At 39.2% G+C, this 71611-nt stretch overlaps 5 protein-coding genes across 5 annotated transcripts in view; 2 read left to right on the top strand and 3 right to left on the bottom strand.

Annotated features, from left to right (window-relative positions):
- The window catches only part of LOC130713145 (replication protein A 70 kDa DNA-binding subunit E-like), a 3272-nt gene extending 2352 nt beyond the window's left edge, over positions 1 to 920 (top strand). Inside the window, exons 9-11 of the mRNA XM_057562941.1 lie at positions 1 to 18; positions 119 to 227; positions 868 to 920. The exon at positions 1 to 18 is cut by the window's left edge and continues 174 nt beyond it. Coding sequence (XP_057418924.1) covers positions 1 to 18; positions 119 to 227; positions 868 to 920 — 180 coding nt within the window. The remainder of the gene's footprint in view (positions 19 to 118; positions 228 to 867) is intronic.
- Positions 921 to 19693: 18773 nt separating this feature from the next.
- LOC130713144 (uncharacterized) lies at positions 19694 to 21571 on the bottom strand. Its single transcript, XM_057562940.1, has one exon. It carries the CDS (start codon positions 21569 to 21571, stop codon positions 19694 to 19696), a length of 1878 nt encoding a protein of 625 aa, XP_057418923.1.
- An 8490-nt stretch (positions 21572 to 30061) lies between these two features.
- LOC130713143 (uncharacterized) lies at positions 30062 to 37368 on the top strand. The gene is made up of 9 exons (XM_057562939.1): positions 30062 to 30119; positions 30426 to 30512; positions 31420 to 31527; positions 31615 to 31672; positions 31766 to 32053; positions 32132 to 33060; positions 33152 to 34369; positions 34498 to 35015; positions 36250 to 37368. The coding sequence occupies exons 1-9, from the start codon at positions 30062 to 30064 to the stop codon at positions 37366 to 37368; spliced, it is 4383 nt and encodes a 1460-aa protein (XP_057418922.1).
- An 8945-nt stretch (positions 37369 to 46313) lies between these two features.
- On the bottom strand, positions 46314 to 47516 carry LOC130714726 (mavicyanin-like). The gene is made up of 2 exons (XM_057564662.1): positions 47235 to 47516; positions 46314 to 46873 (listed from the first exon to the last, which is right to left on the bottom strand). Exons 1-2 carry the CDS (start codon positions 47413 to 47415, stop codon positions 46443 to 46445), a joined length of 612 nt encoding a protein of 203 aa, XP_057420645.1. The 5' UTR covers positions 47416 to 47516; the 3' UTR covers positions 46314 to 46442.
- A 20266-nt stretch (positions 47517 to 67782) lies between these two features.
- Positions 67783 to 70312, bottom strand: LOC130713142 (early nodulin-like protein 15). The gene is made up of 3 exons (XM_057562938.1): positions 70193 to 70312; positions 69724 to 69895; positions 67783 to 68341 (listed from the first exon to the last, which is right to left on the bottom strand). Exons 1-3 carry the CDS (start codon positions 70310 to 70312, stop codon positions 67923 to 67925), a joined length of 711 nt encoding a protein of 236 aa, XP_057418921.1. The 3' UTR covers positions 67783 to 67922.
- Positions 70313 to 71611: the final 1299 nt, after the last annotated feature.

The following is a 71611-nucleotide window of genomic DNA, read 5'->3' as shown; positions in this document are numbered from 1 at the left end:
GTTGAGACTCCCATTATGGTTTGTTTATGTTATTTTGGTGCTTAATTTTGTTCTACTGGGTTAGTATTGGAAACAACAATTTGGTAAAATAGTTAATTGTTTATTTGATATCTTGTAGGCAAAGTTCCCCAGTTCATTTTCTGAGTTGAACCTTGATGATTATGAGATAGATATGGAGTTATTGGGAAGCCCTCCTGATTTAGTGGTCCCTGTGATTGTGAAGCCAGGTACCTATTGAAAGGAGCACTACAGAATATGGTGGTTGCTCAAAATCATTCAAGAGAAAGCTAGAGGATGAATTTGTTGTGGAGGAAGAATTTCAGAATGTGAAGTTTAAGGAGTGCAAGTATGGAACAGATTAGTACTTGTGTGAAAGTGGGGGTGTTTATTCCTTGGTTTTGAAAACAAGTTAATAACTATGGGTAGTTTTTTTGTAGACCATAGTTGCACTATTTGATATCAAGGAAACTAAGAAGTTGGTAGGTTAATCAGTTGGAATATTAGGTAGTGTTTGTAGGTTAATGTTTATTTTGGCTTACTCTAAGCAATTTGTAGTCTTGTTTTGTTAACTACTTGATGACTAAAATTGTTTATGTAATGAATGTATGTATCCATGTTTATATATAAGTTGATGATCTTGTATAGTTCTTTGAATGTCGAGTTACTATTTTGTCATATACATGTTATATAGTTTTGCTATATTGTGTTTGGGTTTTTATTGACTTTGGAGTTTATGTTATTTAAGTACTTTTTATGTGAAAGTTTTTTGGGGATAGAATTTGTATCATTAAGAGTAAAATGATTTCAGGGTTTCAACTTCTTTTGTTATATGTAAGTATTCAGTGTTCATGATCTGATACTATTTAGGTTCTGGAACTGGCTTAAAGAGAAAAGTCAAGCTTCAAGTGTTTTATTTGTGACTGACAAACTATCCTCCTTTGTTCCAATCTTGTTTGTTATATATTTTTCTCTTGAGCAGAGGCTAACTTGTACTGTGGATTGTGTTTCTACTGTTTTTGCTGCTGCATTGTGGAAAAGGTTACTCCTCGAGTGCACTTGGGCTTCTTTTAATGGCAATGAGACTTTGACCAAATGTTTGTGATAACCATTGGAAAATGAAGTATTGACCAGTATCACTGAGTTTCAAGTATATTCACTGCCACAATGAAAACAGCTTTACATGGGGTGCACATGAAAACTGATTGAGTTCAACAGCATAGTGATAAGATTTTTATTCTATTACTGATTAGTATTAAAATATTATATCCACCAACTATTTTAAAAAACAAATCATTATTGTATTTATTAATCTTTTTAATTCCTTCTCAATTTCAGAATCAATCAGTAAAAAAACTTGATATATCATGTAGATTTTTGACCGTAATTTAGTATAAGTAAAATAATTTATTTCTTTGTTGACCAGATTTTTATTTGCTTAAATTTTGTTTTGAAACAAAAGCTGAATACATGTTTTATCTATTTTTTTTATTTGGTCTTGCTTGGTCTATTTCCTATTGTTGCTTTGTTGTCTTGATCTTTTATTTAGTCACAAGGGAGAGTTTGTTCTCTTGACCTATGTTCATTTATGAATGTTTCTGTTTTCTAAAATTATATAATTTCATTATGTTGAAACAGCTGTTTTCTGTTATAGAATTATGGAAATGGTTGTGGGAATTTTGTTGTCCAAATAATAAAAGAGGGTGAGTAGGAATAAAGTAAATTAAGTTATATAAGTTGTGTATGGTTTGCGCATTGAAATTATAATTTCAGAGTCTTCACTCTTCAGAGTCTGGATTGTCAGAGTCTTCTACACCATCAGAGCTTCTGAGTCTTCAGAGTCTTTTGGTTGCCAGATCTTCTGGATCTCCAGAACTTCTGGTTACTGAGTCCATATCAGAGTTTGTAAGACTTCAGACCTGCTGAAGCTTTTCCACTGTTCATGTTTATCATGGTCAATGCGAAAGCGTTTCTTGGGTCACTCTTTATGCACAGTGCTTCTGATTTGTGTGGAATTGAATTGAGGTCAGAGCCTGTAATTAGCACACTTAGAAAAACACGTTAGAGTACCATAATTGTTCATATCAAAAGGTTAACTTGTAATCATCAAAACATAGAGTTGTACTACTAGATCAAAACTTGATCTACAATCTCCCCCTTTTTGATGATGACAAAACTAAGATTTTAGATGAACAATTCTTAAACATTAAACTGAATTCACTCAGAGTTTAGAGATATAGAATAAGACTTATCCTGATGTGAATTGTTTATCTTGCTCATTCTGAATTCAAGTCACTGCTTGATTCTGAGCTTAGCTCCCCCTGAATCTAATACTTGATGAAAACGTTAGAAGAGTCTAGATTCTGAGCTAAATAATATAAGAGTTCAGAGTGAAAATCTTATGACAGATGAAATAGAGTAATCAGAGCGCATAAGTAATCAGAGTCAACGGACAAGGTATCAGAGTCAAACTAAAATCACTTCAGAAGAAGTGAAATGTATTCCTTGTATTTGCCCATTGACACATCTATGGTCATAAAGGTGGAACTCTTATATTCTCCAAAAGAAAATAAATCACACTAACACATCTTACACATCAAAAACTGGGTTGTACTCCCCCTTTTTGTCATAAGCAAAAAGCTTGGGGTGTGAAAAACTTAGCTTGAAGTACAAGGTACTCCCCCTTAGAGAAGGTCTAAGTTTGAAGAAAACCAAAACGATGCATGAATCAGAGTTAGGCGAAATAAATAGAAGAGTTAATGCACAAGAAGAACGTTTACCACCGGCCAAGGGAGTAAAGAAAAGGGTCAGTTACCAAGAACTTAACCTCGAGAAATCGTAGGAGCATTAACTTTCAGAGAGAAAGTGAAGCCTATATAAGCGATGGAGAAAGGGGTAAGCTTCACAACTCGAGCACTTTCAACAAAGGAAATATGGCATCATACATGGTAGCACTAGAAGAGCTGAGAAAGAAAGCCTTTGAGGAGGACTTGTTCCTCAACATTAGGCATCCAGAGGGTACAACAACCATCTCAGAGCTAACACGAACACTGTTGGAGAAGGACCTGCGTCCAGAGCTGAAGAAAGACTTGAGGGAATTTCTTGCCTTCGTGGAGGAAGTGCAAGAACTCAGCCAGCTCGAACTGAAGCTGCTGGAAGAGAAGGAAATTATAGAGAAGAAGCTCAAGACTTCAGAAGAAATTCTGGAGATGGATGAGCTGAACGTCAATCTTAACAACATCCAGTATTCACTGGATCGTCTGGAGAAGGAGAGGTCAGAGCAGCGCCAAGAGTGCAGAAAAATGAGGAGGGATCCTCCATTCTAGGATTTTAGGAAAAAGAAAAAAATGTATAATGTAAACGCAGTTTATTATGAATAAAGAAAATTTTGCAACCATAATGTCAGATATATATATGCATAGATAATCACAAATGACCAAAGTAAAGTAATTAAAAAGAAAGAAACAAAAATTAACGAAATAAAACGAAGTTAAAGAAAAAATAAAAGCGAAGAGATCCTAAAGCTAGGGTTTATCAGATCGACGCAGAAGTTCCATCATCATTTGCTTCATTTCGATCAGCATAGACTCATGAGTATTAAGACGTTGTTCCACGGTGTCGAGTCTGGACGAGCTTGAATGAGTAGAGCTGGAAGGAACATTCTGAGCAGCTTGATTAGCAGGAGTGGAAGCAGAAGCAACCGGAGTAAAAACCACTGGTGCCAGTCTACGGGCTTCAGCTTCAGCTTCAAGTCTCTCTGCCTCTAATCTGGCTTGTTCATCTTGAGCTGCGGCTAGACGTGCAGCTTCTTCTGCTTGCTCTTGCTTTCTTCTGGCCTCTTCAATAGCTTCAAGAAGCTTCTGTCTCTGTTCTTGTTCATGAAGAGCCACCCTTCTAGCAAACCTTTGCTTGGCAGCCTCGATCCTCTGACTTCCCTCTGCATGCAGGAGCTGCATGATAACTGGAACTTGAGCCACTAGCCAAGTGCTCAGACTGTGCCACTCTTCATCCACATAGTCAGCATTCTCGCTTAGGTCAGTCTGACCTTGCACATTGCATAGCATCAAAGAAGCTTCTTGATGGAAAATATTGATGCACTCAGAGAGAGATGTGGGTCGGAGGTGAGTGTAAGGAATGAAGGTATGAAAAACGGTAGAAAGGGGGGTTTGAATAACGTTTTCAGTACAAAACTACCACCTTAAAGATTTTAACAAATCTTTTCGAGAACTAAGTGCAAAAGATAGAGATAGAAAAGCACACAAGGATTTTATCCTGGTTCACTTGATAAATCACTCAAGCTACTCCAGTCCACCCGTTAAGGTGATTTCTTCCTTCTTAGAATGAAGGCAATCCACTAATCAGGTAAGAGTTACAACTGCACTTGAAACCTACAAGTGACTAACAATTACACTGACTTAGCTCACACTAAGATTCACTCTCTTAGTCTTCTCTAGGATCCGATCAACCTTGATCTCCTAAAGGAAAAATCAAACAACTGTTTGAGGTTGGTGTTTACAAGGGTTTGCTTCTGAATAAGCTGAGTGTAAACTAAAATAAATTACAAGATGAAAGAAAGCTTAGAATATTTTGAATATCTTGCGCGTGTGTTGCTTCTTCTATTCACTTCTCTTCTTCTATTCTAGCAGCTTCTTTCAATCTTCAGCCTCTATATATACTCCAAGGATTAGGGTTGAGCGTTGCATGGAAATGCTACCGTTGGAGGGCAGTTCTGGAAAATCCAGCTTCTGCTGTGGCTGAGAACGTTAGGTAGGTCGTCAGGAAGGTACACTTGCTTTTGTACTTGGATAGCGACTTGACCTTTTAACCTAGGAGACTTCTGATCAGAGGAATGCTTCGTATTGGAACTTGTGAAGCCGGTTGATCAGAGTCAGAGGGAAAGCACAGATCCTCTGACCATTGTATCTTCTGATTCTGAACTCAGAGGGAAGAACATGGCCTTCAGAGTTTCTTGCTTCTGGACTTCAGAGTTTCCACTATTCAGCTTCTGGATCTTCAGAGTCTTCTACACCATCGGAACATCTGAACCTTCAGTGTTTCTTGGTTGTCAGAACTTCTGGATCATCAGAGCTTCTAGCGACTGAGTCCTCATCAGAGTTTGTATAGCTTCAGATCTTCTGAAGCTTTTCCACTGTTCATACTGAACATGGTGAATGCGAAAGCGTTGCTTGGGTTACCCTTTATACACAGTGCTTCTGATTTGTGTGAAATTGAGTCAGGGTCAGAGCCTGTAAATAGCACACTCAGAAAAACACGTTAGAGTACCACAATTGTTCATATCAAAAGGTTAACTTGTAATCATCAAAACATAGAGTTGTACTACTAGATCAAAACTTGATCTTACAATCTCCCCCTTTTTGATGATGACAAAACTAAGATTTTTGATGAACAATTTCTTAAACATTAAACTGAATTCACTCAGAGTTTAGAGATATAGAATAAGACTTATCCTGATGTGAATAGTTTATCTTGCTCATTCTGAATTCAAGTCACTGCTTGATTCTGAGCTTAGCTCCCCCTGAATCTAATACTTGATGAAAACGTTAGTAAAGTCTAGATTCTGAGCTAAATCATATAAGAGTTCAGAGTGAAAAGCTTATGACATAGATGAAAAACGAATAATCAGAGCGCATAAGTGATCAGAGTCATGGACAAGGTATCAGAGTCTTGGGTATCAGAGTCAACTTAGAATCACTTCAGAAGAAGTGAAATGTATTCCTTGTATTTGCCCAGTGACACATCTATGGTCATGAAGGTGGAACTCTTAAAATCTCCAAAAGAAAAATAAGTCACACTAACACATCTTACACATCAAAAACTGGGTTTACTCCCCCTTTTTGTCATAAGCAAAAAGCTCGGGGTGTGAAAAACTTAGCTTGAAGTACAAGGTACTCCCCCTTAGAGAAGGTCTAAGTTGAAAGAAAATGAAGACGATGCAAGAATCAGAGTGAGGCGATAATAAATAGAAGAGTTAATGCAAGGGATGAACGTTTACCACCGGTCAAGTGAGTAAATAGAAGGGTCAGTTACCAAGTACTTAACCTCGAGAAACTGTAAGAGCATTAACTTTCAGAGAGAAAGTGAAGCCTATATAAAGCGTTGGAGAGAAAGGTAAGCTTCACAGCTCGAATAATTTTCAGTAAGAAAAATGGCATCATACAGAATGGCATTAGAAGAGCTCAGAAGGAAGGCGTTTGAGGAAGATATGTTCCTCAATATTAGGCATCCCGATGGTACAAAGACCATACAAGAGCTGACGAAGACACTGCTGGAAGAAGATCTTGGTCCAGAGATGGAGAAAGATCTGAAGGAGTTCCTCTGCTTCGTGGAAGAGATTCAGGAGCTTTGCCAGCGGGAGCTGAATCTGCTGGAAGAGAAGGAGACTGTGGAAAAGAGACTCAAGACGACAGAAGATAGTCTAGAAAAAGATGATCTGAGCATCAAACTTGGCAACATAGAGTATGCATTGGATCGTCTGGAGAAGGAAAGAGTGGAGCAGCGCCAAGAATGCAGAAGAATGAGGAAGGATCCTCCATTCTAGATATAGGGAATAATGTATGATGGAAGGAATTATGATGTAAACATAGAACAATTATGAATAAAACAGGTTTTGCAAACCTATGTGCCACAAATATATATAGATATATGCATATAGAGTCACAAATGAACAAATTAAAGTAAGTAAATAAGCAGAGTTTAAATAAAACAACGTTAAATAAAAAGAAAAAGGAAGAAAAAGAAGAGATCCTAAAAACTAAGATTTGTCAGAACGGCGCAGAAGTTCCATCATCATGTGCTTCATCTCAATCAGCATGGATTCATGAGTGTCAAGACGTTGTTCCATGATGTCGAGTCTGGATGAGCTTGTCGGAGTAGAGCTGGAAGGAACGTTCTGAGCAGCTTGAGGTTCTGGAATGGAAGCAGAAGCAGCAGGAGTAAACAGAACTGGTGCAAGTCGCTCTGCCTCAGCTTCAGCTTCAAGACGTTCTGCCTCAAGTCTGGCTTGGTCAGCCTGAGCTGCGGCTTGACGGGCAGCTTCTTCTTCTTGTTCTTTCTGTCTCTTGGCTTCTTCAATGGCTTCAAGAAGCTTGGTTCTCTGTTCGAGTTCATGAAGAGCCACCCTCCTAGCAAACCTTTGCTTTGCAGCCTCAATGCTCTGACTTCCCTCTGCATGCAGGAGCTGCAGCATAACGGGAAACTGAGCCACCAGCCAAGTGCTCAAATTGTTCCACTCATCAGCCACATTTTCAGCATTCTCACTGAGGTCAGTCTGACCGTGCACATTGCGGAGCCTCAAGGAGGCTTCATGATTGAAAATATTGATGCACTCAGAGAGAGATGTGGGTTGAAGGTGAGTATAGGGAATGATGGAGAGGTGGGGTGCAGGAGAGGCTGGGTGATTGCTGCTATGAGCTTCAGAGGCACCTTGTGGAGAACCAATGTTAATTATGGGAGCATTGGGTTCAGAGGTTCCACGGTGAGGGTCTGAAGTTTCAACCAGAGGGTGAGGTGATCTAACCGAGGATTGGTTAGATACTGATTGTGCAGGTTCAGGGTCTGGTTGAATTGGCTCTTGTTGGTCAGGGACAGGGTGAGCCTGTTGGACTAAGGGGTCTACCTCTTGGATAGGATTGGCCAAGATAGGTTCATCTGGGTCAACTAGACGTTCAGGTCTAGGGCCAGGATATTGCCTAGGGCTTGGACAGGTAAGGTAATATTCTTCCAAGGCAGATACCTTCTCTTTCCTAACCTCCATGAATTTTCTAAGTGATTCAGAGGTATTGGAGGGAGGAGAGTCAAAGACATTGATGGGGAAGGATACAGGTGTGAAGGCTGATGAAGAGTCTGTATCCGTGGTTCTGACAGCAGGACGTGCTGATGCTCTGGGAGCAGAGTGATCAGACGTTCTGGGTTGTGGTTCTGTTGGTTTGGGTTCTGATTGGTTGGGGATGATGGGTTCAGAAGTTAATGGGTCGTATGGAATGGTAAGGAGAGAGGTTGGATCTTCTGACCTAGAGGGTTGGTTCTGAAGCAAATTCCAGAGTGGTGCTTCAGTAGGAGAAGGTTGAAAGAATGAAGATCTTGGGGAATGTGGTGGAGAGGTGGTTTGTGCGGCTGGCTGGGATTCATGAATAGGAGTGAGGGGATTTGAAGAGTGTTGGAGTAAGGCAGAAATTGGGAGTGCATCAAATAAATTCAAATCATCATCAGAGGTAAGTGCAGGCTTACTTGTATGTGCTGATGATCGAGTCACTCTGGCCGGAGGTTCAGTCCTTCTGACCTCTGCAGCAGCTGGTTCCACCCGAGTAGGCTTCACCACAATTCTGACTTTCTTCTGCTTCTTCTTTGGAGGACCATCCTCACTATCATCACCATCATCATCATCAGGCTTGCTCTTCGCCTTCTTGACCAGAGGGACATCAGATTCCTCTGAGGATTCGTCCAGAACCATCTTCCTCTTGGTTTTCTTCTTGGGAGGAGAAGGAAACTCTGGAGCTGGTGGAAGTCTGCTGACGAAATCATCAAGGTCAATCTCGAATCCTTGAGCCCTTAGGTCTTCAACATAGCATCTGATGGCTTCAGGATGGTCTGCTTGAGTCCACAGAGGGTAGTCATTCAGAGGCATTCTTCTTCCTCTGATCTCAGAAGATGTGTCCTCATGAGCAGGAGCAATCTTCTTCTGGACTAAGCCCATCTTCTTCAGAGAGTTGGCAGTGAAGACATCGCTAACAATTGTGCTCAAATCCTCTGTGCAACCAGCATTGATCAAATCTTGCACCAAGTTGCTTTCAATGAGAAAGTCTGAGAGCAGCCTCCCAAAAGGGATATATTTGATGGCTGACTTGATGGAGGAGGTGGTGCGAGACTTCCGGATGCATTCCTTCAAATAGGAGAACAGGAAGTAGGGAAGGCAGATCTTCTCCTTGTCTTGAATGAAGAACAGCATCGCCTTCTGATTGAAGTTGATGTAGTCTGGAGAACTGCCCTTTGGTCGTTGATTGATGCAGTTGAGCAGGATCTTGTGCCAGATTCTCAGTTTGGGGTGAAGGTCCATCACTTTGTAGCTCGTCTTGCCCGGTTTGAAAGTGGTGTACAGGGCCTTGTTGACGATGTCCTTGGTTCTGGGTTTCAGCTTCGATTCCGTCAGTGAGAACCGATACCCATGAGCAGTTTCTGCACCTAGCAGATTCACGAATGACTTCTCCGTGATGATGATCTTCCTACCCAGTATGTAAGAGACCACCTGAGTGTCATCACAATCAGCGTGCTTCCAGAATTCCTTTACTAGCTTCTCATACACCGGTCCTCGAAGTCGATTGAAGTAGTTTCCCCAACCTTGAGCTTGGACTTCAGGACGGAGATCAAACCCATTTGCAGCCAAGTTGTCGAGGTTGAATCTCCATTCTGCAAGGACTTGGAGTTCCTCAGGAGGAAATACACAGTGAACGGCACAGCCCCGTTCTGCAATAGGAACAATCTCCTCTTGATCTTGAGCTTGTTCTTGTGCTGGGTTCTCAGAGCCCCGTTGACCCGTTGCCAAACCGACTACCATGTGAGGGAACTGAGGTGCATCTGCAGTAGATCTTCTGGTTTGTCTCACCATTTTGAAGAGGTTGAAGGTTTGAGGTAGAAGATGAAGTTTGAAGGATGAAGAGAGATCGAGAGAGAAATCACGAAGGAAGCGGTTTTGAAAAGCAGGGAGTGCGAGAGTGAAAACCGGAAGTGAGAGAGAACGTGTGTGTATAGTGGGTTTTATCAAATAACCGTTGTTGATTCAAAAAGCACTTTAAGATCAACGGTTGAAAATTAAAGATAGACAGTAACAGTAAAATACACAATCACACACAGGAGATAAGCATATCTACACGCAATCACAACAGACTGTCACACGGGCACAAGGAACTATGCATCAGAAATTCTGACGCACGTGTTGTTGTCTCAGCTTCAGAGTCAGTACCAGTGGGCACACACACTCTGATTGAGTTACCTTCTGGACTAGACATCTTCTGATCAAGAAGTATCATAGTCAGAGGTTCTGATCTATCTTCACTCTGGACAAAAGTCCATGTTTAGATTTTTCAGAATAAAATTAAATCTATCTTCAGCTAAGGGCTTTGTAAAGATATCTGCCCATTGATGGTCAGTATCAACAAACTTCAGAAGAAGTACGCCCTTCTGCACATAATCTCTAATGAAGTGATACTTTACCTCAATGTGCTTTGCCCTTGAATGCAAGATAGGATTCTTGCTCAACGAAATTGCAGCAGTGTTATCACAATAGATTGGGATATTGCTCTCAAGGATCTGATAATCCTCCAGCTGATGTTTCATCCAGAGCATCTGAGTGCTGCATATTGCTGCTGAGATATATTCTGCCTCTGCAGTTGATAGAGCAATGGTTGATTGCCTCTTGCTTGCCCATGAGACTAGATTGCTTCCCAGAAATTGACAATTTCCAGAAGTACTTTTTCTCTCTGTTCTATCTCCAGCATAATCAGCATCACAATAACCTGAAAGCTTATACTCTGATGTTTTCTTATACATCAAGCCAAGGTTAGTGGTGCCTTTCAGATACCTTAGGATCCTCTTAACAGCAGTTAAGTGGGTTTCCCTTGGATCTGATTGGAAACGAGCACATAAATGAACACTAAATAGTATGTCTGGCCTAGATGCAGTTAAGTACAGAAGTGAACCTATCATGCCACGATAGAGCTTCTGACATACTTTACCACTTATATCTTCTTTTTCCAGAATGCATGTTGGATGCATTGGAGTCTTGGCCACTGTAGATTCCAGCATATTGAACTTCTTCAGAAGTTCCTTAGTGTACTTGCTCTGATGGATATATGTTCCTTCTGGTGTTTGATCAACTTGTATTCCCAGAAAGTACTTTAATTCTCCCATCATACTCATCTCAAATTCAGCCTGCATCATCTCAGAAAATTCTTTGCATAGAGATTGATTAGCAGAACCAAATATAATATCATCAACATAAATTTGCACAATTAAGATATCATCTTTATAAGTCTTGCAAAAGAGAGTTGTATCTACTTTACCCCTTACAAACTCATTCTCCAGAAGGAATGAGCTAAGTCTCTCATACCATGCTCTGGGAGCTTGCTTCAGACCGTAGAGTGATTTCTTCAATTTGAACACATGGTCTGGTTTCTTTTCATCTTCAAAACCTGGGGGTTGATGAACATAGACTTCCTCTGAGATATAACCATTTAGGAAGGCACTCTTTACGTCCATCTGATGTAGAACTATGTTGTGATTTACTGAGAAAGAAATCAATAGTCTGATTGCTTCCAGTCTTGCTACTGGAGCAAATGTTTCAGTGTAGTCTATTCCTTCCTGCTGGCTGTAGCCTTGAGCAACTAGCCTTGCCTTGTTTCTGACTACATCTCCTTTCTCATTTAGCTTGTTTCTGAATACCCATTTCGTTCCAATAACATGGACATTCTCAGGCTTCTTCACTAAGCTCCAAACATCGTTCTTGGAGAATTGATTCAATTCTTCTTCCATGGCCAGAATCCAATCCTTGTCCTGAAGAGCTTCATCTATGGACTTGGGTTCAATTAAGGACACCAATCCTTTCAGACTCAGCAAGGTCTCTTCAGAGGGTCTGAAGGCAGATCTGGTTCTGACTGGTTCATCTTTGTTGCCCAGAATCAATTCCTTAGGATGAGCTGCAGTGATTCTGCTCTTCTTCAGAGTTTGTGAGTTAGAGGGACCAGCTTCTTCCTCTGGTTCATCTTCCTCTGGCTCAACTTCCTCTGGAGCTTTGCCTTTGTCAGAAACATTAATGCTTAAATCTGCAAACTTTTCAACTAGCTTTGACTGGTCAGAGTCAAGCTTATCATCAAATCTAACATGAATAGATTCTTCAATAGTCTTAGCATCAGTATTATAAAATCTAAAACCTTTAGATCTATCAGAATAACCAAGTAATAGACACTTAGAAGATTTAGCATCAAATTTATGCAATCTATCCTTAGTATTGAGAACATAACAAACACAGCCAAAAGGATGAAAATAAGAAATGTTGGGTTTTATGTTCTTCCACAATTCATAAGGAGTCTTATTCAGAATTGGTCTCACAGAGATTCTGTTCTGAATGTAACATGCTGTATTTACTGCCTCTGCCCAAAAGTGCTTAGCCATGCCAGTTTCTTGGAGCATGGTTCTAGCCATCTCCTGAAGAGTTCTATTCTTCCTCTCAACAACACCATTTTGTTGAGGAGTTCTGGGACAAGAGAAATCATGTGTAATTCCATAGGAATCAAACAGACTCTCAAACTTGTCATTCTCAAACTCTCCACCATGGTCACTTCTGACACGCACAATTCTACAAGCCTTCTCGTTTTGCACTTGAGCAATGAAGGTAGAGAACACAGCATGAGACTCATCCTTGCGGGTTAGAAACTTTACCCATGTCCAGCGGCTATAGTCATCAACGATAACCATCCCATATCTCTTGCCACCTATAGACTCAGTTTTCACTGGTCCAAACAGGTCGATATGCAGAAGTTCTAACGGCCTTGAGGTTGAGACAACATTCTTTGCCTTGAAAGGGACTTTTGTGAATTTGCCTTTCTGACATGCTTCACAAAGAGCGTCTGAAGCGAACTTCAGATTGGGTAAGCCCCTGACAAGGTTTAGCTTGCTCAGCTGAGAAATCTTTCTCATACTGGCATGCCCTAACCGTCTATGCCATACCCACTGCTCTTCATTAACAGACAGAAGGCACTTCACATTCTGAGCCTCCAACTCAGATAATCTGATCTTATAAATGTTGTTCTTCCTCTTGCTGTTAAACAGAACAGAGCCATCGATCTGACTTATAGCCCGGCAGGACTTTTGATTGAATATAACATCATAACCCTTGTCAGCTAATTGACTTATAGACAATAAGTTATGTGTTAAGCCGTCTACCAATAAAACATTATCAATGCATGGACTACTATCTACACATATAGTACCAGTACCAATAATTTTACCCTTTTCATTTCCTCCAAAGCCAACTTCGCCTCCAGGCTTAAGTTTCAGCTCTCGGAACATACGCTTTTCTCCCGTCATGTGACGCGAGCATCCACTGTCCAGATACCATGATTGGTGTTTCAGTGGAGCTATCAAGGATATCTGCAACATAGATAATCTTGTCCTTAGGTACCCACTTTCTGGGTCCTCTTTTGTTAGTTACCCCAAAGGTTCTGATCACCTTGGGTGTCTCAACATGATATTTTAAAGGAATATTTGCATGATATTTAGTCATAGAGAAAGATCCCTTTTTAAGAGGGTTTTTAGCAACTTCAGCAGGTACAGGATCAGGCAATATGGTACCAGAGGGAACAAAGCATTCATACAAGGATTTAGCTTTAGACACAGAAGGCTCATTTCTAATTGGTTTAGAATAGCCAATGCCATGCATTCCATTTCTGCTTACACCATAGATCATTGAAGCCATTAAGCTTCTATCTACGCTTTTAGCCAGAAATCTTTGAAAAGATTTTTCATACTTAGATTCATGCTTACTATCAGAGGCATCGCAGGCAATAACTTCTTCTAACTTTGCAATTTGATTCTTAAGCACAGAGTTAGAATTAACTAAAGCATGGTTATCATTTTTCAAATCAGATATGATTTTCTCATGTTCAGAAGGAGTTTTAGAAACAGCAGATAAGTTCTTTTTCAGCTTCTTATGCTTAGACAACAAGGAGTTATACTTATCCATGATATCAGACAAAGCATGTTTCAGTTCAGAGGTAGAGAAGGAAGCAAATACCTCATTTTCATCGTCAGAGTCTGGATCTCCTTCTGATTCTGAGTCAGAGTCAACAGCTTCCTTTGACTCTGTTCCTTTGTCTTTGACAATAGCCATGAGTCCTTGGACTTCACCATCAGAGTCAACATCCTCTGACTCTGATTCATCGAATGTCACCATCAGACTCTTCTTGGTCTTGAAGTGCTTCTTTGGCTTCTTGTCCTTCTTCAATTTTGGACAGTCACTTTTGTAGTGCCCTGATTCTTTGCACTCAAAGCAAGTGACTTCCTTGATTGATGACTTCTTCTGACCTGAGGATTCAGACTTTCCTCTTGCCTTTCCAGAGCCTTTGAACTTGCTCTGCCTGTGCTTCCAGATGCGGTTGAGTCTCTTGGAGATCAGAGTCAGCTCATCTTCATCAGAATCTTCTGATGCTTCTTCAGATTCTTCTTCTTCAGCTTGAAGAGCCTTTGACTTCTCAACCTTAGCCTTTTCAGATTTGGATTTCAAGGCTATGGACTTTTTCCTCAGATCTTGCATCTCTGAGCGCTTCAGCTCATGGCATTTCAAAATGCTGATGAGTTCTTCTAAACTCATATTCTCAACATCTCTCGTGAGCTCTATTGAAGTCACCAAAGGCATCCAACTTTCAGGAAGACACCTGATGACCCTTATGACGTGATCTTTTGTTGTGTAGCTCTTGTTGAGAGGACGTATGCCAGCTACAAGCAGTTGAAATCTGGAGAACATTTCTTCAATGGACTCATTTGGCTCCATGATGAAGGATTCATACTTTTGGATCAAAGACAATGCCTTTGATTCTTTGACTTTCTTGTTTCCTTCATGAGACATCTTCAGAGAATCAAATATGCCTTTAGCAAACTCACGATCTGTAATCTTCTGGTACTCCTCATAGGAGATAGCACTTAGAAGAATTGCTCTTGCTTTATGATGTTGTGAGTACAGCTTCTTTTGATCTGCAGACATCTCTGACCTTGGGATCTTTTTGCCATCTGCATCAACTGGACGCTCATAGCCATCCACAATAATATCCCAGAGATCTGCATCGAAACCCAGAAAGAAACTTTCCAGTCTATCTTTCCAATATTCGAACCTTTGACCATCGAACATAGGAGGCTTTGCATTGTAACCATCTCTTTGAGTTTCACTGGTGGTGGCAGCCATTGTTTTTCACACCGGCCCGGATCACTGAACACTGTTAGGTGTGGTAATCAGAACTTGCGCTCTGATACCAATTGAAGGTATGAAAAACGGTAGAAAGGGGGGTTTGAATAACGTTTTCAGTACAAAACTACCACCTTAAAGATTTTAACAAATCTTTTCGAGAACTAAGTGCAAAAGATAGAGATAGAAAAGCACACAAGGATTTTATCCTGGTTCACTTGATAAATCACTCAAGCTACTCCAGTCCACCCGTTAAGGTGATTTCTTCCTTCTTAGAATGAAGGCAATCCACTAATCAGGTAAGAGTTACAACTGCACTTGAAACCTACAAGTGACTAACAATTACACTGACTTAGCTCACACTAAGATTCACTCTCTTAGTCTTCTCTAGGATCCGATCAACCTTGATCTCCTAAAGGAAAAATCAAACAACTGTTTGAGGTTGGTGTTTACAAGGGTTTGCTTCTGAATAAGCTGAGTGTAAACTAAAATAAATTACAAGATGAAAGAAAGCTTAGAATATTTTGAATATCTTGCGCGTGTGTTGCTTCTTCTATTCACTTCTCTTCTTCTATTCTAGCAGCTTCTTTCAATCTTCAGCCTCTATATATACTCCAAGGATTAGGGTTGAGCGTTGCATGGAAATGCTACCGTTGGAGGGCAGTTCTGGAAAATCCAGCTTCTGCTGTGGCTGAGAACGTTAGGTAGGTCGTCAGGAAGGTACACTTGCTTTTGTACTTGGATAGCGACTTGACCTTTTAACCTAGGAGACTTCTGATCAGAGGAATGCTTCGTATTGGAACTTGTGAAGCCGGTTGATCAGAGTCAGAGGGAAAGCACAGATCCTCTGACCATTGTATCTTCTGATTCTGAACTCAGAGGGAAGAACATGGCCTTCAGAGTTTCTTGCTTCTGGACTTCAGAGTTTCCACTATTCAGCTTCTGGATCTTCAGAGTCTTCTACACCATCGGAACATCTGAACCTTCAGTGTTTCTTGGTTGTCAGAACTTCTGGATCATCAGAGCTTCTAGCGACTGAGTCCTCATCAGAGTTTGTATAGCTTCAGATCTTCTGAAGCTTTTCCACTGTTCATACTGAACATGGTGAATGCGAAAGCGTTGCTTGGGTTACCCTTTATACACAGTGCTTCTGATTTGTGTGAAATTGAGTCAGGGTCAGAGCCTGTAAATAGCACACTCAGAAAAACACGTTAGAGTACCACAATTGTTCATATCAAAAGGTTAACTTGTAATCATCAAAACATAGAGTTGTACTACTAGATCAAAACTTGATCTTACAAGGAATTATAGAGAGGTTGGTTTCAGGAGAGGCTGGATGATTGCTGCTATGAGCTTCAGAGGCACCTTGTGGAGAGCCAATGTCACAGGTTTGGACATGAGGTTCAGAGGCTCCAAGGTGTGGTTCAGAAGTTGCAACCAGAGGATTTGGTGATCTAACCGAAGAGTGGTTAGACACAGATTGTTCTGGTTCGGGTTCTGGTTGAACTGGCTGTTGTTGGTGAGGGGCAGGTTGAACTTGTTGAGCCAAAGGGTCTGCCTCATGTAAAGGATTGGCCAAGATAGGTTCATCTGGGTCTACTAGACGTTCAGGTCTAGGGCCAGGATATCTCCTAGGGCTTGGACAAGTGAGATAGTACTCTTCTAAGGTAGACACCTTTTCTTTTTCTGACCTCCATGAATTTTCTAATGGATTCAGAGTTATTGGAGGGAGAAGAGTCAGCAACATTAGTTGGGAAGGATATAGGTGTATAGGCTGTGGAAGAGTCTGTATCAGTAGTTCTGGGAGCCAGACGTTCTGATGCTCTTGGGACAGAGTGATCAGAGGTTCTGGGTCCAGGTTCTGTTTGGTTGGGCTCTGGTTGTTCATGGATGATGGGTTCAGAAGTTAATGGGTTATACTGGATGGTGATGGGTGAGGTTGGATCAGAGGGTCCGGTGGGTTGGTTCTGAAGTTATTCCAGAGAGGTGCTTCATTTGGAGAAGGTTGGAAAAATGAAGACCTTGGGGAATGTGGTGGAGAGGTGGTTTGTGCAGCTGGTTGGGACTCAGGAATGGGAGTGAGTGGATTTGAAGATTGTTTGAGCAAGGCAGAGATGGGGAGTGCATCAAATAAATTCAAATCATCATCAGAAGCAACTGCAGACTTACTTGATTGTGCTGATGATCTAGTCACTCTGGCAGGAGTTTCAACCCTTCTGATCACTTCAGCAGCTGGTTCCACCCGGGTAGGCTTCACCACTATTCTGACCTGCTTCTTCTGCTTCTTGGGAGAAGGAGGACCATCGTCATTATCACCATCGTCACCATCATCAGGCTTGCTGGTTTCATCATGTTTTCTCTTGGATTGACCAGCCTTCTTCCCTTTGTTCAGAGGGACATCTGATTCCTCAGAGGAATCTTCTAAGATCATCTTCCTCTGAACTTTCTTCGTGAGAGGAGGATCAAACTCCGGTGCAGGAGGCAGCATTCTGAAGAATTCATCAACATCAATCTCAAAGCCTTGACTCCTCAGATCATCAACGAAACACCTGATAGCTTCAGGGTTGTCTGCCTGGGTCCACAGGGGAAAGTCATTCAGAGGGACTCTTCTTCTTCTGATTTCAGAAGATGTGTCTTCATGGGCAGGAGCAATCTTCTTTTGGACAAGACCCATCTTCTTCAGAGAATTTGCAGTGAAGACATCACTGACAATAGTGGTCAGATCCTCTGTGCATCCAGCATCGACTAGATCTTGAATGAGGTCGCTCTCAATGAAGATATCAGACAGCAATCTCCCAAAAGGGATATACTTGATTGCGGACTTGATGGAGGCAGTAGTCCTTGACTTCCGGATACATTCCTTCAGGTAAGAGAACAAGAAGAAAGGGAGGCAGAGTTTCCTCTTGTCTTGGATGAAGACCAGCATTGCCTTCTGGCAGAAATTGATGTAGTCTGGGGAACTGCCTTTTGGCCTCTGGTTGATGCAGTTCAGCAGAATCTTGTGCCAGATTCTGAGCTTGGGATGAAAATCCATCACTTTGTAATTAGTCTTGCCCGGTTTGTAGTTGGTGTACAGGGCCTTGTTGGTCTTATCCTTTGTTTGGGGTTTCAGCTTCGATTCAGTGAATTGGAATCGATACCCACTAGCAGTTTCTGGACCCAGCAGATTCACGAAGGACTTCTCAGTAATGATGATCTTCCTTCCAAGAATGTGAGATACCACCTGAGTATCATCGCAGTCGGCGTGCTTCCAGAATTCCTTAATCAATTTGTCATACACCGGTCCTCGAAGCCTGTTGAAGTAGTTTTCCCAGCCTTGAGCTTGAACTTCAGGACGAAGATCATACCCATTTGTAGCAAGATTGTCGAGGTCAAATCTCCATTCTGCCAGTACTTGAAGTTCCTCAGGAGCGTATACGCAGTGAACGGCACAACTCCGTTCTGCAATCGTGAAATTCGTATTCACCTAGGACAAATGTGATACACAATGTTGCAACAATGTGTAGCACAACAAAACACAATCAGAGTATCAATAATAAACAAACAGTTAAAACACAAGGAGTTGTTAACCCAGTTCGGTGAACATCACCTACGTCTGGAGGATACCAATCCAGGAGTCAATTCACTATCAAATAATAGTTCTCAGGTCACATAAAAGTCCCTCCTATACCTAAGTACTCCCCCTTAGTATAGAGCCTCTTATATGTTCACCACTATTACACAAGTGAATCAAGCTTAGCCCTTCTCCTCTAAGCTATGAGAAAACTTTCTCTAACTCCTAACAATCACTGCCACAGTGATCAAGACATGTTTATCAAAACAGTTTGATGAGATTACAACTCAACTAAACAAATTCAACTCAGTACTTTGATGAACTAAAGCACTAAGTTGGTACAATACTCACAAGAGGACTCACAAACAAAACCCTAAAATCAATATCTGAATCTCTGAATCCGTGTGCAGCTAGGGTTTACAAGTTCCTTTTATATAGACGTTCACTTGGGGCTTGGATCTTCAATGGGCTGAACGTCATAGAGTCCACTAACACACTTCTGGAAAGAATCTTCATGGAATCAAATCTTACCAGAATAAAATAACAGAACCAAGTAAAACAGAATTTGAGATAGACTTGGTCCATACGATATTAATCTTGTTACTTCAGCCAAGATTAAAACAAACACGCCTTCAGAAGATAAAACTTGGTCCATACGATATTAATCTTGTTACTTCAGCCAAGATTAAAACAAACACGCCTTCAGAAGATAAAACGCACAGCATAGGATAAAAACTTCTGAATCACCATACAGTTAGCAACCTCACAACAAGCTTGACTTTAACAACTGAACAAGCAACATATGTAATTCCACCATGTTGCTCCAGATGTTGGAACATATGGTTTCCCATCATGTTTTGAGCAAAATGCAGCCAATCAAAAGAACTACAATCTCCCCCTTTGGCAAATTTTTGCTAAAACATGGTCAGACAGCCAAACAGTGCTAAAAACAACAAACTCATCCATTTGCACACAACAGCACACAGCATATGATGAACGTACCACCCTACTGAACAACATCAAACTTAGTCTGAACAAAAACACTCAAGCAACAGTACTAACAAGCAACAGTACCATTCTCCCCCTTATTAGCAGAAATTGTCAAAGGGTGCAGAGAAACAACAAAAGTCAACAAAATAGTACAACCATATTGAAGAGATGAAGGAACAAGGGCACTAATCACTAGTAGTATCATCATCAGAAGTACCAACATCATCTTGAGCATGAGCAGCAGCATTGTCTTCAAGAGGCCTCTTGCCTTTAGTCAACTGCAGAATGAGAGTGTCCACATTCTTCTTCCTCAATGTACAACTAGTAATTGTGTCCTGAAGCATCTTAGACACAGCAATAAGCGCAGCAATTGGAGTCTCAGGAGTCTTCTGAGAGGAAGTACCCTCCCCCTGAGTCATCTCAGCCAAACCAGCAACATCAGAAACATGGGCACCAGCTAGCAGCCTGGAATCAATAGTGAGAAGACTAGCTTTCTGGCTAGGAACCTCATCATCACGGAGAATTTTAGGATGTTGACTCAAAATAATCCCACAAAGTAAACAAGGAAAACCAATAGGAAGCCTAACAGCAAAAGTTTCAGCATGCTTCATAGTTTGAGCAAAGACATATTCACCAAAATCAAACTGAGTTTGAGTTCCAACCAGATAAATTAATTTTGCCAAACCTAAAGAAACATCTGAGCTATGAGTGGTAGGAGCCCAATTTGCAGCACCAATGCGATTCAAGATAGCATACTTCACACTCAAATAAGTAGAAGACAACAATCCTTTAGCAGGCCATACCATAGTCTGACCAGCCGTGAGTTCTTTAGTGATAGCACTCAATGACAGCTCTTCATTTCCTGTGGCAACAGTGCTCCTTCCCAAATACTGGTTAATGATCTCAGGTGAAAAATGGACACACTTACCACGCACAAAAACTTTCCTGAAATCAGGATGCCCAGAAACAGTGCAATTTGTAGTCACATTCACAATAAATTCTCTCACCAACTTGTCATAGCAGCCACCTATCTCAGTAACAGTTTTCAATAACCCAGCAGCCTCAAGAAGTTTCATAATTTCTTGACAATTCAGAATCTCACCAGTCAATTCCCTCTCTTGAGCAATCCTGCGCTGATAAACATACTTCCACTTACCAACACTCTCTTCAGAGTGAAAAGAAATGTTATCCAAAGGAGCAGCAGGCACATTTTCTGGAATTCGTTTCCCAATCTTGCGCTTCCGAGCAGCAGAACCAGTATCTGACTTATCCAACTCCTCAGTTGGAGTCTCATCAACAACAGGAGCAGCATTATCTTTGTGAACCTTTCTCTTGACATTCTGGACAACAGGAGTATCATCATCAAGAATAATGACCTTCTTGCTCTTCTTGTTCTCACTCAAACCCAAACCTAACTTCTTGCCAGAGGAACGCGTAGAGTACTTACGAACAACAGTCATCTTTTGCCTTTTTGAAGCAACAGAACCAGAAGCACCAAGGGTGTTGATCAACACCTCATCAGATTTTGAGTTTTCAATAACATTCTGAACATCCTCGACATGCATATCTTTATCAACAGAGGGAGTAGAGTTGGGAACAATTACCTCTTCCTCAAGATGATCAGAATCCTTATTGCAATCAGAATCACCACCGTGGCTTGATTGATTATTGCTTGGTGATGGAACAATTGGATCTACATTTGCATGTAAAACTTCCTTGAGAGGAGTTTCCAACACTTCAGTGATACGAGAATCATCAACATCGTCACCCGTACTTGGATTGATCTCAGCCTCGGAATTCACTCTCTGAGTAGCCTCAGAGCCTCTCGTTACCATCTTCCTCTTCGCTTTGGACGCATCTGACTTGGATCGTGCCTTTTTCCCTTTCTTCTTGTGCGGATCAGATGATGGTTGAGAGATACCTTGAGCAATTGCGATTTCACTGGTATGAGGAGAGGATTTGGAAACCCTTGAAGATTTTGGGGTTTTGGATTTCAGACCCATTACCTTTACCCCGTAAGCATTCATCTCAGGAGTGAGTTTCTTGCTAGAATCTTGACTCATGGTGAAGAAGACACACAGAAGGAAACACGGGTCTTCAAGAAAAGAATGGACGGTTTTGGAGTGAGTTTCAGAGATTGGAAGTTGCACAGTGGAAGTTGCAGGAGAGATTATCAAGAAACAATGGAAATTCCTGATTAAGCGTGTCTCAGAAGTAATAACAAAATAGCCGTTGGCACACAAAAATCCCTTTAATTGCTATAATTCCTCAAATAAACAGATACCCAATAACTGCCTCAATTTTTCAAACTGTGTGGCATCCAAAGCTTTGGTAAAAATATCTGCTAACTGCTTCTCAGTTGAGACATGTTCCAGAGTAACAGTACCATCTTCAACCAACTCCCTGATGAAATGATGACGAATATCAATATGTTTTGTTCTGCTGTGCTGAATTGGATTTTTGGATATGTTGATAGCACTTAGATTGTCACAAAACAATGTCATAACATCTTGTTGCACATTATACTCCTTTAACATTTGTTTCATCCACATCAACTGAGTGCAACTGCTTCCAGCAGCTATATATTCAGCTTCTGCCGTAGAGAGAGAAACACAATTTTGCTTTTTACTGAACCAAGAAATTAGATTGCTTCCAAGAAAGAAACATCCACCTGATGTGCTCTTCCTATCATCAGCACTTCCAGCCCAATCCGCATCACAGTAACCTGTTAACACTGAATTAGTGTTGCGAGAGTACAAAATGCCATAATCACTTGTACCACTGATATACTTAATGATCCTTTTCACTTGAATGAGATGACTAGTCTTTGGTTCTGCTTGATTCCTAGCACAGACTCCAACTGCAAAAGTAATATCTGGTCTGCTGGCAGTGAGATACAAAAGACTTCCAATCATGCTTCTATATAAACTAGGATCCACATCAGTACCTTTCCCATCCTTTGTAAGCTTGATATGAGTTGCAGCAGGAGTTCTTTTATGGCCAGCATTCTCAAGACCAAACTTCTTAACAATTCCCTTGGCATACTTACTTTGAGTGATGAATAAGGTATCTTCCATCTGTTTTACCTGAAGTCCCAGAAAGTAAGTTAATTCGCCTACAAGACTCATTTCAAACTCAGATTTCATTTGTTCAACAAATTGTTCCACCATATGGTTCGACATGCCACCAAACACGATGTCATCAACATAAATTTGAGCTACCATGAGTTCACTGCCATTTTTCTTAACAAACAAGGTTTTGTCAATGCCACCTTTGTCATAACCATTGTTGATCAGAAACTCTGTCAATCTTTCATACCAGGCTCTAGGTGCTTGTTTTAAGCCATACAGATCCTTTTTCAATCTGTACACATGATCTGGAAAACTTGGATCTACAAACCCTTTAGGTTGTTCCACATAGACTTCTTCATCCAGGTAACCATTCAAGAATGCACTCTTGACGTCCATTTGATATAGTCTGAATTTTAGCAAACATGCTACTCCTAACAACAATCTGATAGATTCAAGACGAGCAACAGGAGCAAATGTTTCATCAAAGTCTACCCCTTCTATTTGAGAGTATCCCTGAGCAACTAGACGAGATTTGTTCCTTGTCACATTACCACTCTCATCAGACTTGTTCCTGAATATCCACTTAGTTCCCACAACATTTGCATCATCAGGTCTTGGAACCAATTCCCACACTTCATTTCTCTTGAACTGTCCCAGTTCCTCTTGCATGGATTGAATCCAGAACTCATCAGTCAGAGCTTCTTTGACATTCTTTGGTTCTATTTTTGATATGAAGCATGCATTAGAAACTAGATCCCTTGACCTTGTAATAACCCCATCATTCAGATCACCAATGATATTTTCTTTTGGATGTATCTTCTGAATTCTAATAGAGGGTTCTTTGGTAGCTAAAGGCAGTTGAGAGACAGTGTCTTCTTGTTCATTTTGGAATTGAATTGCTGGCTCATCTGGTTCCCCATTAGTATACTCATACGGTAGATCATCTTCATCATGTGCTTGTTCCGTTCTCTCATTGGATGTATCATCAACAACAACATTAATGGATTCCATCATGACTCTCGTGCGGATATTATAAACTCTGTAAGCTCTGCTGTTTCCAGAATATCCCAGAAATATTCCAACTTCACTTTTAGGATCCAGTTTTCTCCTATGTTCTCTGTCAGTCAGAATGTAGCACTTGCTCCCAAAAACATGGAAATACTTCATTGTAGGTTTCTTTCCTTTCCATAGTTCATACTGAGTGACTATGTCTCCTTGACGAATAGTGACACGATTGTGAATGTAGCAGGCAGTGTTGATGGCTTCAGCCCAAAAATGATATGGTAGATTTTTTGCATGCAACATAGCTCTAGCAGATTCTTGCAATGTCCTGTTCTTCCTTTCAACCACTCCATTTTGCTGAGGAGTGATAGGAGCAGAGAATTCATGTTTGATTCCTTCAGATGAGCAGAACTCAGAGAATTGACCATTTTCAAATTCTTTTCCATGATCACTTCGTATTTTGACAATCCCACTCCCTTTTTCCCTTTGCACTTGGAGACATAGTTCTTTGAACACTTCAAAGGTGTCTGACTTCTCCTTCAGAAATTCTACCCAAGTGAACCTGGAAAAATCATCTACACAGACAAAAACGTACCTTTTTCCTCCCAGACTTTCCACTTGCATTGGCCCCATCAAATCCATGTGCAGTAGTTCAAGCACTTTTGATGTAGTCAGATGTTGTAACTTCTGGTGAGACATTTTGACCTGCTTCCCAATCTGACATTCACCACAAACCTTTCCTTCTTGGATGTTCAACTTTGGTATCCCTCTAACTACTTCCTCAGCAACAATCCTTTTCATACTCTTAAGATTCAAATGACCTAACTTTTGGTGCCAGATTCTAACTTCATCTTCTTTAGACATCAAACATCGAGCAGACAAAGATGTTGTTTCAGAGGTCCACATGTAGCAGTTGTCCTTTGATCTAGCTCCTCTCATCAGCACATCCTTGTTCTTATTTTTGACAACACACCCAGACTGTTTGAACACCACCTTCAAGCCTTGGTCACAAAGTTGACTTATGCTGATCAAGTTTGCAGTTAACCCTTCAACTAGCAAGACATCATCAAGGTTTGGAGATCCTGTGTCAGACAATTTTCCAATTCCTCTGATCTTTCCTTTGGCTCCATCCCCAAAAGTAACAAAGCTCTTAGCATGTGGTTTCACTTTCTCAAGATAACTTTTTACTCCTGTCATGTGTCTGGAACACCCACTATCAAAGTACCAGTCTTCTTTTGATGATGCGCGCAGAGAGGTGTGAGCAATGAGAGCAGTAACATTAACCCTAGGCTTCCACTTTCTTTTGTCTGGACTTTTCTTTTCATCTTCTCGTGATACACCTTGAAGCATAGGATATCCATACAGCTTGAAGCAATATGGTCTAATGTGACCAAATCTGCCACAGTAATGACATCTCCAAGTTGAATTTTGATAGTTCCTGACTTGAGCATACGAATGTGTAACCGATTGCTGGGGCCTGTGGTTCCACATTTTAACATTTGATTGCCTTCCAATCTGCACATGTTCCTTGGTCATGTTCTGACTTGCCTTTTTAACAGCACGATAATCAAATCCTATCCCAGTCTTATCACCTGCACTTTTTCCTACATCAAGAATTTCATCCAGAATATCAGTGCTTTTGCTCATCATGCGAATGGACTTGGTCATTCCTTCCATTTTTGAGTTCAATAAGGCAACTTCTTCAGTTAGCTTCTTCTTCTCAGCTTGAAGGTCAAGGACTTGCTTCTTTTGTTGCTGACCATAGATACATGCTTCTTTCCACTTAGTGTAGAGAAGTTTATAGGCTTCAGCAAGTTCCTCATCGGAGATTTCCCTGTCACTGTCTCCATCATCTGAATCACATCTAACCATGAATGATGTTACTTTGTTTGCTGTTACATCTTCACCTTCAATATCAGATTCATCATCAGACCAAGTGGTGACCATTCCTTTCTTCTGTTTCTTTAAGTATGTGGCACATTCAGCCCTGATGTGGCCAAAACCCTCACATTCATGACATTGAACTCCTCGGCCATTTCCTGCCTTGTCTTCATCTTTCATTTTTCTTTGAAATTGCTGATTCTTGAAGTTGTCAGGTCGTTTGTCTTGCACATTTGGCCTTGATCGTTTATCCAGCCTCTTCAAAACCTTGTTGAATTTTCTTCCCAGAAAAGCAATGGCTTCATATATGCTTTCATTAGTTTCATTGTCAGACATATCATCATCTAAATCTGTGCTTGAGACAAGAGCAATGCTTTTATTTCTTTTCTCAGGTCTGTCATTCTGAGTCATTTCAAAAGTCATCAAAGATCCAATAAGCTCATCCACCTTGATACTGCTTATGTCTTGAGCTTCTTCAATAGCAGTTACTTTCATGTCGAACTTCTTGGGAAGAGATCTGAGAATCTTTCTCACAAGCTTCTCCTCTGACATTTGTTCCCCTAAAGCGAATGAGGAGTTTGCCATATCACGCAGTCTCATATGAAAATCAGAAATGGTCTCATCTTCCTTCATCTTTAAGTTCTCAAACTGAGTTGTTAGAATTTGAAGCCTCGACATTCTAACTCTGGAAGTCCCCTCATGAGCAGTCTTGAGAATCTCCCAAGCATCCTTTGCCACAGTGCAAGTGTTGATCAATCGGAACATATTTTTATCCACTCCATTGAATATAGCATTCAGCGCTTTAGAGTTGCCCAACGCTTCCTCATCCTCTTCTTTATTCCATTCATCCTCAGGTTTCAATTCACCAACAGATGACCCTTCCTCGGGTATATTGACCGGATGTTTCCAACCTTTGACAATAGCCTTCCAGGTCTTGCTGTCAATTGATTTAAGAAACGCAATCATACGCGCCTTCCAGTAGTCGTAGTTGGTGCCATCCAGAATAGGTGGTCTATTCACAGAACCACCTTCCTTTGAGTTGTCCATTGGAACCGAATCAGTCTTCCCTGGAGCTCACCCAACCAGAACAGGGTGCCTGCTCTGATGCCAATTGAAATTCGTATTCACCTAGGACAGATGTGATACACAATGTTGCAACAATGTGTAGCACAACAAAACACAATCAGAGTATCAATAATAAACAAACAGTTAAAACACAAGGAGTTGTTAACCCAGTTCGGTGAACATCACCTACGTCTGGAGGATACCAATCCATGAGTCAATTCACTATCAAATAATAGTTCTCAGGTCACATAAAAGTCCCTCCTATACCTAAGTACTCCCCCTTAGTATAGAGCCTCTTATATGTTCACCACTATTACACAAGTGAATCAAGCTTAGCCCTTCTCCTCTAAGCTATGAGAAAACTTTCTCTAACTCCTAACAATCACTGCCACAGTGATCAAGACATGTTTATCAAAACAGTTTGATGAGATTACAACTCAACTAAACAAATTCAACTCAGTACTTTGATGAACTAAAGCACTAAGTTGGTACAATACTCACAAGAGGACTCACAAACAAAACCCTAAAATCAATATCTGAATCTCTGAATCCGTGTGCAGCTAGGGTTTACAAGTTCCTTTTATATAGACGTTCACTTGGGGCTTGGATCTTCAATGGGCTGAACGTCATAGAGTCCACTAACACACTTCTGGAAAGAATCTTCATGGAATCAAATCTTACCAGAATAAAATAACAGAACCAAGTAAAACAGAATTTGAGATAGACTTGGTCCATACGATATTAATCTTGTTACTTCAGCCAAGATTAAAACAAACACGCCTTCAGAAGATAAAACTTGGTCCATACGATATTAATCTTGTTACTTCAGCCAAGATTAAAACAAACACGCCTTCAGAAGATAAAACGCACAGCATAGGATAAAAACTTCTGAATCACCATACAGTTAGCAACCTCACAACAAGCTTGATTTTAACAACTGAACAAGCAACATATGTAATTCCACCATGTTGCTCCAGATGTTGGAACATATGGTTGCCCATCATGTTTTGAGCAAAATGCAGCCAATCAAAAGAACTACAAATCGGAATAGTCTGCTCTTCAGCTTGATCTTGAACAGGAGCTTCAGGGCCCAATTGGCCTGTAGCTTGACCAACTATCATATGAGGGAACTGGGTTGCTTCTGCAGTAGCTCTTATGGTTTGTCTCACCATTGTTGAAGAGGTTGAAGGTTTTGGGTAGAAGATGAAGGTTGAAGATGAATAGAGAGCGAGAGAGAAATCGAGGGTAAGCGGTTTTGAAAATACAAGAGAGAGAGAGTAAAAACCGAAAGTGTAGGAGATCGTGTGTGTATAGTGGGTTTTATTAAGTAAGCGTTGTTGATTCAAAAAGCATTTTAAGATCAACAGTTAAAAATTAAAGACATGATAGTAACAGTAAATACACGTATCACACACAGGAGAGAAGCACATCTACACGCATCATGACAGACTGTCACACGGGCACAAGGAACTATGCATCAGAGATACTGACACACGTGTTACTGTCTCAGACTCAGAGTCAATACCAATGGGTACACACACTCTGATTGAGTTACCTTCTGGACTATACATCTTCTGATCAAGAAGTATCATAGTCAGAGGTTCTGAACCATCTTCACTCTGGACAAAAGTCCATGTTCAGATTTTTCAGAATAAAATTAAATCTATCCTCTGCTAAGGGCTTTGTAAAGACATCTGCCCATTGATGGTCAGTATCAACAAACTTCAGAAGAAGTACGCCCTTTTGTGCAATCTATCCTTAGTATTAAGAACATAGCAAACACAACCAAAAGGATGAAAGTAAGAAATGTTGGGTTTTATGTTCTTCCACAATTCATAGGGAGTCTTATTCAGAATTGGTCTCACAGAGATTCTGTTCTGAATGTAACATGCTGTATTTACTGCCTCTGCCCAAAAGTGACTAACAATTACACTGACTTAGCTCACACTAAGATTCACTCTCTTAGTCTTCTCTAGGATCCGATCAACCTTGATCTCCTAAAGGAACTAAACAAACTGCTTATCAAGGAAATGTTTAAAAGAGATTTGCTTCTAAAAAGCTAATAGTAAACACAATGAATTTCAGATGAAAGAAAGGTTAGAAGGAATTGAATATTTCTTGCGCGTGTGTGAATGCTTCTAGCCGCTTCTTTCAGTCTACAGCCTCTTATATACTCCAAGGATTAGGGTTGAACGTTGCATGGGAAATGCTACCATTGGAGGGCAGTTCTGGAAATTCCAGCTTCTGCTGTGGCTGAGAACGTTAGGTAGGTCGTCAGGATGGTACAGTTGCTTTTGTACTTGGATAGTGACTTGACCTTTAAACCTAGGAGACTTCTGATCATGGGAATGCTTCATTTTGGAACTTGTGAAGCCGGTTGATCAGAGTCAGAGGGAAAGCACAGATCCTCTGACCTTTGTATCTTCTGATTCTGAACTCAGAGGGAAGTACATGGTCTTCAGAGTTTCTTGCTTCTGGACATCAGAGTTTCCACTATTCACCTTCTGTATCTTCAGAGTCTTCTACACCAACAGAACATCTGAACCTTCAGTGTTTCTTGGTTATCAGAACTTCTGGATCTTCAGAGCTTCTAGTGACTGAGTCCATATCAGAGTTTGTGTAGCTTCAGAACTTCTGAAGCTGTTTCACTGTTCATGTTGATCATGGTCAATGCGAAAGCGTTTCTTGGGTCACTCTTTATGCACAGTGCTTCTGATTTGTGTGGAATTGAATTGAGGTCAGAGCTTGTAATTAGCACACTTAGAAAAACACGTTAGAGTACCATAATTGTTCATATCAAAAGGTTAACTTGTAATCATCAAAACATAGAGTTGTACTACTAGATCAAAACTTGATCTTACAGTATGTATAATTTTGTTATTTGAATTTGGTAGTACGCTATTTATGATAGAGGTTATATGTATTCAGTACATAACATAGGGTACTTGACTAAGAGAAGTTCACATAGCATTGTAAAAAGTTAACATTTATTAGTAAGTTTTTGTCATTCGTGGAAAAGTTTTTTTAGCTTATGTTTGTTCTAGAAGCTATATTGGTACGATGACAAAATATAAGGATGAAGAGTTGTTTTATCATGTAAAAAGTGTAACGCATTAAAATTTTAAAAAATTGTGTACTAGAGAAGTATTGACTTTTGTAATGAATTGGTTACTTTTTTGGGAAGAATCATTTTCATGAAAAAGTGACTCTAAGTATATTGGATTTAGTTTGCTATAGAGGTAATACCTTTAACACCCGCGGAGGCAAAAAAAACACATTTTCAGTATAAATATAGTACAAGTAGGTTGTAATATTTCATTTGTGAAGAGCATGTAAGCTAGGTGATCATTGTGTTTTGTTTATTGCCCTTATTTTCTAAGCTCTTACCTTAGATTTGTTGTCCAAAAGAATAGGTAAGACTTGAAGTATAACCAGTGAGGAACAATTGGTTTTTTTTCTGGCATATTCATTTAATTAGTATCATGTTGTTAAATTTTTAGGTAATTAGTGTGGGCAGATTTGTGGTGCTTTGTCATGGCTGGTGTTCCTAGAAAATATAAAAGAGTAATGTCGTCCAGTAGCAAATCAACAGGTAAATATGTTTTCCTTCTATATCAATTGTGTGAAAGAATTATGATTAAAAGTGTTTGATATGAATATATGAAGAAGAGCTGAGCTTATTAATCCTTTGTGTTTTTTTTGGTAAGGTATTGGACAGGGATCGGTGCCCTCATTATCTAAAGAAAGAACAAGGGGTAACAAAAAGAAATGTTTTCCGAGAGGCCAAAGATATATGCGCCAAGAGAAATTCAGTTGAGTTAATTAACTTAGCATGTTAATTAGTAGTGATTATTTTGTTGTGAATGTTTTTTTTACCTTAGTTTTTATCTTTTGGTAGTGTGCTCAAGGGTTACCTCAAGTTTGGCTAATGACACTCTTTATGATGCTATGGATATTTCCTCGTCATCGGTGTCGACTAATGCTGGTATTTTTTTCTAATGGTTTATAATGTGAAATTTTGAGTGAGTGAAAAATGTATAACTTGATTTTAGAAATTTTTAAGATAAGTAATATTAACTGTCAAATGAACGAATTATCAAAAGTGGTATTATAAAGATGACTGTTTTTGAGTTAGTAGTTTAAATCCAAGGGGATGATTTTGTGGATAATAAAATATTACAATGGAGGTTATTTAGGTGTCATATGATATGATATGAATCTGAAGTTGAAGAAATTAATATAAGGTATACTTTTTAAAGTCCAGTACAAGAAGATGGCGCGAGTGATGTTGGTGTGTATAATTGGATTAGTAGAGATGATAAGCTTCCAGGGTATATAATTTAAATAATTTTATGGCCAATTTTTGGTGTCTAGGACAGTTCATTTCCATTTTCCAACCATGATTTTGATTTTTAATTTAAAGTATTGTTTGGTAGACATTTGTGAATGGAATGTCACATTTGAGTTCAGTTCTGTGATTGTTATGTTTTTATGATGGAGCAGAAGAGAAGAAAATTAAATGCTCTTGGAATATCACATTTTTGTTCTTTAGAAAATGGTGGAACATAATGAAACACACTCTTAAAAATTTAAATGGTCCATATTGCTCCTAATTTATATTTGAAATATTTATCTCCAAATGGTTTTAAATTGCATCTTTTGTAAAAAAAACTTATTGACAAACTTAAATAAAAAATTATTTTATTCAAAAAATTCACTTAAAATAAAATCAATTATTTTTTTAAGTAAATATTTTTATGCATATCGCTTAACTTTTTGATCAATAGAGTAGAATTGCTTTTTTTTTAATGGAGGTTTTGAATAATGTTTATTATATTTTTTGTTCTATTCTTTCTATTTATGAAATAATAATAAATTGCAACTATTTGTAGATGAAGTTCAAACATTTAGTGGTTGTTCATCAAGTGATGAAAGTGAAGATAGTGAAGATGGTGAACGAGATGATATGCCTTGCAGTAAAAATTTAGATGAGTTTGAGGGTAAATTATTGTTTTATGATATAAATTTGTAATTAAAGGTTGATTGTGAAAAATTTTCCATGTAAGTGTTATTGAATTTAAATGCAGAATATTCTGATATTGGAGACATGAAGTATGAGTGTCAGTATTGTGGGGCTTTGCATTGGTATGCTGAAGGAGTTAGAAAGAAAAAGAATAATATTCCCACAATTTTTTCTCTGTGTTGTCTAAACGGAAAAGTGTTAGTTCCTTTCTTCAGGAAGCCACCGACTTTACTATGGGATTTGATAATGGAAAATGATGTTCGTAGTCGGGAATTCTTAGCAAATATAAGAAGTTATAATAGTGCTTTTGCTTTTACTTCATTTGGTGGAAAAATTGAAAGTGGTCTAAATGACGGAGGCGGTCCACCACAATTTGTTATTAGTGGGCAAAATTATCATCGTATTGGTAGCTTGCTTCCAAATGTGGGAGAGACTCCTAAATTTGCCCAACTTTATGTTTATGATACTCAGAATGAGATCCAAAATCGAAGTTCACACTTTAGGTACGTAAATGCTATTTTTTCTTATGAATGTTGTATATTATGTTTTAATGTTATTAATATTTTTGTTTTATTGTTTAGGAATTCGGATGGAAGTTGTAAGCTAAACAAATCCTTAATTGAAGATCTTTTGGCAATGGTTGATGAGTGTAATGTCTTGGTGAAATCATTTCGAAAGGTACGTGATTTCATTTCTATCAACCCATTGTTAAGGATTTCTCTAAGATTGTTTAGGGCTAGACCCAAAGACCCAAGAGTGTACAATTTACCTTCTGTGGATGAGGTAGCTGGTTTAATTGTTGGTGATTTTGATTCTACTGATTGTGGTCGAGACATAGTTGTTAGTTCAATGGATGGTACTCTTAGAAGAATTCATGAGACACACACTTCATTTTTACCGTTGCAATATCCTTTTCTTTTTCCTAATGGAGAAGATGGATATAAAGAAGATATTTTGTTTCGCCAAGATGGAGATGGTCGTGTTTTTAAAAAGAGAGTACGAGTATCTTTGAGAGAATTTATTTCTTTTAGAATTCATGAAAGAATGAGAGAGGATTCAGTTATATTGCGTAGTAGAAGATTATTCCAACAATTTCTTGTGGATTGTTATTCGATGATTGAGGCTCAAAGATTGTCATATATCAAGGGTAATCAAAAGACAATACGTCGGGACTTCTTATCTGGATTGGAGGAGGCTATGGAGAAAGGTGATGTCGATTCAGCATCAGTTGGAACAAGGATAGTTCTACCTTCATCATTTACTGGTGGAAGAAGATATATGTTTAACAATTGTCAAGATGCAATGGCAATCTGCAAACATGTTGGATATCCAGATCTTTTTATAACTGTTACTTGCAACCCAAAGTGGCTTGAAATTCAAAGGTGTGTTTCTGAAAAAGGCTTGAATGCCTATGATCGCCCTGATATCTCGTGTCGGGTTTTTCATATTAAAGTGAAGCAGTTAATGCGTGATTTGAGGAAAGGTCAATATTTTGGGAAAGTCTCAGCTGGTTAGTAATATTTCAATTGAATATAATATATATATATATATATATATGTAGATATTGAAAAATATTATATGGGTGATTAATTTATTTATAGGAATGTATACCATTGAGTTTCAAAAGAGGGGACTTCCACATGCCCATATACTTATTTGGTTAGCGCCTGGTTCAAAGCTAACAACACCAGAGAAAATTGATTCAGTTATATGTGCAGAGTTACCTGATCCAGTTGCTAGCCCGAAACTATTTGAAGTTGTTTCTATGTTCATGGTCCATGGTCCATGTGGTAGTAGTAGGAAAAATTCTCCGTGCATGGTAAATGGTCGGTGTTCCAAATTTTTTCCTAAGAAATATGTGGACAAGACCTCATTTGACATTGATGGTTATCCGACATATCGAAGGAGGAACACTGGTGTTTTTGTTGAAAGACGTGATGTTCAATTAGATAATGGGTATGTTGTTCCTTATAATGCAAAATTGTTGATGAAGTACCAAGCCCACATTAACATTGTATATTGTAACAAATCGAATTGCATCAAATACTTATTTAAGTATATCAACAAAGGAGTTGATCGGGTTACAGTTTCAATGAAAAATGAATGTAATGAAGGACAAAATGTGCCGGAGGTTGATGAGATCCAACAATATTATGATTGTCGTTATTTGTCTGCTTGTGAAGCTGCTTGGAGATCATTTTCATTTCGTATTCATGATCATTGGCCTCCCGTTCAGCGATTACCTTTTCATATGCCCAACAAACAAGTTGTATTATATGGTAATGAAAAACCAATTGATAGGGTCGTTCAAAGAGGTCAGATGTCTGAAACAATGTTTACTGGGTGGATGGTTGCTAATATGATATATGAACATGGTAGGCATTTGACATATGCTGAGTATCCGCAGTTATTTGTTTGGCATCCTAAAGATAAAGAGTGGCGACCACGCAAAAGAGAGTTTTCCATTGGAAGAATGAATTTTATACCTTTGGGGTGTGGGGAGGTATATTATTTGCGTTTATTGTTAAATCTACAATGTGGATGCACAAGTTATACCGATTTGAGAACTGTTGATGGTGTTGTTCGAGTGAGCTTTCAGGAAGCATGTTCTGCCTTGGGATTATTAGAGGATGATAAAGAATTTATTGATGGATTAATTGATTGTGCTGAATTGTCAGGTGGTATGTCTGTTAGAAAGTTGTTTATGGTGTTGCTATTATCTAATTCAATTGTCACACCAGGAAAAGTTTTTGAGGAAACTTGGAGGTTGTTAGCCGATGGAATTCTTTATAAGCGAAGGAAATTACTTTGCAATCCAGGTATTTTTTATTTATTTATGTATTTGTTTATATACATGTATATATTTATGTTTTGTACATGTCATTTCTTTGTGGTTGTTAAAGTAATTGTTATTTTGACTTTATATAAATTGTTTTATTTTATCTAGCTTTGCGTTTGGATGATCAGACTTTGAAGACGCTTTGTTTGGTTGAGCTTGAAAAAATGTTAGTTAATAATGGGAAAACACTAAAGGATTTTCCTGGCATTCCGTATCCTATTTCAGATGAAGTCCCTCAGTTTGAGAATGTCATGTTGTTTAACGAGTTAAGATTTGACATTGATGATATGTCAGTTAAACATAATGACCATTTGATGAAGTTGAATAATGGTCAAAGGAAAGTGTATGATGAGGTTATTGATGCAGTTAATAAATCAGATGGAGGATTTTATTTTGTCTATGGTTCAGGTGGTACAGGAAAAACTTTTCTTTGGAAAACTCTAAGTTATAGATTAAGATCTGAGCGGAAGATTGTGTTGAATGTTGCATCCAGTGGTATAACATCTCTTTTGTTACCTGGTGGGAGGACTGCACATTCGTTATTTAGTATCCCACTTGTGTTAAATGAGGATTCATGTTGTAATATTAGGCTGGGTAGTAACAAGGCAGAGTTGCTTAAACATACTGTAAGATCAAGTTTTGATCGAGTAGTACAACTCTATGTTTTGATGATTACAAGTTAATCTTTTGTTATGAACAATTGTGGTACTCTAACGTGTTTTTCTGAGTGTGCTATTTACAGGCTCTGACCTCAACTCAATCTCACACAAATCAGAAGCACTGTGTATAAAGGGTAACCCAAGCAACGCTTTCGCATTCACCTTGTTCAGTATGAACAGTGGAAAAGCTTCAGAAGTTCTGAAGCTATACAAACTCTGATGTGGACTCAGTCGCTAGAAGCTCTGAAGATCCAGAAGTTCTGATAACCAAGAAACACTGAAGGTTCAGATGTTCTGATGGTGTAGAAGACTCTGAAGATCCAGAAGCTGAATAGTGGAAACTCTGAAGTCCAGAAGCAAGAAACTCTGAAGGCCATGTTCTTCCCTCTGAGTTCAGAATCAGAAGATACAATGGTCAGAGGATCTGTGCTTTCCCTCTGACTCTGATCAACCGGCTTCACAAGTTCCAATACGAAGCATTCCTCTGATCAGAAGTCTCCTAGGTTAAAAGGTCAAGTCGCTATCCAAGTACAAAAGCAAGTGTACCTTCCTGACGACCTACCTAACGTTCTCAGCCACAGCAGAAGCTGGATTTTCCAGAACTGCCCTCCAACGGTAGCATTTCCCATGCAACGCTCAACCCTAATCCTTGGAGTATATATAGAGGTTGAAGATTGAAAGAAGCTGCGAGAAGAAACATTCACATACGCAAGACATATTCAAAAATTCTAAGCTTTCTTTCATCTGAAATTCATTGAGTTTACTATTAGCTTTTTAGAAGCAAATCTCTTGTAAACATTTCTTTGATAAACAGTTTGTTTAGTTCCTTTAGGAGATCAAGGTTGATCGGATCCTAGAGAAGACTAAGAGAGTGAATCTTAGTGTGAGCTAAGTCAGTGTAATTGTTAGTCACTTGTAGGTTTCAAGTGCAGTTGTAACTCTTACCTGATTAGTGGATTGCCTTCATTCTAAGAAGGAAGAAATCACCTTAACGGGTGGACTGGAGTAGCTTGAGTGATTTATCAAGTGAACCAGGATAAAATCCTTGTGTGCTTCTCTATCTCTTATCTGTAGCACTTAAGTTCTCGAAAGATTTGTCAAAATCTTTAAGGTGGAAGTTTTGTACTGAAAACGTTATTCAAACCCCCCCTTTCTACCGTTTTTCATACCTTCACATACAAGTTTAATTATATGGGATGAGGCGCCTATGGTTAATAGGTGGGCATTTGAGGCTGTTGATAGAACCTTGCGTGATATAATGGAAGTTGGGGATGTTTATGGTGGGGGAAAGCCCTTTGGTGGAAAAGTTGTGGTTTTAGGGGGAGATTTTAGACAAACTCTTCCTATTATCCCGAAAGCAAGTAGGGAAGAAATTGTAATGGCTACTATTAACTCATCAAGACTATGGAAATTTTGCAAAGTCTTAAAACTTACTGAGAATATGCGTTTGCATGGGAATGATTCTTTACATGATTGTGAAAAATTGGTTGAATTTAGCAAGTGGATACTTGATATTGGTGATGGTAATTTGGGTGATTACAATGATGGTGAATGTGATTTAGATATTCCACATGACTTGATGGTTCCCTTTAAAGATGATGCTGTGTCAAGTATAGTTTATTCCACCTACCCTGATATTCAAAGGAAATTTTTTGAGGAGGAATATTTTATTGATAAAGCTATTCTTGCTCCCACTTTGGATATTGTTGATAGTGTGAACCAGTTTGTGCTTTCAATAGTACCTGGCAAAGAAAAAGTGTATTTAAGTTCAGACAGTGTAGTCAAAGTTGATGAAGATGTAGCCATTGATGCAAATTGGATAACCATTGAGTTTTTGAACGGCATTAAGGGATCTGGACTTCCTGATCATAGGTTGTGTTTGAAAATTGGAACGCCCATTATGTTAATGAGAAATATTGATGTTTCAGCTGGGTTATGCAATGGAACTCGGCTTATTGTGTTGGATCTTAGACCAAATTTGATTTATGGGAAAGTGCTAAATGGAAATAAAGCTGGCACAAAAACATACATCCCACGCATGACTATTGTTCCTTCTGATAGTGGTCTACATGTTAAAGTTCAACGTAGGCAATTTCCGGTGTGTGTTTGTTTTGCAATGACAATTAATAAGAGTCAAGGGCAGACGTTGTCTCGAGTGGGGGTTTTTTTACCGAGACCTGTTTTTTCCCATGGTCAACTATATGTTGCGTTGTCGCGTGTGAAATCAAGGGATGGATTGAAAATTTATGTTGACCAGACAGAGGTTCCGCCTTTGGAGCACACAAAAATGTTGTTTACAAAGAAGTATTCAAAAATTTAAGCTGAGGTATGAAGATGAGTCAATTGCTAATTATATATGTTGGTCCCCTTATTTAAATTTAGTATAAGGTAGGTTTAGATAGTGACAATTTTTAAGCAAATACTATGATAAATAGTAATTTTATGATTTATGTTAACTCAATATTTATGGTAGTTATTTTATTTTCAAATGAATCTCCAGATGGGGAAGGTCTCCTATGTACCATTTAATGGAAGGCATGGATTCTCATAAATGGTAAGTGATTTTAGGTGTACATTGCTTGAATGGATCTTGTAGCCGTGCTCTTGTATTGCTCAGTTAAATAACAGATTTGTTCAACTAAAATGAAGTATGGATGGCCGTTTTTTGTACTCTAAGTGATGGTATTGCAACACTCTCTTTTGGTGGAGGATATTGGTTTTTTTGATTGATGCAAACTCGTGAGCTCCCATTAGAATGGCTTTTGCTTCCTGGTTCCTTTTTCACAAGTCTACCTCTGATGGTTATTTCCTGGAGGTACAGATTTTGTATTAAGAATTTGGTGGAAGGTTTGGTCTTGATTTTGGAAGGCTTACCAATTGGGTTTGGGTTGAGTATTAGTTTTCTTTGTAAACACCCTTGAAAATCCCTCTTGACTTTTCAAAATAGGTACTCTTTTTCCTTGCTAGGTTTTCCCAAGGGGGTTTTATCCTAGAAAGGTTTTAATGAGGCATGTTTTGTTAAGTCTATTTTCAAGGGGGTATTAGGTGGGGTAGTTTTCTTCTTTTATAGGGTTTTGGTATTTGTACATGTAAGTATCTGATTATTTAATTTATTATATGTAAAATGTTAAAGATGAACTTATTATGTATTCATTGGTTTCGTTGTTAACTTAAAGAAGCAACTTCATTTAATAAAAAAATATGTACGTCTAACCTGTTGAAGGGATAGGCCATTTGGCACTAAGTTTGTTGAACATTTTTCTTCAAACTTCTCTCATTGGATTTGGTATCTTGTTATCTTCATCTTGTTAGCAGAAGATAGGTTTTTATTTATTCTTGAAAACCTGAACATGGATTTTTGTCCAGAGTAAGGTTTTCTTCAGAACTTCTGACCATGGTACCTCTGAAGTCATCAGATGTTACCCCTTTCAGAAGTTACTCGATCAGAAGCACTTAAGCCACTGGTTAAACTTCTATGGTAGACAACAATACACGTGTCACTTCATTTGTGACATAGTTCCTTGAGTCGCATGGTATATCTGCTATAATGATGATGCCTACTCTCCTCTACTATGCTATTTTCAGACTATCTATTTTATAACCGTTGATTTTGCCTTTAATTTCTTAAAACTGTCAACGGTTACCATTAAACCCACGATATGCACTGTCACACACGATCTCCCACTCACTTACACTTACGGTTTTGAAACTATCCGTGTGCATTGCATTCATTCATATTCCTTCCTCCAACATTTCCTCTTCTCTCTGAACCCTAAACCTCCATCTCTAAGAATCATGGGCAAATCGAGGAAACCTAAGGCGAATGTTTCTGCTTCTACCACACAAACTGCCAAAGATCAAGAGAAGCAAAGATTCGAGGAAGCACAGAAGATTCTGAATGCACCAAATGTAGTCACATGTGCAAAGAAAGTAGAAGAACTGAGTGTGTGCTGCGAAGCAAGAGTTGATTTTGATAATCTTGCTCAACATGGGTTTGATATTAGGGACCAAGTCAATTTGCAAGGATGGTCTGGGTACTTCAACAGGCTCTGTGGTCCAATCTATTACAAGTTGGTTGTCGAGTTCTGGAAGAACGCAGTCTGCAACGACTACAACGTCGTCTCCCATGTACTGGACAAGAAAATTGTGATCTCTGAAGAATCTATAGCAAAACTGCTGGGTATGGAGTTTCAGCAGGGAAAAAGGATCAAGAATGTTGAAGCAAATGTTGCTGGGATGAGGACCGTGGTCAACAAGGCGCTCTATGATAACTGGTCTTACCAGAAAACCAAGTACAGCATTAAGGACTTGAAGTCTGAGATGAAGATTTGGCAGAAGATCTTCATGCACTGCATTCACCCCAGAACTGGAGGAACTGATTACCTGAATGCAACTCAGAAGGTAATCATGTACTACATTTCAACTGGTGAGCTTATATGTCTGCCATTCCTACTCTTCAATTACCTGAAGGAGTGTGTTGAGAAATCAAGGACCACAACTGGTTCTGAGAACAAGAGGTTCATCTACTACATTCCGTATGGAAGGCTGCTGTCAGACATCTTCGTCCAAAACAAGCTTGTCAAGACTCTATCAGATCTTGGACTCCACGAAGATCTGGCCATGACAATTGGTGATGCTCTCAATGGCATAAAGTTGAAGAAGATGCAGATCATTGAGAAAATTCAAGTTGCTCCCAAAGAAGACACTTCTGATGAAGTTCGTCAGAGGGATTATCCCATTGATGACTTTCCTATTTGGTCCAAGAAGGACAATCCAGCATGCATTCTGGAATATGTCAGGATGCTCAGAAGACAAGGTGATCCAATCACCCTTACATAATTTGTTAACACTCTTCCTGAAAGTCCTCCTAAGCTGGCTACCAGGAAATCCAGGAGAGCAACAAGCAGCAAGCCCTCAGATCCTAAGGGCAAAGGGATTCTAAAAGAGGAACCTGCAAAGAAGAAGGCTGCTTCCAAGACTGTGATCATCAGGGAACCATCTCCTGAAAGGCCTCTGAAGAGAACCTCAGCTCAACAACAACAAATGTCTGATTCTGAAAGCTCAGAAGACACATGGAAAGACTCCTCAAGTGAGGAGACTGAAGATGAAGACATGCCTCTGGCTAAGAGACGCAAAATTATTCTTGAGGAAGAGGAAGATGAGCAGGATGACCATGAGATCATCCAGAATGTGATTCAAGGTATAAGGGAAGCTTCAGATGCTGAAGAATCCACTGATTCTGATGCTATTCCCGTAGTGAAGAGAAGGAAGCTTCCTCTGAGGGGACCACTTCAGCAGAAGGAAACAGCAGCAGAACAAGCATCTGAACCAACTTCAGAAGTACAGAGGGAAAGAAGATCTAAACGGACTTCTGATCCAGCAAGGGCTGCAAGTCTCACCAGAACCTCACCCATCAGAAGCCTCAGTAAGGTAATTACTGAAAGCATTAACTCTGATTCTGCTTTAGTAGTTATACCTGAGCAACCTATGCCTATATCTACCTCTCTGCCTACCTCAACCCAAACAGAACCTATTCAACCTGAAACACAACCTCAAACACAGGCTGAACCTCAAGCTCCCAAATCTCCCATCCAAACAGCTACCACAGCCATCCCTTAAACTCCAATTTACACCTCTTCCACATCCATCCCAACTGAACCAATACCTCCTTTCAATTCCTTCATTCAAGGTATTGTTCAACATGAGGCCACTCTGAGAACCTTAGTTCAACAGTTCTCTCCCAAGCCTGCATCCACTTCACACACCCTCCTCATAACCCAGACTGGTGAGATCCCTGCTGAGGCAGAAAAAGAGGATGATGATGATGTTCAGATCCTTGTACCGCCCTTCAATGTGAAGCCTCTTCAGCAAATTGCTTCCAATTTTGAAGATCAGATTCCAGATGCTGGTGAGACTTCTTATGTGTCCTTGTCCAACTACTCAGCAGTCAACTCACAGGATCTGAGTTTCACTTCACCTGAGAAGGCTGTCACCTCAAGGCAAAGGCCAGACACTATCTCAGAAGCTGAGCACATGGCTGAATCAGATCACTCAGGGATAGTGAAGGATCATGAGATTGCTTCCACTCACTCAGAACAACTCAGACCTGATTGCTCAAATGCCTCAAGCTCAAATACTGCCAAAACTTCTCAGCCTAACTTAACTCTGGCAACCTCACTCAGACCTCAGAATCTTATTCAGCTTATTCAGGAATTCTCTAAAGAGGCAACCCGAAGACTTCAATGGTTATATCAGGTAACTGATAATCAGCTTGATGCCTCCTTTGTGGATAGTCTATGGTCTGCATTTGGAAGATGGTCAGAGAACAGAGGTTATGACTTTCAGAATCAGCTGGACAGTGAAAAGCGCATTAGAATTCATAATGCATCTGAAAGAGCATATGAGCAAAGGCAGAGAGTGCTGCATAAGGTCTGTGAACCTTTGAGAAGAGCTGTGGCTGCAAGAGATTCTGTCATCTCTGAATGTACTTTAGATGATGCTGAGATAATATCAGAAGAGGCCGCAGAAGAAAGTTCTGAAGGGATAGTGATTCTGGAAGATGCTGTTGTTAATGAAGTTGAGCAGCAAGAACAAATTCAAGTTGATACTGCAATGTTTTCAGAATCTGAAGTTGCTACTCATACTCAAGCTCCAGAAGCTCCTCCCTCAGCTCCTGCTCCAGAAGTTGCTACTCTTGCTGCCAGAATTGACCGCATTCAAGATGATCAGTAGAGACTATTTCAGATGGTTGAGCAGCAAGGGATTGTTCAGATAGAACAGAGCAGGCAGATTCAGGAATCTTCTCGCAGAATGGAAAATATGATTAAACTCCTGCTTGAGAATCTTCCCTCCTCTTCGAAACCTTGAATTTCCTCTCATTTTTCTTGCATGCATGTATTTGTCTTAACTGCATTAATTTTATGTTGACTATGTTAATTGCTTTATCTATGATTCAATGCATCGTTCTTAGTAACTCACATGCCTTTATGTTTTGTTAAGTTTTATGCATGTTTTTCTGTTACTTTTCTTCCTTATAATCTCTACAATGCTTCTTCTTCATCACACCGCAATTCACCTCTCCATCAATCGCTTCAATATTCCTTATCTTCTTGTTCAAAAATGACCACTGTCGAGTTAATTTCTGACCTCAAGACTATGGTATTTGACCAAGTCTTTCCATGGAGCGTAAATCTATCTTCTTCTCAGTTCTCTCAAGCTATTGAGAAGATTGAGAATCTTCTGAAATGTTGGCTCACACCTCATCAAACTTACTGTCTTCAGAATCTTCAACAAGTTCTGAATGATCTCCTCAGTCTGATCGCTCGTCGGAAGGACGTTGAAGATCAATTTCAGGGCATTTGCATGCTTCTGGAATATGAAGAAGATCACCATGCCGCGGATCAAGAGGCTGTCCAGGAGAATCAAGCTTTGAAGGAAGACCTGGCTACCCAGTTAGCCTCAATTGATCAGGACATACGTCCTCTGCACCTTCAACTTCTCTACATGAAGGACTCTAGAGCCTTCCTATGTATTTAGGATTAGTCCTCTTCATTGCTCTTTTGCCTTTGTACTCTTTCTCCGTTCATTAATAATAACGTCTGTTATTTGCTTTTCGTGTTATTGTTATTGTTGATTTTTCACTCTTTATGATTATGACAAGAAGGGGGAGTACACATACAATGGTTTTTGATAAACTTTTATACTATATAAAACCAGTAGAGGAGAATAAGTATTAAAAACTTATAGCACATAGATTTTGTCAAGCATCTAAAAAAGGAATACATTTTGACGCCTCATTCTAATTATATCTGGACGAGACTATATGCTATTATGTGATATACGTTAAGTTCTGAACCATCACTTCTGATGAGTATACATCTATTCAAGCGTAAAATCTGATCACATAACCAGACTCCGAATCTAAACTCTTCACCAATTCATCAAGTCATAGATTCAGGGGGAGTCAGGGGGGGACCCTAGCTCAGAATCAGGTGCTGTCCTAGATTCAGAAAGATTAATGCAAACCGTTACACAAGGATAAGTTTAACTTCTAATCTTTTCACTCTTGTGTATTCAGTTTATTGTGTAAAAATTGTTCATCAAAATACATGTTTTGTCATCATCAAAAAGGGGGAGATTGTAAGATCAAGGTTTGATCAGTAGTTGCATCTCTATGTTTTGATGATTACAATTAAGGTTTGTGATGATGAACAATTGTGGTACCCTAACGTTTGTCTTTTTAAGTTGTGACAAACAGGTTCTGAATCTGACCCAAGCCTATTCGTTCAGAAGAAGAAGAATCAAGGGTTATTAAAAAGAGAGTTTCTCAACCTACCATGTTCGTATTGAACAGTGGCAAAACCCTCAGAAGTTCTGAAGATACAAGCTCTCAAGAGGCTCTGAAGAACCAAAGTCAGAAGTTCTGAAAATTAGATGTTCCAGTGGAACGGTTCAGAAGCAGATAGACTCAAGTTCTGAAGACCTGTAAGAAGTTGGTTCTGAAGACCCAAGCTATTCTAGCTCTGATGTTCAGAAGTTCTGAGGAACTTATTCAGAAGTTGGTTCTCCATTCTTTAGTTTGTGTAAAGTTGATGTTACTTTTTATATTTATTTCAGTATATTTCAATCTTTGAGCCTGACAATTTTTTTTACTGTGTAAAATGAAAAGCTTTTTATTTCATATAGATTATGAATGGTAAGCACCCAGTATCTTGAAATTTGGCTGGTTTTTGTGTTCTGACTTCAACTCTTTAATTTTCAGGTGATGTGTATTCAAATGTAATATTTTATCTGCACTTGATGAATTAGTTGGGCTTACTCCTTGGAGTTTCTAAGTCACAACTATATTGAGTCTCCAGTGTTGTCGCTACTGTTGGCCCCGGAAGCAGTAGCAAAAACATGCCAACTTTAAAGGAGTACGGAACCAATTTGACTGACATAGCAGAGGAGGTAATTACCAGTTTCTCAATTAATTTAATTGTCATTTTATTCCATATAGATTCAAAATGATAATAGATAGCAAAGTTCCCATGACTGGCATTTCGGATTATGTGTTATTTGAGTGAAGACATGTTCTTGTGATCTTGTATTATCATTTAAACTGACTTCTTTATAAAAATAAGTTAATATTATAGGAATGTGAAACAGAAACATGATATGATTTGAAAAGGGTTTATACTTTCAAGATTAAGATTTGAGAAGCTTTGCAACTTTTACTAATTGTTTTCTCTGTGTATATCTTGAAGATTGAAGAATCAAAGAAAAAACTTTAATTTGAACTAATATGATTCTCGCTCTTGGTGTTCAATTTTGTTTAATAACTAAAAAAAAATTTGGTATAAAAGCTTGAAGGAGACACTAAGAGAGTTATTTCTTTGTGTTTTTGCTGCGTATTTTACATTTGTCTCTACCACTGCATATGTATAACAAAGCAGTCTGTGAATGTGAATCTTTAATATAGTGTTTGATAATGGAAATCTAGGTGGTGATCAGAAACCATCATGCCTTACAAGAACCTGTCAACTGAAGAGATCCATTCTGCTAAATAGTATTTAGGACAGTAGAACAAAGTGAAAGGGCGCTATGAAAGTTTTAAATCTAATAAAAATGCTTCAGTGAAATTGAATCATCTGATGTTATCTACATAATCAATCACATTGTTATTAATGGACTAATAATCAACTGCATATTCATGTACTCCTTCAATATATGCAAATTCATCTAATTCTAATTCTAATGGAAGCCTGATATATGTATGGGGAAATTCCTATGCTATTGTGATCATTTCATGCAATGGTGTAGACTAATTGCACCAACCTGTTATTTGTTTGTTCCTGTATATATGCTGCAATGAACAACTAATTTTTAAAATCAAAATTGTTTCCAAGAGCAAATTACAGATTCACTTCAATATTTCAGGTTTATGTATACTTTCATAGTCATCTGTTTGCATGCAACTGCAATTGCTTGGTCCATATGGGAAACGAATGTCTGGTTTTGTTGTTTCCCCATTCATTTTTCTGCTCATTTATTGGATTATTTTCTGGGTTCTTTGAATTTTAAGAGAGAGAGAGAGAGAGAGAGAGAAGGAGGTGATGGGATAGGAAGAAAAAATATGAAGAAAAAGTGGTGAAAATATGATGAAAAAGAAAGTGTATGAGTATGGCAAATTTGATTCTACAAATCTAACTCCCGGATTATTCCCCTACTCACTTTCCCCTACAACTGAGTTTTTCATCTCATACTCACCTATTCTGTAGGCAATTGTCATTGTTCATTATATTTACTTTTGATGAAAAATTCAAGCAATCCTCCAATCCAAACTAGACTAGATAACGAGGTTACCTTGGACCTTTATAGAAAAAAATTAATCTTAGTTTTCAATATTTTGAAACTCTTCTATTTCGAATCTGATTCCTATCCTCTCTGCTAGCATTAAAAGGATCTAACTTAGTACAATCTTTTGTCCATATATGTTTGCAGGCTGCTCTGGAATCCAGAAATGAAGAGGAAAGGTTAGGTGTGGCAGAAGAATTCAAGGTAGAGGAAAGGATTGATTTGGAAAATACTAACAACTGCCATGACCCAAAGACACTAGGAAGAGCTTGAGAGATATATACCTAAATTTGTATAGGATTAAGAATTAAAAAAATGCTACAAAACTTGATACAGGACTTGCATATTAATGTTGCTAGAATATTCTTACTAAAAACAAGAATTATAATAATAGTTTAATTTACTTTGACTTAATATGAAGGAGATAAAAATGTTAGGCTTAATAGCTCTTTTGGTCCCTCACTTATCACAATTTTGCTCTTTTGGTCTCTTTAGAAAAAAATTAGCAAAATTAGTCCCTCACATTTACACACTTTTGCAGTTTTAGTCTAAATAGGGATCATTTTTGCAAATAAATAAGCAATGTGGAGGACCAAAAGTGCTAATTTTTTTATTAGGGACCAAAAGTGAAAAACCGTGATAAGTGAGGGACCAAAAAAGCTATTAAGCCAAAATGTTATTAAGAAGTTGATTTTTAATTTTCAGATAAATACTTCAATTTTTATTCAATTATATGATCATTTTTCATTCAATTATATTACCAAATTTTATTCAATTACATTATCAAATTTTTAGTATATTTGATCTAATAAAATGTTAATTATATTTCATAATATATTATAGATTATAAACTAATACATGTTTTAATTCATAAAAAACAGTGACCGTGCATCGCACGGGTTACTACCTAGTTAAAAACAAAGTAGCAGATCAATGAAAAATCAAAATTTATTGTATAATATGTATAGCCACAAAAAAGAACTGAATCTGTGATGAAATACAACAAGAGTGACAAAATGAATCACACAACAATCATACTAGCTACGATCTCTCATCTCTCTAGAAGAAAAAAACCGCGGCGATTGTCATCACCGTGCTGGCAACCACTCCGGCAGCACCGAGAGACACGGCGGCGGAGTCCTTAGGAGGTGGGGTAACGGTGGATGATGGTGAAGGAGAGGTGGGTGATGATGGTGAAGGAGTGGTGGTTGATGATGGTGGTGGAGGAGTGGTGGATGATGAAGGCGGAGTAGCAGTGGATGAAGGAGGAGTGGCGGCGCTGCTGCCACTGGCGACATTGATGGAGAGCTTTTGATCGCCGAGGCAGTGGCCGGGAACGCCGCAGATGAAGTAATGAGCACCGGTTTTTTTAATGGTCACTGTCACAGGTGGGGTGGTGTAAGTTGCAATTGGAGATGTTGAGTTGCAAGAATCGTAATTTGTCTTTGTCACTTCCTCTACGTTGTGTGCACTTGCTGCGTAGTTGAACACTGCATCACAAAACAACACATTCAAAGTCACTTTCAAGTTTCAAGTCTATCTCAGAAAATCATCAACCTTTATATAAACCAATCCATGTTATTTTCATTATCTTTCCATCTGAAGATCTGATTTATATGAAGCATTGAATGTTCACCTTGTGGTCTAAAATTCTTAAATTTTCTGCACCATTCATATAAAATCAGCACTTCAGATCTTAGATATACAGAGATGATATATTCAATTTCTAGGTAGAGGACTCAATTCATATATATCATGTTATTTTAAACACTTAATTTTTGGTTGTGAGAACCACTAATTCGCGGATAATTGTACTAAGCAATAAACAAAGTATTTTTTTATGTGACATACCGAGAGTGTCGCCGACAGCGAAGGTATTCTTGGCAGCCCAGCTGGTGTAGAATGAAGTGTTGCCAGGGACGAACCAGCCTGCTGAATCACCAACGACGTGTCTGGTCTGAGCTGATGAGCAGTGGAACAAGGCGGTTGCTGCAAGAAGCGCAAGGAGGAGAGCGTTCATGTTCATTGCCATGATTGTGTGTTCTTAAGTTCAGGTCGCCCCTGTTTTTCTAGGATTAAGCTCTGTTTGTGTATGTGTGTTTTTCTCTGTTGCTAATTGATTGTAGAAAAAGCAGTGTCTTGTGTTGGTATTTATAGAGAAAGTAGCTAGTGTGATAACTGATAACGCTTACTCAGTCAAACAAACAATCCATCTTATTTTTTAAATTTAATTGATAAATTTCTATCCTTTATCATATCATCTCATTAAAGGTAGACTAATTTATAAGAATAAAAAATTGATATTATTGAATTGAAAAAAATGGTCCACTTAACAAAACATGTAAATTTTAATACATTAATTTTTTTTAAATAATATGCATTTTAATTTTAATTCAAAGGAAAAAAGGAAAATTTTATCTAATTCTTTTTATTTATATCATATCTTATCATTATCTATAAATTATCTCTTTTTCAAAAAAAAAATCTATAAATCATCTCAACCAAAATCTAGAATAACGATCTATCATGCTCTGTGATCTTATTTTATTCTTTTCCAATTTTTTTAACCTGATCTTATCTTTCTTTATCTTAACTATAGTAAATAAACCTATGTTTAGAAAAGAAACTATAGTTTTTTTTGACAGAAAAGAAACTATAGTAAATAAACCTAGATGTATACTTTTCCTCTTATAAAAAAAAAAAACCAAGATGAATAAATGTGTAAATTATTAAGCCATATTTTCTATGAAGTCATTGATTTGTCAAATAATGAACATTAATAGCGTTTGAAAATGTGGAAGTGTGAGGCAATGTTGGGGTGGGAACGTTAGTTTGTGTGATTAGTTAGGTCAACAAAATTTAGTGTTGAGACTTAGTTGCAGGCTGCCGAGTTTTAAGACTTCTAGATAGAAAAACCGCGTGAGACTTCAATATATGAGTTTCACCAAATCAACTTGACTTCTAGTGTGTCTTTGTTTGTCCCTTTCTCCTTTGTCCCCTTACACGGGCCATAATGTTGACATTGACTCAATCATGAACCACGGCTTCTATTTAGGACTAGTCATTTTATAATTTAAAAGTGAAGTTTTGGTAGATACGTGATGCACATGATATGGTATTTTAATTATTATCTCAACTTTTTTATCTCTAATAGATTTTTTTAGATAGTATTTAATAAAGTCATGAAATTAGATGTGTACGTAATTAGGCCGGGTCAATTTTCTATGGGAAAAAATATTGAATCAATGAGGGATTTTTATATTGTATAATTTAGACTTGGTATTTATTTTAGAGGTGAAACGACTATTTGCCATTTGGATGGATTTGGATCAAGTATTCGAAATATTTTTTATTTTAAGAAATAAAAAACAAAATTTGAGATGACTAAAAGTAAAAGTGTTGGAATATGAAAAATATATCTTTATCTTATAAAATACTGATCATATATTGGAGCAGTGAAGATAATGTAGATTATTCTTTAGATTTTTTTTTCTCTTATTTAATTAAAATTAGATTTTTAACTAGTTTTAAAATTTAAATTGTTGTTTACACGGATTTTTGGTAAACAAATATCCTCTTAGTTCGACTAAAGGAAGTTTAGATTCGGGGTCCTTTTGAGAAAACGCTTTGCCAAAGTCTTTTGTGTGAACGAATGTATTCTCGACAACAATAGACAACTCAAACGAAACTGGACTTTATTGAATATGAGTCGATTACAAAACAGTCAAGCAAACTAAAATAACATGAAAGCAAATTTCGACAAAACAAGCTACACACAAGAACTGGAAATCAACAAACTGAAATGCAGGGAAATTAAAGCGTTGGTTCTGCAACACACTCCTCCATCATCACGTTTTGCTCCTTGAGTCTCATTGATGCGGACATTAGAGCTTTCTGGTGAATTTTTCAGAGTTTGAGTTGGGAACCCTCTTTCTGAATTGGATTCTCCTATTTATAGAGTTTCGTGCTCTGCGTGTCCTTGACGGTTTTTTTTTTCAGTGGGTAAGTTAGTGGGTCTAGTTTCTCCCACGATCTGATGCTTGCTCCGGAAGTTCTGCGCATGGTGGTGGAGATCGTGTGCTTCAACTGCTCCAACCGTTTCCTGGCCATGTTTTCGACCATCGTGGGGGGAATTTAACTTGGTCAATGTGGCACGTGTTACATGTGCCTGTGTTTAGCAGTAATTGTTGTTGTCGAGTTTTGCCGCCCCATTAACTTGGTGCAACTTCCTCTTCCTTTCTTTAGTCAGAATTCGACTTCCTCGAGAGTTTTGGGCTGAATGCGTTTTTCTTTCTTGGGCCAAAATATTGGGCCAACATATGCCCCCCAAAAATGTTGATTCTCGACTACCAGTCCTTGGAGAGATCAAGCATTTTTCGCCCGTGCATTTCGACGGAGCTTGACGGCTGTTCGCGATTTTTCCTTTTCTAATTTCAAGTCCCATCAGAGATCCAATCGTTTGACTTTTGCTCCAATCAGAGGCTTTGACGTCTGACCTCGTCTGCCGTGTGCCGTCTCTACTTTAGAGTAATCATGGCCTTTTCCTAGCCCTTTTCATTAGGGTTTGCGGTTATATAATAAAATAACCGTTGGATTTCAAAAATTTTATGCATCACCCTGTAATGCAGCTTCACGTCCGACTATTCGCTTGCCTATAAATACGCCATTGTTGGCCTTCTTCAAGCTTTACCGTTCTTTCAATCACTCACGCTTTCAAATCTTCAAGCTTTCGAACACTCAAACTTTGGCCTGATTTTGCTTGTGACCGCCTTCCATCGTTTGGTTTCTGTTTTCCCGGTGTATTCTCTGAACATTTCCATGGCTTCTGGTTCTGGTTCTGACAATGTCATCCCTTTGGCTGCTGCTTGTGAGATGAATGAAGCCAAGCGCACTCCCATTCCAGATCCGCCGTATGACGTGGAGAAACGGGCTATCTGGAAATCCCAGGTATTTATTCCTATTTCTGTGAATGGCAATTTACGTGCCATTTTGGGCCCTTTGAAGAAGGCGAAGAAGGGCAGGCCTAACAGTCTCCCTGAGGACTACGAGCATTTTCACCCCAGCATTCGTGGGGATGAGCTCATTCTTGCATTCCAACCTTCTTACCGCTTCCCTTTTCTGAAAGATCCCAAAAGGGCTTTCAGGTCTGCGCCTCCTAACCCATCTGCTGGTGAAGGAGCCTATCTGAGATGGCTCAACAGGGTGGAGGCCAGTAAGTCTGGGTATTGGAAAGTGACTGGCATTTTCGACCTCATTCAGTTGTCGAGGTCGCCGATTACTTACAACCCTGCCATGCTTCTGAGTTCTCTTTTCTTTTGGGAGCGGTCCACCAATAGCTTTCATGTCCCCTTTGGGATGCTTTCTCCTACTCTTCTCGATGTTGCTGCCATCACTGGCCTTTGGGTGGTGGGTGACGATTATCATTCTTCTGCTGCTCCCACTGATCCTATCGCCATTCCGACAGATAACATTGCTTTCAGTAAGTTTATTAAAGATCATTATGTCGAGAATGGTGAAGTCTCCGATGCTGAGCATGTCGCGTTTCTACTGTATTGGCTTTCTGCCTATGTGTTCTGCACCAAATCTTTGAGGATTCCGGCTAAACTCCTTCCTTTAGCCAATCTGTTGCACGAGGGTCGAATTATCGCCATGGCTAGGCTCGTGCTCGGTAATCTCTACCAAATGATCAATGAAGCAATCGCCGATATTCGAGATCCTAGGGTGGCGTCTTTGAATGCAGCTGGTCCTTTCTGGCTTCTTCAGCTTTGGATGAATGCGGTTTTCGAACCATCTCTTCCAGCCAAGAACTCTCCTCCTGTGGTGTCTAACACAAGGATCGACGCTTTCAGGCTTGAAGCTCTCACCCCTCCTTATGATGCCTCCACGTTCGAGTTTGACTTTAAGAAGTATTTCACCATGTTTTTCGAGCTGAAACGTTTCCGCTCGAGCTTTGCACCGTATCACAAACCCTCTTACGGCCCTCGGTGGCTAAGGAATTCATATCCTAATCTTCCCGGTTCGGAGAACCTTTCTCAACACCAAGTCGAGCTTTGGCAGACTATATTGTCTCCCAGGGTGTTAACCATCAACTTCGCCAGTAATGATTTTACTCTTTGCGGTTACAATCCTCAGCTTGTGTCTCGACAGTTTGGGCTGAGTCAAGATTTGCCCAATACCTTGTTCGACAAATCCCTCATCCTCTATCCTGGTACCATCACCAAACGAAGTGTTTTCGACACTACCATTGGTTACTATAACAATGAGGAGCTACTTGGTCTTAGTCCTTTCAGATTCACTCCATCCTTTTACGTCACCCAGGCGTTTAAGGCGTGGTGGTCTGCTTATTGGCATGATATTTCGACGCCAATTGAGGATTGCTTCCAGCGCATAACAAACGTTTTTCTTTTGCAGAGGCAGGCCCCAAAGAAAACCAAAGGTATGCATACATCTGAGATCAACGCTTTTCAACAATTCTTCGGTGTAGTGTACTTTCCGGGTCCTCGACTTCAGGAAACGGTTGCCAAAGCAGCTCAAGTTCTCAGGCGAATGTGGGAAGCTAAAGCCAAGAAAACCCGATTGAGCCTTCCTTCTGATGAGGACGGTCTTTCTTTTATTATTCGAAAAACTGGCTTTAGGTTCCCACCACTGCCTACTTGTAAGTATGCTTTGGCTTTTCCGGTAGTGCTTCCTAAGTGGGTTGATCATGTAAGTATCAAAAACTTTTACCACAGTGCACTGCCCCCTCGGAAGCGGGTGACCTGGACCAAGCGTTACCTATGGAATTATCCTCTCCATGTGCCGGTTGAAATCTTCAACCACATATCGATAAAATCGCTTATTGGTCAAGGTAATCATTTCGACCTGGCATCTTTGCGATATTTATGGCTTAATCCTCCTTTGTTTTCTTTTTGTAGCTGAACCAATTCCTCAACCGACCCCTCAGGCTTCTCCTCGGGTGGCCTCTGCGATTGTCGAAGTGGAGGATGATGACGATGATGATGTTGCCTTAGCTGATAAGCTCAAGATTCCTAAGGTAATACTGAACCTTGTGAAACTCTGACTTTTACTCGACGTGTATATCTTTGTGATCATTTGCTTTTGTTTCAGAGTCGAAAACGGGGAGCCACCCCAACTACTTCTGCGAGCCAAAAGAGGGCTAAAGGCGCTGGTGAATCTTCTGTGGGAAATCCCTCCCCGGCTAAATCAGCCAGTCAACGTGAGGAAGTGCAGCAAGGTGTTGAACAAGGTGTTGATGAGCAGGCTTCTAATCCTCCGCTTCAAGGTACTACACCAATTCCTGTCGAGATGGCTTAAGCCAAGAAGACCTCCGGGAAAAGGTCTAGTCGCAAATCCGGCAGCTCCTCTTCCCACCATTCTAAGAGTTCAACCAGTTCCAGTCCCCTCAGAGCATCTGGCCCTAAGGTGAATCATTAGCTCACATCTTGTTTCAATTTGCTTCCTTTTCCTCTTTCTCAATCATTTTTACTTTGATTCTTCAGAGGGTTGGCATGTCTAAAATGGCTGTACCTCGGGCCACGTGGTTTTCTTCTAAACCTCCACCAATTGCCCTATCTAGTTCTTCGAGCGGTTTAGAGTCCTCTAGCTCGAGTTTAGACTCTACTGAGTCAGACCCTGTGTGGGACAAACTGACATTCTATTTTAACTCGAAACCAATTGCTTGGCAACATCCTGGTTGTGAACCCTATTATACCAAAGAATGTCGAGATAACCTTTCTAATTTTCCTCCACAGGATATGCAGAACCTGCCTTCCCCTGCTCGTGAAGAAAGCATGCCACATGATGAAGTGCAGGGTGGTGAGGATCCAATCATTCAGCCTGACCAAGTGATTGGCGTAATGCCCCCACCCAAGGCTGATGTTCTGGCCTCTGTTCATTCCGAACCTTCTCCTCGACAGCTTCAAACTTCCCCTCAACAGCCTCGACTTTCTCCTCAGCGATTTCAACAAGATGCTAGAGCCGCTTTGATCTCACCTCATGCTAAGGGAGGTTCACCTTCTTCTAAGACGGCTGCTTCTTCTCATACTTCTAGTGAAAGGCTCAGTGCTCTTTTGGTCGAGGATCCTCTTTCTATCTTCCAGAGCTTCTTTGATGGTACTTTGGATCTCGTGTCTCCGCCGCGCCAAGCTGAAATTGCTGAGACTGCTCAGTCTGGTGGAGTGCCCGATGATAGCCGGATTGAAGCGGCTCTTGTTAAGTTAAAAGGGCTGGTTTTCGATACTGGCTTCATTGGCAGTGTCCGAGTCACTCCTCAATTAGGCCAAGAAGTGAAAGAACTGCTTGCCTTCCTCTTAAGCCAACAACTTGATCAAATTCAGGCAGATGCTCTCGTCGAATTGCAAACTCTCGTGGTCGATGTTGTGGCCACACTTGACAAAGCCATTGCAGTGGAGCAATCTATTGAAACTAAAAAGGCACAAGTGGTTTCCAATACCAATGGCCTATTGCCCGCAAAAGAAGAGGCTCTCAAGCTGACTGCTAAGAGGACTCTCATTGCAGCTGAGTTGTCGAGTGTTGATGCTCGACTGGATGAGCTTCACAGGGAGGTAGCCAGACTCGAGAAGCAAAAGGCTATGTTGATTGATGAAGGCCCAGCTGTGAATTCTCGACTGAATGCGCTGGCTGCTGAGTGCACGGGCGTGATGCTCTCGACATCTCAACTTTCTAAAGAAGTAGCAGCAGAACAGCGTATGAAGCAAAGCTTGGATTGTAGGATTGCTGCTGCTGGGGTTCAGCTTGAAGCCTTCAAGTCGAGAATTTAGGCTTCATAATTGTTGCTTTATTGTAATGGCCATGGGTCTATTATGGCCTTTGTTGCCAACTTTATCATTCCTGTCCTGTAACTCTATTCGATTTCTAATTAATGAATGACTTTGTATTGGCAATGCTCGACATGCTTTATTTCTCGATTTGCATTTTATCGTTGAATCAGCTTTCGCTACATTACTCCTTGCATTGAATTGCTAAGCCTCACCATTTAACTTGGTGCTTAATCTAACCTTTCAGCTTCCAAGTTTCTTGGAAAACCACGATAATTTATAACGCTTTTATCACGTTTCTGTTCAATGACTCAAGAACTTCCTTCACTTGTGGTAGTGGTTGACGTGGCTTGCCGTGTTTGGCTGACGCTTTGGTAACTGCATGCTTGCATTAATACGTCTGTTTGTTACTTCCCTACTATAAATGAAGCAGTTTTCTACTCGTCTTTCAACAGCAACTCTTTTCTTTCCATTCTTCCCTTCTTTCTGCGATCCAAGAACCTTTCATTCTTCACCATGGATAGCAGACTAATTCTTCGTCGTATCAAGGACTTGGCTTTCCAAGAGAACCTTTTCCAGAACCTGTATGACTCCTCTGCTGGCCTTGATGAGCTTTTAGGGCTCATTGATCAACTGCTTCATAGGCCAATCGTTGTGCGCGTTAGAATTCCTCTTCAGGAGTTCCAGGGGCTTCTCTTGGAGGCCAAGCCTCTGTTTGAAGAGTTCCGGGAACTTTCAGTAATGGTGTTCTTTCAAGAACACCAAATAGATGAGTGGAGGGAGAAATTCGATTTTCTCCAGGCCTCTTTGGATCAGCAAGATCCTGAAGGTCTTGTTCAGTCAGTTGTCGCGATTCTTGCAGCCTCCCTTGAAGACCTGGTTGCTCGTCAAAAGAAGGCTCGACTTGAGGGCCAGATGGTGGCGCTGGTGGGTCGATTAGCACCCATGCAAGCTAAATATGACGGATACAAAGCCATTTTTCCTTTTTAGGTTTCTAGTTTTACTTGTATTTTGCCATACTTGTAACGTTTTTCGATTAATGAATATAATTTGGCAATTTTATCGTTCATGTTTCATTCGATTTTACATTCGTGCAACATTGGCTTATATGCTTTTAAATACTTGCCATTTATCGTAACACATTGACTCTGATTGCCCAATTCCTTAATCACGTAAGCATTATTGGGTAACGTTTTCTCGACTGTAAATGGCCCTTCCCAACTGGGGGTCCATTTTCCATAAACTCTATCATTTTTATCCATTGGGAGAATAACTTTCCACACATAATCCCCTGTAATAAAAGATCGATCTCTAACCTTTTTGTTGTATGCTTTAGCTATGCGATCCTTTTGCCTTGTTAAGACGTCTAGTGCCAAGAGCCTTTCTTCGTCGAGGTTGACCATTTCATCTAGCATCATATTCCAGTAAACGTCGCTTGGGATTTTTTCTTGCCTTTGAATTCGACATGATTGCAAGTATACCTCTGCGGGCAATACGGCTTCTTGGCCATAGGCCAGTCGAAAAGGCGTCGTTCCTGTTGCTTCCCTTGGTGAATTCCGGTAAGCCCATAGGACTTGGCTTAAAGATTCATGCCAGCTTTTTGGTTTTCGACCCACATGCTTCTTGATCAAGCTTATTAGGACTTTGTTGGCTGCTTCTACTTGGCCATTAGCCTGAGCGTAGTAAGGGGTCGAGGTTAAAAGCTTGATGCCCCAAGATTCTGCGAAGGCTGCCACTTTACGTCCCACAAACACCGTGCCTTGGTCCGTTGTAATGGACTCTGGCAATCCAAATCGATATACAATGTGGTTTTGTATGAACTCGATCACCGTTTCCTGTGTTACGTTTTGTAGTGGGATGGCTTCGACCCATTTAGTGAAATAGTCGACTGCCACAATGATATACTTGTGCCGCTTTGATGAAGCTGGGTGAATTTCGCCAATTAAGTCTATTGCCCATCCCCTAAAAGGCCATGGCTTGATAATAGAGTGCAATTCACTAGCTGGCACATGCTGGATTCCTGAGTGTTTTTGGCAATCTTGACAACCTTTTGCGTACTCGATGCAATTTTTCATGATAGTTGGCCAATACAAACCTTGTCTAAATAGAATCCATTTCATTTTGGCCCCTGCTTGGTGAGCACCACACAGGCCATCGTGAGCAGCTGATACTGCTATAAATGCGTCGTCTTCGCTTAAGCATTTCAACAGTGTGCCGTCGACGTTCTTTTTAAACAACTTGTTGCCTAAAATGGTGTAACTTAGAGCTCTATACTTGACTTTTCTATCAGTTGACCCCACTGGGTTCTGCAGGTATTCGACAATTGGCTTTCTCCAATCGTCAGGAGTTAGATTATCAATGACCATAATGTCGAGATCTGAAGGACTCAGTTTTTCTTTGATCTTGATTAACTCTGTTAACTTTAGTCTATCTATCATATACCCAGAAGCAATCTGCGCCAATTCATTGGCTTCTTGGTTCTCTATTCTAGGAACATGTCCTATTCCAGCTTCGTCGAATTTAGCCAACAAATTGCTTGCTTTCACATAATATTTGGCTAGATGCTCACTAACGCACTTGTATTCTTTGGTAAGCTGCTTTACTACCAACTCAGAATCCCCTTTCACGACGACATTCTTTGCCCCGAGAGCTAGCAAGATCTCGAGGCCTGATATCAGTGCCTCATACTCGACCTCATTGTTCGAGCAATTACTCTTGATCCTAAATTTGAATTTAGTGGGGATGCCCTGCGGGGACATGATAAACATCCCGATTCCAGTTCCATTCTTATGGCTGGAACCGTCGAAATATAACTTCCAAGGCTGTATGCCCACATAGGTTATGATCTTTCTAGGCATGGTGTGATCTGCCAAGAAATCAGCAACCGCTTGCCCTTTAATCGCTTTTAATGGGGTGTAAGTTAATGAATATTCGGTTAGGGCCAAAGCCCATTTACCAATTCAACTATGCAAGATTGGTTTGGATAACATGTGCTTTATTATATCATAATGAGAAAAAACCATTACATCGATTGGCTTTATATAATATTTCAACTTTACACAAGAGAAGTACAGGCATAGACACAATTTCTCGATCATAGTGTATCGAGTTTCTGCGCTATTTAACACCCTACTTAAATAAAATATGGCTCTTTCGTTGCCATCTTCATCTTCCTGAGCCAGCATGCTCCCGATGGTTTCATCTGTGGCAGAAATATACAGCTTCATTGGCCTCCCCTTGATGGGTGGTACCATTACAGGTGGATTGGACAAGTACTTCTTGAGTTCATCGAATGCCTTTTGGTGCTCTGCCTCCCAACGGAACACATCTTCCTTTTTTAGTCGAAGAAGCGGAGAAAATGACTTGGTCTTTTCACTGAGGTTAGTAATGAATCTCCTTAGGAAGTTAATCTTCCCCAATAACGATTGTAGTTGCTTCTTGCTGGTTGGTGGACTTGTGTCGAGAATGGCTTTAGCTTTATTTTTGTTGATCTCGATGCCCTTTTTGTGCACCACAAAACCCAAAAAATCACCTGCAATAACACCAAAAGCACATTTAAGGGGATTCATCTTTAAGCCATATTTCCTCATCCTCTCAAAGGATTTCCTCAGATGAGATAAATGGTCATCCCTTGATGGGGACTTTACCACAATATCATCAATGTAAACCTGCATGAAAGTTTCAATAAAATCATGAAAAATGGTATTCATTACCCTTTGGTAGGTCGCGCCAGCGTTTTTCAATCCGAATGGCATGACCACCCACTCGTATGTCCCTAAGGCACCAGGACATCGAAAAGCTGTTTTCGACACATCCTCTTCTCCTATAAAGATTTGATTGTAGCCTGAGTAACCATCCAACAAGCTTAAGTATTCATGACCAGCAGCTGAATCCACCATCATTTCAGCAATAGGCATGTGATACTCGTCTTTTGGAGTGGCAGCGTTAAGATCTCGAAAATCAATGCAAACTCTCATCTTGCCGTTCTTTTTGATCACTGGAACCACGTTGGCTAACCAGTCCACATATCGAGCCGTTCTGATAAACTTACACCTAAGGAGCCTTTCAATTTCTTCCTTGATTTTTACCAACACATCTGGATGGAACCTCCTGGGTAATTGCTTGACTGGTTTCTTGTCTTCTTTGATGGGTAACTTCAATTCCACCAATTCTCGACTGAGGCCAGGCATTTCATCGTAATCCCAAGCGAAACAATCTTTGAATTCCTTGAGTAATTTCACCATCTTATCCTTTAATTCTGGGTCAATAAGAGCACTGATGTATGTTGGCCTCTTTTCTGAGCCATCACCCAGGTCCACTTCTTCCAAAGGGTCTTGTGCTTCCATTTTCTTGGACATGTCGACCACTGGCTTTTCGAAGCCTAATGGGCCGTCATCGTAGATGCAATCTAGCCTCAAATTGCAAAGGTCCTCGAATTCGCATTCATCGACACTCTGCTCGTTTTTCCTTATGCACGTGTTATCCTTCTGTGCTTTTGCCTCCTCCTGAGATGTCATTTCGACAGGAAGAATTGAGGCATTGGCTTCGTTAGTAGCCATTTCTTTGGCTATTCTTGCGGCCTCTAAGGCCATCCTTATTCTGTTTTCGGCTGCGTAAGCCGAAATTCGAGCTAGGCTCGAATTAATCATCTTTAACCTCATTTTGCCACTCAGTTGTGGCATCCTTTTCTTCATCGCTGTGCCATCCACTCATGGCATCAGGTTTGTATGCTTCATTAAGGTTTAAACCCCTGATGGGATCCAACGTCACCGAGTACTCCGAATACGGGTTGAAATATTGAGAGGCCACTGTGTCTAGAGGAGCAATTGTGGCTAAACTCTTTTCGAAATTTTTCTTGCTGACGTAACCTGTCTCCGCTAAGTAGTAGCTCTGATCTGCTTGCACGTTCTTGACGACTCCATCTGCTTTCCAAATGGAAATACGTTGGTGCAGAGTTGAGGGCACTGCCCCCACGCCGTGGATCCATTCTCTCCCCAATAGCAGGTTGTAGTTGGCTTTTGAGGGCACCACGATGAACAATGTGGAACGGGCCACCGTTCCTACGGTTATGTTCATCATAATTGCTCCTAAAGAAGAACCTGTCTTCCCTTCATAGTCGGAAAGGACCATGTCGTGAGGGATTAAGTCTGCTTCAGTTTTGCCTAGCTTCTTGAGCATAAACTTAGGCATTAAATTGATCGTGGCCCCTCCGTCGACAAGAACTTTATTAACTCCTTTTTCGTCGACTTTGGCCCAAACGAATAACGGCTTCAAGTGGCTTTTCATCTGCTCCGTTGGCCTCTGGAAAATAGCTCTTTCGTCTTCGACGGATCCTTTTTGCATCACGTAGTAGCACAAGGGGTTGTCATCTGGCTCCTCCTCGTCGTAGTAGTCTTCTTCATTCTCGGTGACCTCCGAGATCCTGTCGAATTCAGCGGGTAAAATAGACACTATGCAGATGATGTTGAGATCTTCCCCATCGCTATCATCGAAATCGTCGAGCATGTCTTCATCCTCGTCCTCAGCCACATCTTTCCCTTTTTCTTTGGCCGGGTTTGGGGGCACAACTGTTCCCTGTTTGATAGCATGGTCGAGCTGGTTGATGATTGACGCCACACTAGGTTCCTTGTGAGGGTTGTCTTCTGGCTTTATGTCCCATAATGAACGGAACTTGCCACCTCTTTCTCTCTCAGCTTTTCTTTTCCTCAGGAAACGTCTGAATTGAGTTCTAGTCATTTGCTCAGGAGCATAATAATTCCCAGAGCCATAGGAATAGTTCCGCGACACACGGGAATTGTTGATGTAAGATGACCCCTGGCCTAAGTCGATTTTCTGCCACTTGGGGTATGGTTTTGGTCTTGGGGGTGCTGGCCTAAACCATTGATTCTTTGGCAAACCAGCATCAGGGACATAAGTCTTGTCCTTGATTCTTGACCTCTGGCCTTTGTGGCCATCGAGTTCTTGATCCCTCTCAACCCACTCCTCGTGGGGATACTTCAACCTTCTAGACACAGGCATTTTGCTCTGGTAATGCCTCTTCATCTCAGAATCTTGATAGGCTTTAGCTGCTGACTTGTCGAAAACGGCACTACATCGAGGACAAAGCATGACCTCATTCTCGCTATCTTTGCTTCGTGACAAAAACTCGACAAGAGTTTCCCCTGCCTTGGGGTAAACCTCCTCTAGGCTCACCTCTTTCACGACGTCTGGTTCTTCGACAGCCGTGTTTTCCTCCTTTGCCTCCTCGAGTGTCAGGCCCAGATTCAGCTTCTCAGAAATGTCAACCATGCCAATGTAGAAAGGTTCCACGTAGTTGGCTTCAGCTACCTGCAGTGGGTCGGAGTCAATCTTCATTTGGCTTTTGGCTTTTTCGTCATACTTGAGCCTTCCCGAGTCCAATGCTCCCTGCACAAGATCCCTGAAACGAACACATTGTGAGGTCCAATGACCAAAAAAGTTGTGATATTTGCAATATTTCTTCCCCTTCCTTTGTTCAGGAGAAGGAAGTTTTTGGTCTTTAGGGACCACAAGCAAACCATCAGACACAAGTATATCATAGATTGCATCACATTTGGTCACATCAAAAGTATAAGTTTTCACAGCAGGAATCGTGTTCTTGGGGTTTTCCTCCCCAAGTTTGTTTTCACGTGGTTTCAATGCTTTACAAACATAAGGATCCCCTGGCTGAAGTTCAGCCAGATTGACATCATTTAAATCGACGTCTGCAGGGACTTCTCGATAGACACATGGATTTTGACATACTGAATCCGCGTCTATGTACGCTACCTTCTCCTTCTTTGGCCACTTAGTAGTCTTGGCCCTTTCCTCGGACTTTTCGGCCTTTAGTAATTCGATGTGCCTCACTCTATCTGCGAGTAAAGACATATCTCGAATATACTGAGTGTCGATTTTCTTTCTAATGGAATACTCTAGACCACCAGCGGCTAAGACAACTAGCTCGTGTTCAGGGACATGGGTGAAACATCGAGATTTAAGCATCCTAAACCTGTTTAGGTAATCATCAATAGACTCTGCTGGCTTTCTTTTAACACTAGCCAGATCCTTCAAACTTACTTTGCACTCTCCCCTAAAGAACTGTTCATGGAAAATTCTTTCCAACTGAGCCCATGTATGGACTGACCTAGGAGCGAGGGTGGTGAACCAGGTAAATGCATTCTTGGTTAAAGAACTCGGGAAGTACTTCATTTTTAAATTTTCATTGATGGCTAGGTCTCCTGCTTCGATTTGGTACCTGGCTATGTGTTCTACAGTGGACTCTCCTGAATCCCCCGAGAACTTAGTGAATTTGGGGACCTTCCAGCCTCGAGGAAGTTCTGATTCGAGAACCTCCTCTGTAAAGGCTGACACAAAATGGGGTCTATTCGCGAAACCCACGTTGAAACCATGTTGGTTCAACAGTTGCTCCACCACAGCAGCAACATTTTGTTGCCCCCCAGCGTTCTGGTGTCGAATTCTTTCTAGCACACCATCAGCGTGTTCTTCCCTGTTTACCATATATACATTTTGCAATGGCGGCTGCACTGCCTCGTACAAAGGGTTTGCCCTCATCTCTTGGTGTTGCGGCACCTGATAGCGCACAGGGGCAGGGACATGGTTAGGCAACGGGATTTGGTTAATCCCTGGCGCCGATTGGATCTCGACTGGTGCCCCCAGGGCTGTCGCCAAACGATCCATCTGTCGTGCCAAATGCTGATTATTGGCATTATTATTTTGGAGCACAGGGTTGATTAGCTCACCTATCTGTCGAGATAGCATGTTAACCATTTCATGGTTACTATCATCTACTTGCTGCCTAATGGCTTGAAGTGAACCAGTATTCATACCTGTAGATAAATAAATTTGTGAACTAGATCCAGGAATATAAGGGCTAACTCGACTCCCCAAATTTAGCATTGTTCCATTTGCCCCAGAAGGGGGTATGCCGAATGGAGGAACATTTTCAGGGAACGTCGAATACGTGCCTTGTATGACTTGCATCATAGACGTAGGCATACCATAAGGCATGTTTTCCCTCGTAACTGTCGGAACAATTTGTGCCTGTACTGATGTAGATACAGGCATTTCTGCAACTGCAGAAATTGCTACATTCTGGGTTGGCATAGTGGTGCCATGCCCCATTCCAGTAGACACTTCTTCATTATTATTACCACTACTTCCCCCAGGGCTACTCTGATTACCCACGTTAGATCCTTGAGGGGAGGTTCTTCCTCGATTACTTGCCATACTTATAGTCTTACCGCTTCTCAGGTGCATATAAATCACAATCAAGGCAAGTAGCAAATACCAAATAGCATGCAGCAAACAAAACACACAAAACGCTTCTGTAAAACTTAGTTTTCACAAAAATGGTCCCACTGGGCGTGCCAATTTGTTTACACGGATTTTTGGTAAACAAATATCCTCTTAGTTCGACTAAAGGAAGTTTAGATTCGGGGTCCTTTTGAGAAAACGCTTTGCCAAAGTGTTTTGTGTGAACGAATGTATTCTCGACAACAATAGACAACTCAAACGAAACTGGACTTTATTGAATATGAGTCGATTACAAAACAGTCAAGCAAACTAAAATAACATGAAAGCAAATTTCGACAAAACAAGCTACACACAAGAACTGGAAATCAACAAACTGAAATGCAGGGAAATTAAAGCGTTGGTTCTGCAACATACTCCTCCATCATCACGTTTTGCTCCTTGAGTCTCATTGATGCGGACATTAGAGCTTTCTGGTGAATTTTTCAGAGTTTGAGTTGGGAACCCTCTTTCTGAATTGGATTCTCCTATTTATAGAGTTTCGTGCTCTGCGTGTCCTTGACGGTTTTTTTTTTTTTCAGTGGGTAAGTTAGTGGGTCTAGTTTCTCCCACGATCTGATGCTTGCTCCGGAAGTTCTGCGCATGGTGGTGGAGATCGTGTGCTTCAACTGCTCCAACCGTTTCCTGGCCATGTTTTCGACCATCGTGGGGGGAATTTGACTTGGTCAATGTGGCACGTGTTACATGTGCCTGTGTTTAGCAGTAATTGTTGTTGTCGAGTTTTGCCGCCCCATTAACTTGGTGCAACTTCCTCTTCCTTTCTTTAGTCAGAATTCGACTTCCTCGAGAGTTTTGGGCTGAATGCGTTTTTCTTTCTTGGGCCAACAGTTGTACTAATTTATTAAGAACTAACATTTACCTCTAAAAAAATATCTAACTATCTATTACAATAAATAAAGATAAATGTTTTATCTTTTGTAAGATTAAGATTTGCACATAATATTTATCAATATTCATTCATTTCTTTTTCTCTTTCTATATTTTTTTTTATACATATATATCTTAAATACTAAACCCTATAATTTCTTAAAAAGTTTTTTTAAAGAATGGATGCCATGGAAGTTGAGCGGAAAATTCCAGCACGGAAGTTTCCACTTTTCATGGAAAGGACGTAATGTTAGATAAATCATAAAGTTGAGATATGTGATAATGTGAAGATGGATATTCGTCAAACAAGAGTTCATAAATAATGATTTTTAAAAGGTCGACAGGGATATTGATTAAATTTATGTTGCTTCCTCCAAATTGCGCTTTTCTCTTTTTTTTTTACGATAAATTACGTTTTTAAGTTTTATTAGTGTTATCACTAAAGTAGGAAAGGATATTCCCGTTCATGGTGATTGTTCTAATTAAGGTGTTTAGGGGAAACTTGTTCAATAACAAAAAATCAAGAATTCAGTAGTATTTTTAATTTTTTGAAAATAACAAAAAATAATAGCTATTAATTTTTTAGAATTTTTTTTTGAATTGGAAAATTTATAAGAGAGATTTACCGAGTATTCAGTAGCATACTTTCAAAAAAAAAAGTATTCAGTAGCATTAAAAATTAATTCATCATTAGGAGGTGGGCTTTTTAGTGGGTTGCATTAGTGGCGGACCTTAGTGGAGACAGGGAGGAGCTGTAGCTCCCCCGAAAAATTTAGAAAAGGCTTAAATAATAAGGTTTATATAAATTTTTTGGTCATCGTAATATTATATTAGTAATAATGTGCACATTATATAAGATAGAGCTTGGTGGCATAGTGGTAGCACACTTTTCCTATCTCCACGAGAGACAAGGTTCGAACCCGCCAGACCTCCCAATTCTCGTTTTTCATTAATATTTTAACTTTTTCGATACAGGCCGCTAAAACTATTTTTTCAACTTAATCCTTACTATTTTTTAAATTTTTTTAATGCACACATTTTTTTATTTAAGACTCTATATACATCTATAAAAATATATGTGTTTTGATGATTAAAATATTTTAATTTATGTATCAAATTTTATTTTAGCTCCCCTAATATTTTTTACCAAGGTCAGCCACTGGGTGGCATGGCAAAATGTCCAAAATCCACGGCAAAACGGAGAGACAATTACAAATTTACAATAATCATTTATTGATCTAAAGTCTCTAAAGTCATATCCATTCAAAAAATATATTTACAAGTATTTTTCCATATCAATCGAACAATTATATTCACATATTCACATGGGTTAAATTACCATTAATGGTTACATGGAATTAATGTTATTATGCGCAAGAGATAATTATTTTTGAGTTTTAAACGTTCACATTCAGGGATAGTTTTCATAGCGTGGTTTATACACAATGTTTTAATATTCTTTTATATGGCTAAATTTATTATTTAATTCTTGAGTAATTACTCTATCTTCAGCGGGTGGTGTAAGTTTAATGTTGATGGTGCAATTACTCTATCGTTCAAGCTGCGGAGGAGTCCTTCGAGATGATTTGGGGTAGTGGAGGGTGCGGATTCTACAAAAATATGGGTGTCTTGGCTCACCGAAATGTCTTCTTGGTCGAGCTAACTGCAGTCCTCACGACAGCGGAGGTGACAATTAGCCTGGATATTCCACAAATTGCCATCGAACGTAATGCATAGGAGGTGGTTAATCTCTTGGCAGCGGGTGATGTGGAGTCCCATCAATTTGGGGACATGGCAAATGCAATTTTGCAACTACAACGGGAGCATGGAGCGCTGGTTTTCAGACACTCTCATCGTGAAGCCAATTCCTTAGGAGGTTACTTGGCTCGTGTAGGGAGTTCATTCCCTCCGGGTACCCATATTATTGAGTCTCCTTTTGGAGAGTGCCACAATATTTTGTTCTTAGATATGGGAGGAGCTCCTCCTTCTAGGTTAACTTTTGCTTGTGTGATAGCGGGGTTGTGCCCCTCATTGTAACAAAAAAAAAAAAAGAATTACACTCACATTTTTTTCTAAAATGTATACTCTTCTCCCTTAAGAGATAGGAAAGTATGTGTGTATATATTAAAATTGTATCCAAAGTATCTGCTGAGGGAGGGGGTGATTGCCCCTATAGGTTGTAGCATGTACTTAGTTTTGCCCATAGCTTAAGGAGCATTATTCTCACACTCCTTTGGGGTATTCATTTTCATTATTCGAAAGTGATTCGTAAATTATAGCCCGAAATAGTATGGGACTAGGTATATATGCTAATTATTGATTTGCTTTGTTTAGTAACTCAGTTTGTCAAAGTGTCATGTGTGTCGAATGTATGGAAGCTACTACATGTATGTCCATATATCATAACTCTTCATTATTAGTGTTTGTAGCGAAAGATCTTATGGGTTAATTATTTGTTTATTTTGACATAGCAAGATGTAAATTTTCCCCTTTTATAGTAGACTGTGTTCGAATACCATTTGAGTGTAATATAACTAAGTTTTCATTTTAATTAATTAGAAGAATAAGATCAAGGTTCGTTCACTTTTTTGCCTTAAAGTACATGAAAGATATCCATAACATACCCCTTTAATAAAAGGAAGATAATTTGTTGATTTTGTAAGTTATTGCAGGAACGGAGAGCCGATCTCTTAAGTTCAAATTTAAATCATGGTCAGACTCCTAGCAAGCTAGTAGTGTAGCTAGTTTTCATTAGTTTCCTATAGATCTCGGGCGACTTATATTGATGAAAGGACACCGATCATATGTGTTTCGTACTAGGGTCTATGAGGCAAGAAGGATTCTCAAGATAAACCCTAGCAGGGCACTAAACAAGAAAATAGCATATATGAAAAGTATTATTTTATTAAGTGAGTAAAAGATCCTTAGTACAATGGAGGATCCCCCTTTTATAGTGGGTGGATATCCTTCTAGAAGACTCAAGGGAATTGAGTCTTACAACCAAGGCTCAATTCCCAATATAAAAGAGTATGCTAGGCCCTAGTCCAGCTTCCAGGACAGCCCACAAGGTGTTTGACTTGCTCGCCTAACCATGTGTGGCGGGTCTCAGGACTCGTGAAGGAATCGCCTACCCCACTAACTAAAGATGCAGATGATCGCCCTTAGAAAGTCTCGCCAAGCTCTAACTCTAGGCGGGTCCTGTCATACCAGTCCAATATGTACGTGGGGAGTTTCTAATATTTATTCAATTTAGCCTTGACTAGATGAATAAGACTAGTCATCTTGTTCTTTGTGTCCGGAATTTGATTAGAGGTGATCATTAATCCGTGATTGCCTCATGGACTCATTATCCAGCACTGTAAATTGTAGGTTGTAACACGTTCAAAGTCAAAATATCCCAATGCACATGTTATTAATTTTGATTTGATGCGTGGAAAGCGTAGTTGACCCATCTCGGGCGTAATGCACTAATGCGTGAACATGTGAACACGACATGTTCAGATGTTCCATTTTATACCTTAAACCCAATTGTTAAATGCAACTTGGATTTAAACTTTTCATTAGCAGAAAGATTAGACTTTAATCCTAATTTATGTATGAAGCAAACTGAATTGGGATATTCGGCCATAGGATCCCTTTATTTTATTTTTTTTGGTACATATGGATCCCTTTATTTATTGATTCATATATAAGTGTTGAGAATTTTTAGAACAAAAATATGACTAAATTTTTTTTTTGGTACATCGGAATTTAAATTGCATCCGTCAGGGATTGAACCCTGGACCTTCCCTTCCCAACCCATATGTCCTCAGCTCTTATCACTTTAGCTATTATTCGGGGACAAAAATATGACTAAATAAGTCAATATATAAGGTGCAATAATCTTTATCCTAAGTTAATTTTTGGGTAGAGTTAAACCATATGAATTTTAAGAGCATTTTGTAATGGTAGGGATTCTATAGTAGATTACATATAACTATTTTACTTTTGTTGATAAAAAATACATATATGATTAGCAATTGTTGCAAATTTAAGCGGTTTCTTATTTTATTTTTTGTTGGGTCACACTATACCCCATATAATTTGTTTATGTTGAGGAATGAAAGAGAAACAATGATTTTAAATTCTAATAACCGCTAAGAACCAATAATCGCTTCCACAAGTAACATAATTTAAAAATGGTTAATAAGAACGTCAGTTTCTTCTAATGAATTACAAATTTAAGCAACCAATTCTTTTCTTTAGAACCAATCCTAAGATGCTTGTTGGAGATGCTCTAATATGGTATCATAGCATTTTCATCCGTGACTAACATATGTCTTACCCTGTGAAATCCACGTTATAAATATCCAACCTGAACGAGTGTGTGGAGAAGTTTTACATTAACCATATGTATGGCATTTGCCCATAGTTAAGGACTTAGGTAAAACAAATTCTAATATATAATCATCTCATTCTCATACCAAACAAATTAAACAAGGCTGCAGCTGGGAATGAAACAAATTTTTTTAAGTGAATTGAAAGCACATATACAACACAAATGTAGCCCCTCTATAGTAGGCATATATCACAAACCAAAATCATGGAAACCCGACATTGAAATTGAAAGAACCTTGTGTATCATAACAGTAGCTGTCTTAAAACTGAGACAAAAATTGAGGGCAATGGTGATATGGAGAACAGAGAAGGTAGCAGCCAGAGGAGTGGCTGAACCCTGTGGTGGAGGAGAAGAAGGACCTTCTGCTGGAGCTTTTCTTGGTACAGGAGAAGAAGAGGAACCACCACTAGTGACTTCAACCCTTAGCTTTTGGCCACTGCTGCAATGGCCAGAGAAGGTGAAGGTAAAGTAGAACTCCCCTGTGCTATTGAGTGTGATTCTACCAGGTCCTGTGTTGAAATTTTGGATGTAGTCATTGACATTACACTTGTCATAGTTAGCCTTGGTGAGTAAGGCCACTGTGTGGCTTCCAGATTCAAAATTGAACACTACAAAAGCATGGTAGTTAAGATCACAGAGATCAACTTCAACAAAAATATAAATAAGTAACTACATTTTGCACAAATACTGTCTGATAGATGTTTTAAAGAGTGATACAAAGGAGAGAGTTCGGAAACACAGTTGAAATTTGGGGTTTACTTTTTCTATACAAAGAAGCAAGGGAATTGAGGGTATTTGTTGTAGGGCATTAGTTTTAACACCTCCTTATTAATCTCACACCCTCTTTTATTTTCTAAATTCCCTTAATACCCTCTCTTATAAAGAGATAGTCAAAGTGTGATAGTATTTTCACACATACTAAGTGTGAAACATTTTCACACTCAATGTGTGTGAAAATATTTCACACTCACTAAGTGTGAAACGCTTAAAACGAAAGGAAGAAGGTCAAGAGAGAATAAAGATACTCGATTCGCACAATTGTGTTTCACACTCAAGGGTGTAAAACACAATTCAGTTTCGCACTCAAGATCAGTAGTGTGAATGGACTTTATTTTCAATTTTAAATTTTTCGTTTCTTTAGAATTAGATTTCACACTCAAGTGTGTGAAACATTTTCAAATTTCACACTCAAGAGTGTGAGTTATTGAACTGTTAATAACTTTTTAATTTTTTTTTTGTTTTTTTATAATTTTCATTTCACACTCAAGAGTGTAGAAGAACCAAGTGTTAAGAATTTTATTTTTAATTTTAAATATTTAGTTTTTAATAATTAAATTTCACACTCAAATGTGTGAAATATTTTCAAATTTCACACTCAAGAGTGTGAGTTATTGAACTGTTAATAATTTTATTTTAAAAAAAAAATTGATTTTTTTATATTTTCATTTCACACTCAAGAGTATGAAATATTTTCAAATTTCACCCTCAAGAGTGTGAAGGAACCAACTGTTAAGAATGTGAAAATGTTTTCCACTCACTGAGTGTGAAATACTTAAAACGAAAGGAAGAAGGTGAAGAGAGAATGAACATACATCGATTCACACTTACAATGTATGAAATGTTTTCACATATATTAAGTGTGAAAAGTGGCAACGAAGAAAACTATGAGATGAGTGTAAAAGTGAAGGGTGGTGTGATAAACAAAAATGATGGTAGTGATAAGATAGGAAAAGAGATATGTTTGGAATGAAATTAAATTTTAAAGGGTATTTCAGACATTTTGGTGCATAAAGGAGGGTGAGGGATTAATTGAGGGGGTGTTAAAACTAATGCTCTTTGTTGTATTGTATAATGTATACTTTATATAGATAGATATTCACCTAGATTGACATTTAGTTTTTTTTTTACATCGAAAAGTTAAATTGCACACACCAGGAATTGATCTCTGAACCTTCTTCTCCTGGCTCATATGTTACCTAACTCTTACCACTTGAGTTATCATTCGGGAACTTAGTTTGATTGCCACTTAGTTTGAATGTGAAGTTTTGAGTCCATTTGGAATAGAAAGAAGCACCACCGGGAGGAACACTAGTCCAACCTAAGGCAGCTCTTACTGTGTATTCTTCAGCTTCTTCCAGGGTCGACCTAACACTAAATGATGCCTAAAACAAATTTTAAAGTTATGTCTTTTTACCTAAAAAACATTTCTTTATTAAAACTTTTTCATGAAGTTTTGTTCAATTAATTAAGGAATTTGAGAACCCAAACGTTTGCCAAACTAGTCAAACGTGGGATGAAATATATTTTTTTTCTTTTCATGGAAACTATTAAGTTTGGTTTTTTGAACTTAGACCTTGATTTTTATTTGAGACATTCTTTACAAAAAGATTATTGTTTTTATGACATGAATGAAATGTCTTTTTTACTTAATAAGGTTTTTTTGGGTCTAAAGCCCTTACTTGGACCACTTGGGCCTTGTGGGCCGGCCCTGGCTTGGCTTCTGCGCTTTGTGATAACACACAATCACATGGGCCACCTCGCCACTCTTCATTTGTTTCCTTTGATACTTGAGCTGTCATCATCACTTGGTCACGTACGGTTTCACTGATTGTTCTTAATGTAACATGTTAGATCAAAACCTGCAGTGGAAGTCATCCCTTGGAAATGGTCCAATAACATGTTTAATTTCTGAAAGTACACTTGAGATCCCTCCTTATACATTGTTCTGAAACATACTAAATAATCAATTGATAGCGAATGTACTTAACAGAATATATATAAGATAATGAGAATAATTGTATCCAGTTCTTAAAGCAAAATAGACACAGTATTTTTAGGTTGTGTTAAAGTCCCTTCTTCTCTCTGCTCTGCTTCTCGATCTCTAAACAAACAAACGATGCGTAAAAACAGAAAATCACACCTTTTTATCGGTGGGAGAGGAAAAAAGTGATTAATAGTCCTTTTGCAACGCCTTACAAGATGATACTTTTTATGTTTAAAGACTAGTGGTCGACAGAATATTTTTTAGGGACCAAAATAATAGTTTAGTTACTGAATAGAGTTTTATCTTCATTATTTAGATAGTGGATGGAATTATTTATTTTGTTGCATGCAAGTGGCTTTTCATGAATTTATATTATAAAATGTAATGTTTTTTAATGTAAGTTGCAGTGTTAAAGTCCCTTCTTCTCTCTGCTCTGCTTCTCGATCTCTAAACAAACAAACGATGCGTAAAAGCAGAAAATCACACCTTTTTATCGGTGGGAGAGGAAAAAAGTGATTAATAGTCCTTTTGTAACGCCTTACAAGATGATACTTTTTATGTTTAAAGACTAGTGGTCGACAGAATATTTTTTAGGGACCAAAATAATAGTTTAGTTACTGAATAGAGTTTTATCTTCATTATTTAGATAGTGGATGGAATTATTTATTTTGTTGCATGCAAGTGGCTTTTCATGAATTTATATTATAAAATGTAATGTTTTTTAATGTAAGTTGCACAATTATAAGAGCAATATAATACATAAGAGTATAATTGACATGGCTATCGTCAAGACGTCAACAAAAACATTTGACATGGTTAATGTAATAAAATATGAAACTGAATTCAGAAATAAAAAATAAAAAATATCATATTGGAAGTTTAGTTTATATGCATCATGTGTTATTTTTTCAAAAAATTGTTCAATTTTTTTTAGCTCTACAAAATAAATATAATTTTGCTCCCTATAATCTGAACTATGTGCGGTTTTGTCCCTTGGTTTGTTTTCTTTTGGGGCTAGGCCTCTCATCATAACAAAAAAAAAGTTTTAAATCTTTAATTTCTATTTAAATGTTTTGGTATTTATGATCAATCAAATGGAAGATGTAAAATATTT

The sequence above is a fragment of the Lotus japonicus genome, chromosome 4, assembly GCF_012489685.1.
Source record: "Lotus japonicus ecotype B-129 chromosome 4, LjGifu_v1.2".
In the NCBI taxonomy this organism is placed as follows: domain Eukaryota; kingdom Viridiplantae; phylum Streptophyta; class Magnoliopsida; order Fabales; family Fabaceae; genus Lotus; species Lotus japonicus.
Note: the sequence above shows the minus strand (reverse complement) of the source record. Positions and strands in the feature narration are given on the sequence as shown.

What these genes read in the sequence shown, in the direction of transcription:
- LOC130713144 (XM_057562940.1), bottom strand. Translation starts at nt 21,571, where the DNA reads ATGAGTCAAGATTCTAGCAAGAAACTCACTCCTGAGATGAATGCTTAC.
- LOC130713143 (XM_057562939.1), top strand. Translation starts at nt 30,062, where the DNA reads ATGGCTGGTGTTCCTAGAAAATATAAAAGAGTAATGTCGTCCAGTAGC. An exon ending in AAATTTAGATGAGTTTGAGG is followed by an intron (nt 31,528 to 31,614) that starts GTAAATTATTGT and finishes ATTTAAATGCAG; the next exon opens with AATATTCTGATATTGGAGAC. An exon ending in GAAATTACTTTGCAATCCAG is followed by an intron (nt 34,370 to 34,497) that starts GTATTTTTTATT and finishes TATTTTATCTAG; the next exon opens with CTTTGCGTTTGGATGATCAG.
- LOC130714726 (XM_057564662.1), bottom strand. Translation starts at nt 47,415, where the DNA reads ATGGCAATGAACATGAACGCTCTCCTCCTTGCGCTTCTTGCAGCAACC. An exon ending in CGCTGTCGGCGACACTCTCG is followed by an intron (nt 46,874 to 47,234) that starts GTATGTCACATA and finishes TTTGTGATGCAG; the next exon opens with TGTTCAACTACGCAGCAAGT.
- LOC130713142 (XM_057562938.1), bottom strand. Translation starts at nt 70,312, where the DNA reads ATGACAGCTCAAGTATCAAAGGAAACAAATGAAGAGTGGCGAGGTGGC. An exon ending in ACAAGGCCCAAGTGGTCCAA is followed by an intron (nt 69,896 to 70,192) that starts GTAAGGGCTTTA and finishes AATTTGTTTTAG; the next exon opens with GCATCATTTAGTGTTAGGTC. An exon ending in GTTCCCGAATGATAACTCAA is followed by an intron (nt 68,342 to 69,723) that starts GTGGTAAGAGTT and finishes ATGCTTTTGTAG; the next exon opens with TGTTCAATTTTGAATCTGGA.